The sequence below is a fragment of the Sarcophilus harrisii genome, chromosome 5 (assembly GCF_902635505.1).
Source record: "Sarcophilus harrisii chromosome 5, mSarHar1.11, whole genome shotgun sequence".
NCBI classification, from domain to species: domain Eukaryota; kingdom Metazoa; phylum Chordata; class Mammalia; order Dasyuromorphia; family Dasyuridae; genus Sarcophilus; species Sarcophilus harrisii.
This window is the reverse complement of record NC_045430.1, coordinates 127019462-127091550: the sequence shown is the minus strand read 5'-3', so window position 1 is coordinate 127091550 and position 72089 is coordinate 127019462.

The window sequence follows — 72089 nt, the reverse complement described above, 5'->3', positions numbered from 1 at the left end:
TTTACCTGCTCTTGAAGTGCCTGTAATCTCTGGGGTAGAACAAGGCAGCTATTTAAGCAGCACCCAGTAATGCTTCAAGAGAAAGTGATGGAGCATGTTGTATTCTTTTTTTTTTTTTTTTTTTTTTTTTAATTTAATAGCCTTTTATTTACAGGATATATACGTGGGTAACTTTACAGCATTAACAATTGCCAAACCTCTTGTTCCAATTTTTCACCTCTTACCCCGCCACCCCCTCCCCCAGATGGCAGGATGACCAGTAGATATTAAATATATCAAAATATAACTTAGATACACAATAAGTATACATGACCAAAACATCATTTTGCTGTACAAAAAGAATCAGACTCTGAATTATTGTACAATTAGCTTGTGAAGGAGATCAAAAATGCATGTGTGCATAAATATAGGGATTGGGAATTTAATGTAATGGTTTTTAGTCCTCTCCCAGAGTTATTTTTCTGGGCATAGCTAGCTCAGTTCATTACTGCTCCATTAGAAATGATTTGGTTGATCTCGTTGCTGAGGATGGCCTGATCCATCAGAACTGGTCATCATCTAGTATTGTTGTTGAAGTATATAATGATCTCCTGGTCCTGCTCATTTCACTCAGCATCAGTTCGTGTAAGTCTCTCCAGGCCTTTCTGAGATCATCCTGTTGGTCATTTCTTACAGAACAGTAATATTCCATAATTTTCATATACCACAATTTATTCAGCCATTCTCAACTGATGGACATCCATTCAGTTTCAGTTTCTAGCCACTACAAAAGGGCTGCCACAAACATTCGTGCACATACAGGTCCCTTTCCCTTCTTTATAATCTCTTTGGGATATAATCCCAGTAGTAACATTGCAGGATCAAAGGGTATGCACAGTTTGATAACTTTTTGAGCATAGTTCCAAACTACTCTCCAAAATGGTTGGACCCGTTCACAACTCCACCAACAATGCATCAATGTCCCAGTTTTCCCGCATCCCCTCAACAATCATCATTATTTTTCCTGTCATCTTAGCCAATCTGACAGGTGTGTAGTGGTATCTTAGAGTTGTCTTAATTTGCATTTCTCTGATTAATAATGACTTGGAGCATCTTTTCATATGACTAGAAATAGTTTCAATTTCTTCATCTGAGAATTGTCTGTTCATATCAACTTTGACCATTTTCAATTGGAGAATGGCTAGATTTTTATAAATTAGAGTTAATTCTCTATATATTTTGGAAATGAGGCCTTTATCAGAACCTTTGACTGTAAAATATTTTTCCCAGTTTATTGCTTGCCTTCTGATCTTGTCTGCATTACTTTTGTTTGTACAAAACTTTTCAGTTTGGTATAATCGAAATTTTCTATTTTGTGATCAGTAATGATCTCTAGTTCTGCTTTGGTCATAAAGACCTCCCCATTCCACTGGTCTGAGAGGTAAACTATCCTATGTTCCTCTAATTTATTAATAATTTCATTCTTTATGCCTAGGTCATGAACCCATTTTGACCTTATCTTGGTGTACGGCGTTAAGTACGGATCAATGCCTAGTTTCTGCCATATTAGTTTCCAATTTTCCCAGCAATTTTTATCAAACAGTAAGTTCTTATCCCAAAAGCTGGGATCTTTGGGTTTGTCAAAGACTAGGTTGCTATATTTGTTGACTGTTTTATCCCTTGAACCCAATCTATTCCACTGATCAACTAATCTATTCCTTAGCCAATACCAAATAGTTTTGGTAACTGCTGCTCTATAATATAATTTTAGATCTGGTACAGCTAAGCCACCATCATTTGATTTTTTTTCATTAATTCCCTTGAAATTCTTGACCTTTTGTTTTTCCATATGAACTTTGTTGTTATTTTTCTAGGTCATTAAAATAGTTTTTTGGGAGTCTGATTGGTATAGCGCTAAATAAATAGATTAGTTTAGGTAATATTGTCATCTTTATTATATTTGCTCGCCCTATCCAAGAGCATTTAATATTTTTCCAATTGGTTAGATCAGACTTAATTTGTGTGAAAAGTGGTCTGTAATTTTGCTCATAAAGTTTCTGATTTTCCCTTGGCATATAGATTCCTAAATATTGTGTCTTATCAGTAGTTACTTTAAATGGAATTTCTCTTTGTAACTCTGACTGTTGGATTTTGTTAGTGATATATAAGAATGCTGATGACTTATGTGGGTTTATTTTATAACCAGCAACTTTGCTAAAGTTGTGGATTATTTCTAATAACTTTTTTAGCAGAATCTCTGGGATTCTCTAAGTATACCATCATGTCATCGGCAAAGAGTGATAATTTGGCTTCCTCATTGCCTATTCTTATTCCTTTAATCTCTTTCTCAGCTCTTATTGCTATAGCTAACGTTTCTAATACAATATTAAATAGTAATGGTGATAGTGGGCAACCTTGTTTCACTCCAGATCTTATTGGGAATGGTTGCAGTTTGTCTCCTTTACATATGATGCTTACTGATGGTTTTAAATAGATGCTGCTGATTATTTTAAGGAAAAGTCCATTTATTCCTATACTCTCAAGTGTTTTTAATAGGAATGGATGTTGGATTTTATCAAATGCTTTTTCTGCATCTATTGAGATGATCATATGGTTTTTGTTAATTTGGTTATTAACATGGCCAATTATATTGATAGTTTTCCTAATATTGAACCAGCCCTGCATTCCTGGTATAAATCCTACTTGCTCATAGTGTATTATCTTGGAGATGATTTTCTGTAGTCTTTTTGCTAATATCTTATTTAAGATTTTAGCATCAATATTCATTAGGGAGATTGGTCTATAATTTTCTTTCTCTGTTTTCAGCCTACCTGGTTTAGGTATCAGTACCATGTCTGTGTCATAGAAGGAATTTGGTAGGACTCCTTCATTCCCTATTTTATCAAATAATTTATATAGCATTGGGGCCAATTGTTCTTTAAATGTTTGGTAAAATTCACATTAAATCCATCTGGTCCTGGGGATTTTTCTTAGGGAGTTGTTTAATTGCCTGTTCTATTTCTTTTTCTGAAATGGGACTATTCAAGCAATTTACTTCCTCCTCTGTTAGTCTGGGAAGTCTATATTTTTGGAGGTAGTCATCCATTTCACTTAGGTTATCAAATTTATTGGCATAAAGTTGAGCAAAATAACTCCTTATTATTTCTCTAATTTCCTCTTCATTGGTGGAAAGTTCTCCCTTTTCATTTTTAAGACTACTAATTTCATTTTCCTCCCTCCTTTTTCTAATCAGATTTACCAAAGGCTTATCTATTTTATTGGCTTTTTCATAGAACCAACTCTTAGTTTTATTAATTAGTTCAATAGTTTTTTTACTTTCAATATTTTTAATTTCTCCTTTTAATTTTAGAATTTCCAATTTAGTATTTGATTGGGGGTTTTTAATTTGGTCTTTTTTTAGTTTTTTTTAGTTGCAAGCCCAATTCATTAATCTTTTCTTTCTCTGTTTTATTCAAGTATGCCTCTAAGGATATAAAATTCCCTCTTACTACCGCTTTGGCTGCATCCCACAAATTTTAGCATGTTGTATTCTAGCAAGCACAGAAAGGGCAGAGGGGAAATTTCAGCACATATTTTATGACCCAACTTGTAGCTTCATTAGGAAGTTGGATCTAATTTGTTATTTTTCTCAGAGAACAGATGAATTTTAATTAAGAGTCCTGATTTCTATCTTATCTCAAAAATTACTCCCAATATAGTCACCCTGACAAAGATACCATTATCAAGAGTTATACATATCATCTTCCCATGTAAGAATGTAAAGTTTTTAACTTTTAAAAATACAGTTTTTTCCCCTTTTTACCTTCTTATACTTCTCTTGAGTTTTATTTTTGAAGATCAAGTTTTTTGTTCAGCTCTGGACTTTTCATCTAAAATAACAGAATAAAATAATAGAAAATCTCATATTTCATTTAATGTCCATCTCTTCCCCTGAAAAATAGTGCTTTGTTTTGCTGGATAGTTGATTTTAGGCTACAGTCCAAGCTCCTTGGTTCTCCTGAATATCATATTCCAGGCCCTTTGATACTTTAAAGTGAAAGCTTCTAGGTCCTAGGTAATCCTGATTTTGCTTCCTCGACATTTGAATTGTTTCTTTCTGGCTGCTCATAAGATTTTCTTCTTGATCAGATAATTCTGAAATTTGGTTACAATATTCCTTGGAGTTTTTCTTTTTTGAATTTTTTTCAGGATGTGAGTGATAGATTCTTTCAATGACTATTATACCTAGCCATTGTTCTATGATATCAGGGTAGTTTTCTTTGATGATTTCTTCAAAGATGTTGATTAGGATCTTTTTTCATTGTGGTTTTCAGGTAGTTCAATAATTCTTAGATTGTCTCTCCTGGTTTTATTTTCCAGGTCAGTTGTTTTTCCATGAGGTTATTTTATATTTTCTTCTGTTTTTTTCTTTTTTTGTTGTTTTTGTTTCATTGATTTTTGATGTCTCATTCAGCCATTCACTTCCATTTATTCAATTCTAATTTTTAGTGAATCGTTTTCTTCAGTTAGCTTTTTTACCTCATTTTTATTTGACTAATTAAACTTCTAAAAGAGTTATTTTATCCATTGGATTTTTTTTCCTTTTTGCCAATTCTATTTTTTAAGGAATTATTCTTTTTTTCCATTTCACCAATTGTATTTTTCAAAGAGCTGTTTTTTTTCTTTTTTTTTCTTTTGTCAATTATATTTTTTAAGAAGTGGTTTTCTTCAGTATGTATATATATATATATATATATATATATATATATATTCCATTTTACCAATTGTATTTTTAAGGAGTTATTTTCTTCAGACAATGTCTGCTTTCTTTTCCAAACTTTCCTGAAAAGCTCCTATTTTCTTTCTTCATTTTTCTTCTAACTCTCTCTTTTAAGATCCTTTTTGAATTCTTTCAAGAGAGCCTTTTGATTTGAAGATTAGTTCATGTCCCTCTTTGTGGGTTCATATGGAATAATTTTGCCTTTAGTGTCTTCAGGATTTGAATTTTGTTCTTTTCTGTTTTTGTAACAGCTGTCTATAGTCAAAGCTCTTTTTGTTTTTTTTGGCTCATTTTTAAAGGTTGAGTTCTGTTTCTAGGGCAAAGCAGAAAGTGTTCAAGCTTCTTCTACAGGATGACATGGGTTATATGCTGTTCTGGAGCTGATGGTGCTTCTAGTTTCCCATGCAAACTCCCACCTCTTATGCTGGGGTTAGAGGTTCACTATTTGCCTTTTGCAGTTGAGTTGGAGGTCTCAGCTAGTCTGTTAATCTACTGTCTTTTGAACCAGGACAGAGAAGTCATCACTGCTATATTTTGGCTAAGAGCCTCCCATTAGATTGCCCATGCAGAACCTGTAGGCCTCCTTGCACTGGATTGTGTCCTGCCCTTCCCCCACACATCACTCCTTTGAGACAGGCCTTTCCTGAAGTCCAAGATATCTTCTCCTGGAGATTTGTTACACTCCAAATATTTGTAAATTCTATCACTCCAAAATCCATTTAGAGGCTTGATCTGATGTTGATTCTGAGGGAAGCCATGAAGAGCTCAGACAAATTCCTGTTTACTCTCTACCATTTTTGGCTCTGCCCCTAACCCCCTCCCATAATTACCATGAATACAATGAGCTTCATGGCAGAGTGGAAATATTGTAATTGCTATTGTTTTTATTCCATAGTAGATTTTTGTGTAAATCTAAAATTCATTTAACCTACAGATTCTTAACTTGTGTTTATAAATAGATTTCAGGGGGACTATTTATTTGGATGGGAGAAAATAATACATATTTTTCTCTTGTTTATAACAAATTAATATTTTTTAAATTATGAATGTAAGCCACAAATACTATTCCAAAGATATGCTTAAAGAAAAGTGTGAAAACCCTTTCTTGGGGGTGATACAGGAGTTCATAGAGTTCATGAATCTCTCCTACCCTAAATGCTGAGGCCATATTATTCAATGACTCCCACTATTTCTTATAAGTATATCATCATCATCATCATCCTCATCATTGTCATCATCTTCAAAATAAGCATTTATTGAGTATTCATAATGGACAAATTATTATGCTAGGTAAGGAGTTAGGGAATCTGATTTCAAAGAGCTTACAGTGCAAATGAGGATATTAGATGTTATTTTCATGCTGAATCCTTTTCCTTGTGAAAAGAGAAAACAGCGAGTTAGAAACAGCTAGAATAACTGATAAATTCATAAAACCAAGGCATTGCTATATGCTCTGCTGCCATTAAACCTTCTAAAAATCTGGGCTTACATTTCATTTTTTCTTTATACCCTCTGGTCTCTTAAGAATTGCCATTTATGGGAGCCAGGATGGGGGAGAAGACACACGCGAATTTCTAAGCTCTTCTCTTACCCTCTTTATCAATATTATATCAAGCCTCAAAAATAGTCTTGATTGCTACAATTCATTAAGATAAGAAGTAGAACAACTCACCAGCCTAAGAAAATCTGCAGTCTCGCCAAAAAAAGGTTGGTTCTGGGGCCAGGGGGGAGATCAGCCCAGACTGGGAGAGAAATTAGGTTCCTAGGAGAGCCTCAAACCGAAAGTGAAAGCACAGCAGTACCAGGCTTTTCCTTGGGGCAGTTGTGATCCTGCACTGCAGGAGGACACAGCAGGGGTTAGGCTCCAATCTGTGCAGTGGAGAGCTCGGCTTCGGGCCATAGAGCTTTTCCAGGGCCGATTTGCATCAGGCAGAAACGCTGGGCAGAGTTTGCGTGGGTCTGCGGTCTGCAGTCTGCAGTTTGCGGTCAGCTGCTAATACTCAAGGTCCCACAAGAGGCTCCAGACTGGGGCAGTGACACTTTCACCCCACTTCTAGCCGAGGGCAATCGCTAACCCACTCAGCCCAACTGGCACTTCTAATAACTCGGCCAGTGCTGAATCCACTTCCTATTGGGGAAGGGAAAACTTCTCACTCGAGGCACTCCATACCTCCGGAGCCGAATGGTTTACATCTCTCCTGCTCAGCAGAGGAAGCTGGTAACCCCCTTGCCTAGAGACCTACCTAAAGGCTTTAAACATGAATAAAAGATGAAAAGACGATCCAGCTTCTATGCAGAAAAGAGCAGGTCAGCAAACCTGAAGAGACCTCCCAAACAGCAAAATGCATCAGACTGTCCTCCCTTTACATGATGCTCTCATAGAAGAGAACCATTAAAAGTCTCAAAAAGAGGTTAGAAGATAAATGGGGAAAGGAAACAGAAGCCTTACAAGAGAGCAACAACTTCCTGAAATACAAATTGGAAAAGTTAAAAAATTCCTAGGAAGTGCAGGGAAACAAAATTGGTGAATGGGAAAAAATAAAGAATTCACTAAAAAGTAGGATTTGCGCCAACTTTATGCCAATAAATTTGATAACCTAAGTGAAATGGATGACTACCTCCAAAAATACAGACTTCCCAGACTAACAGAGGAAGAAGTAAATTGCTTGAATAGTCCCATTTCAGAAAAAGAAATAGAACAGGCAATTAAACAACTCCCTAAGAAAAATCCCCAGGACCAGATGGATTTACAGTGAATTTTACCAAACATTTAAAGAACAATTGGCCCCAATGCTATATAAATTATTTGATAAAATAGGGAATGAAGGAGTCCTACCAAATTCCTTCTATGACACAGACATGGTACTGATACCTAAACCAGGTAGGCTGAAAACAGAGAAAGAAAATTATAGACCAATCTCCCTAATGAAAATTGATGATAAAATCTTAAATAAGATATTAGCAAAAAGACTACAGAAAATCATCTCCAAGATAATACACTATGAGCAAGTAGGATTTATACCAGGAATGCAGGGCTGGTTCAATATTAGGAAAACTATCAATATAATTGGCCATGTTAATAACCAAATTAACAAAAACCATATGATCATCTCAATAGATGCAGAAAAAGCATTTGATAAAATCCAACGCCCATTCCTATTAAAAACACTGAGAGTATAGGAATAAATGGACTTTTCCTTAAAATAATCAGCAGCATCTACTTAAAACCATCAGTAAGCATCATATGTAATGGAGACAAACTGCAACCATTCCCAATAAGATCTGGAGTGAAACAAGGTTGCCCACTATCACTGTTACTATTTAATATTGTATTAGAAACGCTAGCTTTAGCAATAAGAGCTGAGAAAGAGTTTAAAGGAATAAGAATAGGCAATGAGGAAACCAAATTATCACTCTTTGCCGATGAAATGATGGTATACTTAGAGAACCCCAGAGATTCTGCTAAAATATTAGAAATAATCCACAACTTTAGCAAATGTTGGTTATAAAATAAAACCCACATAAGTCATCAGCATTCTTATATATCACTAACAAAATCCAACAGTCAGAGTTACAAAGAGAAATTCCATTTAAAGTAACTACTGATAATATAAAATATTTAGGAATCTATCTGACAAGGGAAAATCAGAAACTTTATGAGCAAAATTACAGACCACTTTTCACACAAATTAAGTCTGATCTAAGCAAATGGAAAAATATTAAATGCTCTTGGATAGGGCGAGCAAATATAATAAAGATGACTATATTACCTAAACTACTCTATTTATTTAGCGCTATACCAATCAGCGTCCCAAAAAACTATTTTGATGACCTAGAAAAAATAACAACAAAGTTCATATGGAAAAACAAAAGGTCAAGAATTTCAAGGGAATTAATGAAAAAAAAATCAAATGAAGGTGGCTTAGTTGTACCAGATCTAAATTATATTATGAGCAGCATTGACCAAAACTATTTGGTATTGCTAGGGAATAGATTAGTTGATCATGGAATAATTGGGTTCAAGGGATAAAACAGTCAACAAATATAGCAACCTAAGTCTTTGACAAACCCAAAGATCCCAGCTTTTGGGATAAGAACTTACTGTTAGATAAAAATTGCTGGAAATTGGAAACTAATATGGCAGAAACTAGGCATTGATCCATATTAACGCCGTACACCAAGATAAGGTCAAAAATGGGTTCATGACCAGGGCATAAAGAATGAAATTATTAATAATTAAGACACAGGATAGTTTACCTCTCAGACCTGTGGAAGGGAAGGTCTTATGACCAAAGCAGAACCAGAGATCATTTACTGATCACAAAATAGAAAATTTGATTAATACAAACCTGAAAAGTTTTGTACAAACAAAACTAATGCAGACAAGTTAGAAGGGAAGCAATAAACTGGGAAAATATTTTTACAGTAAAGGCTGATAAAGGCCTCATTTCCAAAATATATAGAGAATTAACTCTAATTTATAAAAAATCAAGCCATTCTCCAATTGAAAAATGGTCAAAGGATATGAACAGACAATCTCAGATGAAGAATGAAACTATTTCTAGTCAATGAAAAGATGCTCCAAGTCATTATTAATCAGAGAAATGCAAATTAAGACAACTCTAAGATACCACTACACACCTGTCAGATTGGCTAAGATGACAGGAAAAAATAATGATTGTTGGAGGGAATGGGGGAAAACTGGGAGATTGATGCATTGTTGGTGGAGTTGTGAACGAATCCAACCATTTTGGAGAGTAGTTTGGAACTATGCTCAAAAAGTTATCAAACTGTGCATACCCTTTGATCCAGCAGGTACTACTGGGATTATATCCCAAAGAGATTATAAAGAAGGGAAAGGGACCTGTATAGAATGTTTGTGGCAGCCCTTTTGTAGTGGCTAAAAACTGGAAACTTAATGGATGTCCATCAGGTGGAGAATGGCTGAATAAATTGTGGTATATGAATATTATGGAATAGTACTGTTCTGTAAGAAATTACCAACAGCATGATTTCAGAAAGGCCTGGAGAGACTTACACGAACTGATGCTGAGTGAAATGAGCAGGACTAGGAGATCATTATATACTTCAACAATAATACTATATGATGACCAGTTCTGATGGACCAGGCCATCCTCAGCAACGAGATCAACCAAATCATTTCTAATGGAGCAGTAATGAACTGAACTAGCTATGCCCAGAAAAAGAACTCTGGGAGATGACTAAAAACCATTACATTGAATTCCCAATCCCTATATTTATGCACACCTGCATTTTTGATTTCCTTCACAAGCTAATTGTACAATATTTCAGAGTCTGATTCTTTTTGTACAGCAAAATAACGTTTTGGTCATGTATACTTATTGTGTATCTAATTTATATTTTAATATATTTACCATCTACTGGTCATCCTGCCATCTATGGGAGGGGGTGGGGGGGTAAGAGGTGAAAAATTGGAACAAGAAGTTTGGCAATTGTTAATGCTGGAAAGTTACCCATGCATATATCCTGTAAATAAAAGGCTATTAAATAAAAAAAAAAGAGAGAGAGAATTGCCATTTATTTTGCTCTTGGCCCTTCTGAACAGCCTGGCCATGCAGTCTACCTTGATACTGTGTCCCTAAAGATGACCTCCAATTTTTACTATTCTCCTTTCTCCTAACTTTCCTTTCTTCCATCTTTCCTTCCTTTCTTCCTTCTTTTCTTCCTTCCTTCTATCTTTCCTTTCTTCCTTCCTTCCTTCCTTCCTTCCCTTCCTCCCTGAAGATTTTGAGACACCTCACAAATTCTACAGGCATTTACATATACATATATGTACATATACATCTGTGTATATCCCTCTCTCATTTACTTGTGACTGACGTAGACTTGTATATATGCCAGTTTTCAGGAAGGGCTATGTGTGCCCTAACTTGGTATATTTGAAGAAGGCTCTAGTTGCTTTTGCCCTCCTGAAATAATGCAATCCCCAATAACTCGTAATTTATGGAATGGTAGGGCATGCCAGTTTTCAGCCTACTGACAATTCTGTTGAAAATCAAGCTTCCCTTCTAAGTTCTTGAATTATTACCAGGTTATCAGCTTAATATTTTCCATTGCTTATAAAGATAGGACATGTACTTTCTTTGCCAATATTGTAATGGGATATCAAAGCATGGCCAATAAAAGGTGAGGAGTTACCTGAGCTTATGAATCTTTCCAAAAGCCTATTAGTGAAAAAGGTTAACAAGAATGTGTCTCAAGGATGCACATAAGGAGAAAGCAACTGGAGCTTGGGAGATAAGTGCCATTGGATTTGTTTTTACAGTCCTTCTTCTTGAACTAAAAAAATTCATTTAGTGTGGAAAAAATCTGTCTACTAGACTTAGAATAGAAAACTTGAGAAGCTGCCAAGTGTTTAATACACAAGAATAAATGCATGTACATATGTTGAATTTCTAATCATGTTTTTAGATACTTGTTCTTTGACAGTCCATGAGACAGAAACTTGTAGAAACTTGACCTTAATTTATTTTTACAATTGGAAAATAGTGTGTACCGTCTGCATATGTATGTATGCATGCATGCATGAATGAATGTATCCCTACTTGCACTTGTTCTTAACTATACAATTCTTTTATTAATGATTTAAAAATCTGACATTCTAAGTAGGGAGTATCCCAACCAGTTTGTGGAAAGTCAAATTTTTAGTGTGGTTTCTTACATATAGATCTAGAAGAGAAGACACTGCCTTAAATGGGCAGATTTAGTTTCTGTAAAGAAGAAAGAAATTCCTTTTTTTTTTTTTTTCCAGTTGTTTCGATCTGACTTTATTTGTGTGAGAAGTCTTTTGTAATTGTGTTCATCTACTTCCTTGACAGGTAGATACTCAAATATTTTATCCACAGTTATTTTATTTTATTTTATTTTATTTTAATTAAATTTATTTTATTTTATTTATTTTTTTATATTTTTATTTAATAGCCTTTTATTTACAAGATATATGCCTGGGTACCTTTACAGCATTAACAATTACTAAACCTCTTGTTCCAATTTTTTACCTCTTACCCCCCCCCACCCCCTCCCATAGATGGCAGGATGATCAGTAGATATTAAATATATTAAAATATAAATTAGATACACAGTAAGTATACATGACCAAAACGTTATTTTGCTGTACAAAAAGAATCAGACTCTGAATTATTGTACAATTAGCTTGTGAAGGAAATCAAAAATGCAGGTGTGCATAAATATAGGGATTGGGAATTCAATGTAATGCTTTTTAGTTATCTCCCAGAGTTGTTTTTCTGGGCATAGCTGGTTCAGTTCATTACTGCTCCAATGGAAATGATTTGGTTGATCTCATTGCTGAGGATGGCCTGGTCCATCAGAAGTGGTCATCATATAGTATTGTTGTTGAAGTATATAATGATCTCCTGGTCCTGCTCATTTCACTCAGCATCAGTTTGTGTAAGTCTCTCCAGGCCTTTCTGAGATCATCCTGTTGGTCATTTCTTACAGAACAGTAATATTCCATAATATTCATATACCACAATTTATTCAGCCATAGTCCAACTGATGGACATCCATTCAGTTTCCAGTTTTATCCACTACAAAAAGGGCTGCCACAAACATTCGTGTACATACAGGTCCCTTTCCCTTCTTTATAATCTCTTTGGGATATAATCCCAGTAGTAACACTGCTGGATCAAAGGGTATGCACAGTTTGATAACTTTTTGAGCACAGTTCCAAACTATTCTCCAAAATGGTTGGATTCGTTCACAACTCCACCAACAATGCATCAATGTCCCAGTTTTCCCGCATCCCCTCCAACAATCATCATTATTTTTTCCTGTCATCTTAGCCAATCTGACAGGTGTGTAGTGGTATCTTAGAGTTGTCTTAATTTGCATTTCTCTGATTAATAATGACTTGGAGCATCTTTTCATATGACTAGAAATAGTTTCAATTTCTTTATTTGAGAATTGTCTGTTCATATCCTTTGACCATTTTTCAATTGGAGAATGGCTTGATTTTTTATAAATTAGAATTAATTCTCTATATATTTTGGAAATGAGGCCTTTATCAGAAACTTTGACTGTAAAAATATTTTCCCAGTTTATTGCTTCCCTTCTAATCTTGTCTGCATTAGTTTTGTTTGTACAAAAACTTTTCAGTTAGGTATAATCGAAATTTTCTATTTTGTGATCAGTAATGAACTCTAGTTCTTCTTTGGTCATAAAGACCTTCCCTTCCACAGGTCTGAGAGGTAAACTATACTGTGTTCCTCTAATTTATTAATAATTTCATTCTTTATGCCTAGGTCATGAACCCATTTTGACCTAATCTTGGTGTACGTTGTTAAGTATGGATCAATGCCTAGTTTCTGCCATATTAGTTTCCAATTTTCCCAGCAATTTTTATCAAACAGTAAGTTCTTGTCCCCAAAGCTGGGATCTTTGGATTTGTCAAAGACTAGGTTGCTATATTTGTTGACTGTTTTATCCCTTGAACCTAATCTATTCCACTGATCAACTAATCTATTCCTTGGCCAATACCAAATAGTTTTGGTAACTGCTGCTCTATAATATAATTTTAGATCTGGTACAGCTAAGCCAACTTTATTTGATTTTTTTTTCATTAATTCCCTTGAAATTCTTGACCTTTTGTTTTTCCATATGAACTTTGTTGTTATTTTTTCTAGGTCATTAAAATAGTTTTTTCCATTGATCAACTAGTCTATTTCTTATCCAATACCAGATGGTTTTAGTAACCGCTGCTTTATAATATAATTTTAGATTTGGTACAGCTAGGCCACCTTCATTTGATTTTTGTTCATTAATTCCCTTGAAATTCTTGATCTTTTTTTTTCCATATGAACTTTGTTGTTATTTTTTCTAGGTCATCAAAATAGTTTTTGGGAGTCTGATTGGTATAGCACTAAATAAATAGATTAGTTTAGGTAATATTGTCATCTTTATTATATTTGCTCGCCCTATCCAAGAGCATTTAATATTTTTTCCAATTGGTTAGATCAGACTTAATTTGTGTGAAAAGTGGTCTGTAATTTTGCTCATAACGTTTCTGATTTTCCCTTGGCAGATAGATTCCTAAATATTTTATATTGTCAGCAGTTACTTTAAATGGAATTTCTCTTTGTAACTCTGACTGTTGGATTTTGTTAGTGATATATAAGAATGCTGATGACTTATGTGGGTTTATTTTATGACCAGCAACTTTGCTAAAGTTGTGGATTATTTCTAATAACTTTTTAGCAGAATCTCTGGGGTTCTCTAAGTATACCATCATGTCATCGGCAAAGAGTGATAAATTGGCTTCCGCATTGCCTATTCTTATTCCTTTAAACTCGTTCTCAGCTCTTATTGCTAAAGCTAGCGTTTCTAATACAATATTAATTAGTCACGGTGATAGTGGGCAACCTTGTTTCACTCCAGATCTTATTGGGAATGGTTGCAGTTTGTCTCCATTACATATGATACTTACTGATGGTTTTAAATAGATGCTGCTGATTATTTTAAGGAAAAGTCCATTTATTCCTATACTCTCAAGTGTTTTTAATACGAATGGATGTTGGATTTTATCAAATGCTTTTTCTGTATCTGTTGAGATGATCATATGGTTTTTGTTAATTTGGTTATTATCATGGCCAATTATATTGATAGTTTTCCTAATATTGAACCAGCACTGCATTCCAGGTATAAATCCTACTTGCTCATAGTGTATTATCTTGGAGATGATTTTCTGTAGTCTTTTTGCTAATATCTTATTTAAGATTTTAGCATCAATATTCCTTAGGGAGATTGGTCTATAATTTTCTTTCTCTGTCTTCAGCCTACCTGGTTTAGGTATCAGTACCATGTCTGTGTCATAGAAGGAATTTGGTAGGACTCCTTCATTCCCTATTTTATCAAATAATTTATATAGCATTGGGGCCAATTGTTCTTTAAATGTTTGGTAAAATTCACATGTAAATCCATCTGGTCCTGGGGATTTTTTCTTAGGGAGTTGTTTAATTGCCTGTTCTATTTCTTTTTCTGAAATGGGACTATTCAAGCAATTTACTTCCTCCTCTGTTAGTTTGGGAAGTCTATATTTTTGGAGGTAGTCATCCATTTCACTTAGGTTATCAAATTTATTGGCATAAAGTTGAGCCAAATAACTCCTTATTATTCTCTAATTTCCTCTTCATTGGTGGAAAGTTCTCCCTTTTCCTTTTAAGACTACTAATTTCATTTTTCTCCCTCCTTTTTCTAATCAGATTTACCAAAGGCTTATCTATTTTATTGGCTTTTTCATAGAACCAACTCTTAGTTTTATTAATTTGTTCAATAGTTTTTTTTTACTTTCAATATTTTTAATTTCTCCTTTTAATTTTGGAATTTCAATTTAGTATTTGATTGGGGTTTTTTAATTTGGTCTTTTTAGTTTTTTAGTTGCAAGCCAATTCATTAATCTTTTCTTTCTCTGTTTTATTCAAGTAAGCCTCTAAGGATATAAAATTCCCTCTTATTACCGCTTTGGCTGTATCCCACAAATTTTGGTATGATGTATAATCATTGTCATTATCTTGAGTGAAATTACTAATTGTATCTATAATTTGCTGCTTCACCCAATCATTCTTTAAGATGAGATTGTTTAGTTTCCAATTACTTTTTGGTCTATTTCCCTAACTTTTTGTTGAATGTAGTTTTTATTGCATCATGATCTGAAAGGAAAGCATTTACTATTTCTGCTTTCTTACATTTAATTTTGAGGTCTTTATGTCCTAATATATGGTAAATTTTTGAATAGGTTCCATGAACTGCTGAGAAGAAAGTATATTCCCTTCTATCTCCATTCACTTTTCTCCAAAGATCCAACATACCTAATTTTTCTAATATTCTATTTACTTTTTTAATTTCTTTCTTATTTGTTTTGTGGTTTGATTTGTCTAATTCTGAGAGTGCAAGGTTGAGAATTCCACTATTACAGTTTTGTTGTCTATTTCTTCTTGCAACTCTCTTAACTCTCTTTAGGAAGTTGGATGCCATACTCACTTGGTGCATATATGTTTAATATTGATATTGCTTCGTTGTTTATGCTACCCTTTAGCAGGATGTAGTTTCCTTCCTTAACTCTTTTAATTAGATCAATTTTTGCTTTTGCTTGATCTGAGATAAGGATGGCTACCCCTGCTTTTTTTTACTTCACCTGAAGCATAATAGATTTTGCTCCAGCCTTTTACCTTTACTCCATATGTATCTCCCTGCTTTAAATGTATTTCTTGTAAACAACATATTGTAGGGTTCTGACTTTTGATCCAGTCTGCTATCTGCCTCCTATTTATGGGGGAGTTCATCCCATTCACATTTACGGTTAGAATTACTAAATCTGTATTTCCTGCCATCCTAATAAGCCCTAGATTTGCTTTACTTGCTTGCCTCCAACCTCTCTCTCCCCCTTTTAAACTTATGTACCCTCTTGTATCACGTTGTACCCTCTTTATAATCCTCTCCTCCACCCCTGAGTCTTTTCCCCTTCCTTCCCTTATTACTCTTTTTCTTTCCTTTTCCTCTCCCTGTTTTTAATGAGGCGAGGAGAATTTTCTCTAAAACAAATGTCAATTATTTTTTCTTTGAGCCAACTCTGATGAGAGTAAGATTCACACAATGTTCCTCCCCTCTCTAAATTCCCTCAGATATGATAAGTTTCCTTTGCCTCTTTGTGGGATGTGATTTTCCTCTTTTTATCCCTCCTTCCCACCTTATTCTGCCATCATCCCTTTTCCATATCTACTTCCCTTTTTATGTTATATCAGTACAATCAAATTGTACATGTATTCTTTTTTTATATCCACAACAGAAATACAATTCTCAAGAGTTATTTTTACCTTTTCTGCATCTCTTGAGTTCTATGGTTGGAGATCAATTTTTTTGTTTAGTTCTGGTTCTTTCTTCAGAAACAAATGGAATTCATTTGTTTCATTAAATGTCCATCTTCTTCCCTGGAAGAAAATGCTCAGTTTAGCTGGGTAGTTTATTCTTGGCTGCATCCCAAGTTCTTGTGCCTTTCGGAATATCATATTCCAGGCCCTTTGTTCCTTTAATGTAGAGGTAGCCAGATCTTGGGTGATCCTTATTGTGGCACCTCGGTATTTAAATGGGTTTATTTTAGCTGCTTGTAAAATTTTTTCCTTAATCTGATAGTTCTAAAATTTGGCCACAGTATTAGTTGGGGTTTTTATTTTAGGGTTTCTTTAAGAAGGTGTTCAATGAATTCTTTCAATGCCTATTTTACCTTCTGATTCTATTACATCTGGGCAGTTCTCTTTGATGATTTCTTGTAAAATAGTATCTATTCTCTTTTTTTCATCATAGTTTACAGAAAGTCCAATAATCCTCAGATTATCTCTCCTAGATCTATTTTCCAAGTCTGTCGTTTTTGCAAGTAGATAATTCATGTTTTTTTCAGTTTGTCATTTTTTTGTTTTTGCTTGACTGATTCTTGCTGTCTCAATGAATCATTAGTTTCTATTTGTTCAGTTCTAATTTTTAAAGAATTATTTTCTTCATTAGCTTTTTTTACTTCTTTCTGTATATGTCATATTGAGTTTTTAAATGTATTGTTTTGGTCTGTGGAATTTTTTTCCATTTCACTAATTTTTTTAGTGAATTATTTTCTTTTCAATTCACAGATCCTACTTTCTTGTGAGTTCTTTGTCTTTTCAATTCATAAATCCTACTTTTTAGTGAATTCTTTATTTTTCCCATTCACCAATTTTGTTTCCCTGCACTTCCTAGGAATTTTTAACTTTTCAATTTGTATTTCAGGAAGTTGTTTCTCTCTTGTAAGGCTTCTCTTTCCTTTCCCATTTATCTTCTTAACTCTCTTTTTGAGTCTTTTAATGGTCTCTTCTATGAGAGCATCATGTAAGGAGGACAGTCTGATGCATTTTTGCTGTTTGAGGTCTTTTCAGGTTTTGCTGACCTACTCTTTTTCTGCATAGAAGCTGTCCATTGTTCTTTTCATCTTTTTATTCATGTTTTAAAGCCTTTAGGGTATGTCTCCTAGTCAAGGGGGTTACCAACTTCCTTTGTAGAGCAGGGAGAGATGTAAACTGATTTCTGGCTCTGAGGTATGGGAGTGCTCTGAGTGAGAGTTTTCCCTTCCCCCAACAGGAAGTGGATTCAGCACTGTGCGAGCTATTGAAGTGCCCAGTTGGGCTGTGTGGGTGAGCGATTGCTCTAGGCTAGAGACTAAGGGGTGAAAGTGTCACTGCCCCAGTCCGGAGCCTCTTGTGGGACTGTGAGTATTAACAGCTGACCACAGAATGTCACAAACTCTGCCCCAGAGTCTCTGCCTGATGCAAATCGGACCTGGAAAAGCTCTATGGCCCCAAGCCGAGCTCCCCACTGTGCAGATTGGAGGCTATCCCCGGCTGTGTCCTCCTGCCATGCATGATCACTACTGCCCCAAGGAAAAGTCCCGTACTGTGGGTTGGGGCTGCATGCTTGTGCTGAGATCTGTGCTTTCACTTTCGGTTTGAGGCTCTCTTCAGAACCTAATTTCTCTCCCAGTCTGTGCTGATCTCCCCCCTGGCCCCGGAACCAACCTTTTTGGCGAGACTGCAGATTTTCTTCGGCTGGTGATTTGTTCTACTTCTTATCTTTACGAATTGTAGCAGTCAAGACTATTTTTGAGGCTCGATATAATATTGATAAAGAGGGTAAGAGAAGAGCTTAGAAAGTCTTGTGTGTCTTCTCTGCCATCTTTGCTCTGCCTCAAGAAATTCCTATCAAATAAAACTATCTAAAAATGTAATAGTTGAGGCAGGTAGGTGCTACGGTGGATGGAGCACCATCCCTGAAGTCAGGAGGAACTGGGTTCGAATTTGGCATCAAACACTTAACACTTCCTAGCTTTGTGACCCAGGGCAAGTCACTTAACCCCACTCGTCTCTAAAAAAAAAAAAAAAAAAAAAAGTAATATTTTTTTCTTTAGCATCAGCTTTCAAAAAAAAAGCTGGGTCTGTTATAGAAGATATTATTCTTCTTTTATGGATAGAAGTAGAAGGCCACTGAGGTCCTTTTAAATCTGAGAGTACAAGGGACTCATTCTTAAAGAAGAATTTAGGGATTAGCACAAAGTGATTTTTCTTTTCATCACTAGAAGATTGCAATATAGCAGGCACCATATTCATAGAATTAGATCAATAGTTTCCCTTTATTTTATGTCATAAATTAAAAATTAGGTGTGTTCACAGGAACCTACATATGTTAAAAGTATATAATAAGGGTGGGGGGAAGATACATGTGTGTATATATCTATATATATGAAAGCTGAGAAACACAATTTGCAATTTTCTCACAAAGAGTACATTTAAACCTCACATCTAATATTCTGAAGTAGTATCTCATTTAATTACTGAATAAATGAAATAGTTGTAACAAACACAATGGATATCTTGTATGGAACAATGTTGTATCCTAATACATACTTGGTGAAAATCAGCAGCTTCCCTACAGCAGTTACCACATCTAAATCTGTTTAATGATGAGTAATCCCAGAGAAGCAATAACTTTTGAGTATTTATTCAGCATCTTAGACTGTCTTTATTAATGTTACTGGTAGGCATAGCATTGGAAAGAATCCACACCAAGTAAGAAAAACACTAATAAGGTAAAAATTGGTTTCTTGGATAAAATCCTGAATAAACCAATAAAGGTAAAGGAATGATAAAAGAAAAATCAAGACAATAGGTTGACAATTTTACTTTTTAATGTGTGTGATCTTTCCTTTCCTTTAGAAATTTGATATAGCAGGGATAAGATTGGTCTTAAGTAAAATTACAAAGTAGAAGTTTTTTCATCATGTCTTGCCCTCTTTTAACTTTCCTTTATGCCTTTCTTTCATAAACTCTTCCTTAAAGAAATAAAGCTGATCATTACTACACTAAGATGCTAGAAATTTAGTGTGTAATTGTTTCAGGAGCATCTGAATTTTTAGAAAAGAATCATAATAGGGCAGTAAGTCTTAACACAAAGAAAGGCACTGTCAGGAGAAAGGCAAGAAGCAGTATAAGAAAATATTAGAATAGTTGGGCTTTGAGGAACAGAATTTAATAATTCTGCCAGAAAATGTTTTTAGCTAAGGAATAAGGGAGGGAGAACAAACAATTATTAGCCATCTATTATTACTAGTTATTTACTTATTATATACAGGAAAACTTGTCTTCTTAAGTTCAAATCTGATCTCAAACACTTACTAGATGTATGATTGTGGGTAAGTTTTTTGACCTTGTTTGTTTCTGTTTCCTCATCTGTAAAATAATCTGGAGAATGAAATGGCAAACCACTCCAGGATATTTACCAAGAAAACGCCACAAAAAGTTGGTCACAAAGATTTGAATATGACTGAAAAACAACTGAACACTATATATCAGACCCATTGCTAAATTTTTACAATGATCTCATTTGATTTTCATTTTAATACTATGATAGATAGGATTATTATCCTCATTTGATATTTGAGGAAGAGGATAAGTGATTTAAATAAAACCATATATCTAGTATATATTTAAGGCTGGATTTGAACACAGGTCAATCTGACCACAGGTCCAGCTTTTTATTCATTACATTATCCAGATGCCTCTTGAATTCAGCAAGAGAAGGAAATTTAAAAGAATCACCTCCTTCTACTTAGGTTTATGGTGGAAAACTAATATGTATGTGTATATGTGTGTGTATATACCTATATATATATGTATATATATATATATATATATATATATTAGAGGAAACCGACAGATCAAAAGTAGTAAAACGTAGCTATTTAGACTCAAAGATATCTAGATAACTAATAGGTTATGTACAAATAAAATTACAGTATATAGTAGAACTCTGCTAAAAGCAGAGCTGTTATTAATTACTAGACTTACTTTAATGGGATGAATTTATTCTTCAAAATGTGGAGGAATTTAAGAATCAACCTAGGGAACTGTTCTTCTGCACTTAATTCTCATTGGCAAAGAGGAATCAATTTCTAGGTAGTGGAAATGATGGCATCCTTGGGAAAAAATGCAAGAAAATTGAGAACTCCATCTATGGAGTGTTGTAATAGAAGAGAGAGTAGTCTGATTTGCATCATAAATTTTTAGGGAGAAGCTTTCAAAGTTTAATGAAAAGATGGGTAGAATGTCATGTACTAAAACTCTCCAAGAGAATTCAGCCCAGGAGGTATGGGGAAGTCTCAAGAAAGAATTACTAAAGATGTGAAGAAATTCTCAATGGAACATTTCAAGAAAGGAAGAACATCTAAAGAAACATCTGAATGCCCAGGGAACACATCAAACTTCTTAGTTTTAAAAGATATGTATGGAAGTTGGTAACGGAAAAGGTTAGTACCATAGATTTAGCATTGAAAGCAATCTCAGAGACTGACTTAGCCAGGCACTTATTTTACAGATAGAGATTGTGAAGTCCAGAAACTTAAAAAAAAAGAATGTCCAAAATCACAAGACAGTAAATATGAACATCAGTATTTGACCCTATGTCCTCTGACCAGAACCAGTATGGGTTTATTTAGCTCCAGTTTACCATCCTGGGGAAAAATAAATATAGAAACATGAAGCTCTATGTAAGAATAGCAACAGGAGTGCTAAAGTTCAAAATATTCTCAGACCTGAGAGAATTGTTAAGGACAATAATTTTTTCTACATATTATATAGGTCAAATATAGGCTGATCAAAAAGAATTTGGATATCTTGTATAGATATATGTAGTTATATATCTATATATGTATATCATAATACATACATACATCCATATATACATAATTTTTTGGATGTTATGTCACCCATTATAATGAAAGGTCCTTCAAGGCAAGGACTGAGTTTTTATATTTCTTTGAATCCCTGACTGCTTATTACATTGTTTGATGCATAATAAGAATTTATTATAAATAATTCTTGACCAAATGACATCAGATAGAGAAAGAGAGGAGCAACTAGATGGCACCTTGGATAGGTCACCGGTCCTGCAGTTCAAATCCTGTCTCAGACACTTCACACTTACTAACATTGTGACCCTGGACAAGTCATTTAATACCAATTGCATTGCTGAGAGAGAGAGAAACTATTGTCAGTAACCTCAGGGCTATGCTATGATGGTATAGTTTAATCACAGGTTACTTGGTGATCTTGGAAGAGCAATAAAAAAAAGGTAGTCTTGGAGATTACATATTTTGTTACTAGGTACATGCACAAAATCTGAATGATAGAATTTCAGAGTCTGAAAAGACTTAGTGATCACCTTAGGCTGAGATAAAATGTATTCTAAAGTTTTCCAAAAAAAGTAGTGTTCCAACCTTTTCTTGACATCTTCTAAGGAAGAGATATAATCTTTTGAGAAAATCCATTATACTTCAGGAATGGCCTAAAAATTAGGAAGCTGTATTCCTTTTTGTAGGCCCTATTAAAAACACAGGGTGGTGGGAGATTGGATGAGCTAGGTAAAATATGTATATATACACATATAAATATATATGTATATATATATTTATATGTGTATATATATATATATACATATAAATATATATGTATATATATTTATATGTGTATATATATATACATAGATAAAATATATACACAGATACAGATATGTATATATATTTATATGTGTATATATATATACATAGATAAAATATATACACAGATACAGATATCTAATGTGTATATATGCATGCACGCATCCTAAACACACACATGACATATATATCTATATATGTATGTGTATATATCTGAAAGTTATCAGAAAAAGAAAGAATCTTTTATTATTATTATTATTATAGCTTTTTATTTTTTTTTTATTTAATAGCCTTTTATTTACAGGTTATATGCATGGGTAACTTTACAGCATTACAATTGCCAAACCTCTTGTACCAATTTTTCACCTCTTACCCCCCACCCCCTCCCCCAGATGGCAGGATGACCAGTAGATGTTAAATACATTAAAATATAAATTAGATACACAATAAGTATACATGACCAAAACATTATTTTGCTGTACAAAAAGAATCAGACTCTGAAATATTGTACAATTAGCCTGTGAAGGAAATCAAAAATGCAGGTGGGCATAAATATAGGGATTGGGAATTCAATGTAATGGTTTTTAGTCATCACCCAGAGTTCTTTCTCTGGGCGTAGCTGGTTCAGTTCATTACTGCTCCATTGGAAATGATTTGGTTGATCTCGTTGCTGAGGATGGCCTGGTCCATCAGAACTGGTCATCATATAGTATTGTTGTTGAAGTATATAATGATCTCCTGGTCCTGCTCATTTCACTCAGCATCAGTTCGTGTAAGGCTCTCCAGGCCTTTCTGAAATCATCCTGTTGGTTATTTCTTACAGAACAGTAATATTCCATAATATTCATATACCACAATTTATTCAGCCATTCTCCAACTGATGGGCATCCATTCAGTTTCCAGTTTCTAGCCACTACAAAAAGGGCTGCCACAAACATTCGTGCACATACAGGTCCCTTTCCCTTCTTTATAATCTAAAAAGAAAGAATCTTGATGTAATGAAGGAAAATTGTTCTGAAGTTCCAGAACAAGTGAGTAAAGTAAAAATAGAAAAAAAAATCTACTGTTCACTACCTGAAAGAAATACCAAGAAGAAAACTTACAAGAATATCATACCCAAGTAGCAAACTCTCAGGTTAAGGAGAGAACATTATAAGAAACAGGAAATAAACAATCAAAATACTGCACAACTCAGGATTTCACAAGAACTAGCAGCTTCTACACTAAAAGACCTGAGATCTTGGAACAAAGTATTTTGCAGTACAAAAGAGTTGGGGTTGTGACCAATAATAACTTACCTAACAAAATTTAGCATCTTCCTGAATTTTTTAAAGGGCATTAAATAACTGAAAGACATTCAATCATTTGTGACAACAATAACAAAAAAACCAAAATCAAAGGAAAATTCTATATGTAACATCCAGATAAAATATAAGAAAATATTAAAGATAAATTGTAAGGAAATCAATAGGGTCAAATTCATTGTTTTTTTATTTATGAGGCTGTTATCAGTATTCTTGGGTCTGTAATCATTACTTGGGTAGTTTGAAAGACAGATGGACTGAGCTAAGTGTAATGGGATGATTCTAAAAAACAAAATTGAATAAGAAAAGGTGGAAAAGGAGCAATTTTTTTATACAAATGAGTATAAAAGGAAAACCTGATATACAGGAAGTAGTTGGAGGTAGAAAGCTGGTAGCAGTATAATCTCATTCTCATCAGATCTGTTTTTAAAAGTGAACAACATATACATCTAAAAGGATATAAGTCTTCCAAACTTCTAAAGAAATGAGTATCATAGCAATAGAACAGGGGAATCATGTCCAACTTTTTCAGACCATATTTGGAGTTTTCTTGGCAAAGATAGCAGAAAGTTGGCTGTTACCTTCTCCAGATCATGAAAAAAACTGAAACAAACTGAGTTAAGTGATTTGTGCAGGTTTACACAGCAAGTAAACATCTGAGGCCAGATTAGAATTCATGAACATGAGTCTTTCTAACACCAGGCCTAGAACTCTAGTCACTGCCCCACCTAGCTTCCCCTGAATATGGCCCTGTAGCCATATTAAATTATTCATTTTTCAGTATAAACATTTATACCCCTTCCTCCTCACCTCAAGATCCTATTATTGAACACTTAGCAATATACCTTTTAGTAGAAGAGATCTCAGAGGTTATCTAATGAAAATTCCTTGATTTTATAGATGAGGAGAATGAAGTTCATAAAGCTGAAATCACTTGACTAAGGTCACAAAGGCCTTAAATAACAAAGATATAGTTCGAGTCCAGTTGCCAAATTGGGTGTTTTTTTCCACTGTATTACATTGTAAGGGCTACCAGAACACATGAATTCTTCCCTGGTGCACTCATAAAATATTAGGAATCTCTATGCAAATCAAGCATATAATTGTGCAAGAAATAAACAAATATAAACAACTACCATGTATTATACTCCATACATTTTAATTACTACAGTCAACTATTATTAACAGGATAAGCTTTTAGTACTTTGTTTGACTACAACCTCAATCTTAAGTAACATATTACTTCAGAAGTCCTAGCTCTTCATTATCTTTCTCCAGACTCTTTGTTTTCCACTGGTAGGCACCATTTTGTTCTATTAAGATCCAGATATAAATCTAAGAACTGCTACCTTTTACTTGAATGTACATGCTGCTTTAGTGATGATATTAATATGATTATTTTACTCTCTGATCCCTTTAGTTTTTGCAGCAATAATAATATAAATCAGCATAGAAAATAATAATAAAAGTTTATATCTATTTTTGTTGTGATCAATATTATTTTTCTAGCAATAAAGAAGTAATGTATCACTCTAGATAGAAAAAATATATAGATATAGATGGAACTGGAAATTTATTATTAGTAGTTGGAATATAATATATTCAAACATATAAAGGACAATTCATGTAGAATAATATCAGTTTCTTGTCTAATATAGGCATGTTTAATTTGCTTAATGTGTCTTATTTCCTCCTGGGAATGGATTTTTTTTAAAAATGAGATAGTACTTTCTTATATTTACTATTCTTGGAATTTAGTACATGCTTAATAAATGCTTTTTGATTTTTAACTTTGACAGACTGTTGAGTATTTGATGTGGTCCTTTGGGGGAAAACTACTCTACTGTGCTCTGAGCACAAAGGAAGAACAGGGCTTAGCTGAGTAAGAAGCCAGAGCTGATGACCCTTGGTCAGTCTATATGAATGAAATCTTTAGAGGAGTAAGGTATGTCATTACTTGAGGAAAGAGTTCTAGTTATGTGGAATTTCTATACTCTTGATAGACAGGCCATAATAAACTGAAGTGACAATAATAGGAATAATTATAAAAATAACTAGAAGGACATTCTTAAAAGAAGGTTACTCTGACCCAAAATGTCTAGAAAAGTATATTTTTCTCTGCTCAGAATATATCCAGTAGGAGGCTCTCCAGTATGCCTGTTCTTAAAAACAAAAACACAAACAAATTGAAGGATATTCACCATTATTCTTTAAAAAAGAGATTTTTTTACCCTAAAGATAATTTTTCAGCTTTATAGACTTTGTGTCATCCATTGACTAGTGAATTAAAGGAATCTGTAAAATATTCTGTACCTTTTCCTATAACTAATTTTTATTTAGCTGTTGGAAAACAACTTGGGTGGTTTCCTTTTCTCTGTTAATAGCTTCTTATTTAAGAGGTAATTTCCACATAGAGCACAAAGGGCATGTGGTAGAACAAAATTAGGAATATTTTCAAAGAAAGCATTTTACCAATTGGCCAGGACAAGATATCAACAATTCTAGCAGGCAATCAAGGAGAGTAATCAATCAGACAGCACCTCTTGCCCCTGAGAACTTAAAATATAACTATTACTTAGAGGAAAAAAAGTTAAATTTTGCAAGGCCAACAATTTTTCTTTATTTATTTAGACATCCCAGTATATAAAGATCTAGATATATAGATATATTTCATGCTTACTATGCTGAAATTGCTGATCATTTAGAAATATCATTAATATGTAATACTTTATGATAATCTAATAAGGACTGATGTGTGGTTTCATTGGGTAATAATAGTGCCTTCCATTTAAGAGTATCTCCAATTTATTTTCTCTGTCTCACTGTCTCTCTGTCTCTCTCTTTGTCTTTCTGTCTTCTGTCTCTGTGCCTCTGTTTTTCTTTGTCTCTATACCTATTTCTCTATCTCTGTTTCTCTCTCCCTGTCTCTGTCTATCTCTCTGCCTCTCTTTCTCTCTCTCTTTCTTATACACACACATTTATTCTCTCCTCAACTAGACTGAAGTTCTTGAGGGCAGAAGCTGTTTTACTTTTTTTGGGGGGGTATCCTTAGTATTTATTATATTTCTTATAAGATGTGTCTATCTCTGTCCTGCCCTTTTTTCTGCTCTCTACTTTTCTCTCACATATTAACTGTTTAATAATATGCTTATTAACAATGAATATAACCAACTCCAAGATGAGAAAATTCATTTTATATTCAGCGATGAAGCCATGAACTTTTTGCCTACTTATATATTTTTCCTCTTCTACTTCGTTTATGGCGTGATCTTTTATATTTAAGTTATGTATCAAATAGTTATGTATCAACAAGGTTTAGTTAAAAGGCATGGAGTATTAGCTTAAATGTAATTTCTCTATACTGCTGCCAAGTTTTTCTAGCAATTTTTTTGTCAAGTAATGAGTTCTTCTCTAGTAACTGGAGTCATTGGGTTGATCAAACACTATGGTACTGTGTTGGATAATCTCTTTGTATTCTGGACTCGTTCTATTCCACTAATTGGCCTTTTACTCTTTTAAAAAAATTCAATGACAAATCATTTTAATGATTACTTCTTTGATTGAGTATGATGGCATATGTCTGTTATAAGGAAAATGGAGGTTACAAGGAAATCTCTTGAGGTAGGAATTTATGAGCTTCAGTGGATTCAATTGATTTGTGTCTGTACTAAATTCAGTCTTAATGTGGCCACTAAGATGCATAAGGAGAATCAGTTCAACTGAGATCAGATACAAAGACTACTCAAGTTTCTGTATTCTTAGGTGTGGGATTGGATCCATGAGTATTTTCTATAATTCCAGTCAGGATAAAATTAAGAAACACAATCTAAAATGAAAACAAAAAGCTATATTTAAAAGGAATATCAAACAATATCTGCAGTTTCAAGTGCAATCATTTATTATTAATACTTTTCCTATTCTGTGAAATGTTTATTTTATTCCATCAATTTAAAAATAAAATAAAGAAAAAAAAATTTTAAATGACTTTGTAGAGTGATTTGAATTTGGAATTTGACTTTAAATTTGGAAAATTTGTATTTTATTTCTAGAAAATATTTTACAGTTAGATCTATATAGTTAGGTCCCTAAAATGTAATATACTTTACTATTTATACATTGAATATATTTATTTATTTTTTTTAATTTTTCCTTAATTACATATAGAACAATTTTAACATTTTAAAAATTCTGAGTTCCAGATACTTTCCTTCTTTCCCCCACTTCACTGCACCTTGAGAAGGCAAACACTTTGATATAGGTTATACAAGTATAGTCTTGAAGAACAAGTTTCCATAGTCATATTGTAAAAGAAAGCACAGGTCAAAAAAGTAAGAAAAAAATAAAAGAAAGTTTTTTTTTTTTTAAGTACTTTGATCTGCATTCAGACTCCATTAGACCTTTCTCTGAGAATAAATAGCATTTTTCGTCCCAAATCCTTCAAAATTGTCTTGGATCATTGTATTGCTAAGAATAGCTAAGACATTTGTACTTGATCATTATTTAATATTGCTGTTACCATATCAATGTTCTCCTTATTCTGTTCATTTCATATAGCATCAGTCAATGAAAGTGTTCCAGATTTTTTTTGAGAACATTGTGCTCATCATTTTTTAGAGCAGAGTAGCATTCTGTCATAATCAAATGCAACAACTTCTTCAGGGACTCCCTAATTGATTGATATCCCCTCAATTTTCATAAATATTACCTTTAATAAAATAGAATCTATGCTACTATTTCTTTGTTGTTAAATAGATGGTATATATAAATTGTATATTTCTCATGATTGAGAGTAGCTGATTGTGTATGGCTTCATTGCCTTCTGTGTGACTAGTTGTTTAGTTAGTGGATTACAGAGAGGTCACAAACTAGGGTAGTGAGTAGAGAAATATTTTTCCATCAACAAGTCTATTCCTACATTCAGAGTTCCTATCTCTGAAAACTTAGAACTCCAAATGTTAGAACAATTAAAAATGAGCAAGAGAAAACTGGCATGTTTGATATTGGGCGATGGGGAGAGAGAAAGACAGAAACAGAAAGATAGAAAGAGATAGAGAAAGAGTGGATAGAGACAAAGTGGGGGAGTAGAGAAAAGTAGCAGGAAGAATAGAGAGACAGAGAAACTAAGGGAAAGAGAAAAACAGCAAGGGAAGAGACACAGAGAGATGGAAAGGATGAGGGAAGCTGTGTATGTTTCATGTTTTCTATAACTCCTTTAAAGTATAGGAATGATAACAACTTCCATATATTGGTGTTATATGTTGGTTGTGTTCTATCTCTGGAAATTTCAATATGCAATATGTAAGAGTCATTTAAGTAAGTAGTTAAGTCCAACCCAGAAAAGAAGGAAAATTTGACACATTTGGTGGAGTAATTTTACATTGTGGAGAAAACAGTATACATTTGTTGTACTATAGCTACATTATCACTAATCTTGGTGGGGATAAGAAAAAAGTTAAGGAAGAAAAGAGCTGGGAAGAAAGGACAGGTTCTGGGAAGGGACTGAGATAGTTATTGTCCATGATTGCCCCTTCACCACTATCAATTACATTCAGAGGCCTTATTTGAACCCTAAATCAGTTTTCTTTCAACTATACCACATTGATCTCTAATAGTGTTGAACCAACAGTACAAATAGACATTTCATTTTCATTTTTTGTCTTATGTGTATTTGTGGCAAATTCCTTAGCCACTGACAGATGGGATGGAATAGGACTGTTATATTCTTAAGATACAAAGTAAAAAAAAAAAAATCAGAAAAGAACACTTACTCTGTCTCTCCTACTCCCTTCATTCTTTCCCTCTTTTCCTTCTTTGTGTCTCTTCTTCCTCCCTCACTTTTCTTGGGACCAGTTTTTAAGTATATTAATTAATGTACATGAATACAGAGTCAGAATTCCCATTGGTGGGAACAAGGTGTGCTCCCTCCAGACCACTCCACTCAAATAGCAGACTTTATACTTACTATGTATATGTGCAAGAAACCTGAAGAAAATATATCTATTTGAAATTCTGGAAATTATATAGTAAAAAACATGCTGAGTTGGATTTGAGTCCTTTCATTATTTATATGCCATTGGGCAGTTTCTTCACCTGTAAAATGAAAACATTGACTATTGTAATAATTGTCACACAGTGCTATTGTGAAGAAATCATTTTTCAAACTTTTAAGTGGTATATAAATGGCAATTATCATAAATGTCCTCTTTCTTTTTCCTTTCACTTTCCTCTTCTAAATCTTTTCCAAAAGGGGAGAAACATTTAAATTGCAGAGGCCAGACAACCTGGAAGAATTAGTTTAGATTAACCCAGATAGGAATATTGAGTCATATCATGGGATGAATTGTAGAAACCAACAATGATGTGATCCTCAATATAGACTGTTAATTATGAAAACAATAAGGAAAAAAAACTATTTTTCCAAGTTTCTTTATCCTTGATTCCATTATTCCTCAAGTTTCTATACTCTTTCTTTTATATAATCTCTCCCTTTATTATATCATTCATCCTCCTGTTTTTAACTATCATCATCTTTATCTACATTTTGTAGGGGTAGGAGTTTGAGCAAAGGTTAATGAGTTCAAAAATGTTGGATGAAAACTTCTTTCATTCAAGATCAGAATCTGCATCTGAGATCTGTCAATTTGGGTCCTGAAGAGTTAAGTGTTTGTCCATTTTTATAGAGTAAATACATGTAGCAGAGATAAGGCTTGAACTCAGTAATTCTTGTCTTCAAGTTTGGCTCTCTATCTCTTTCTTTTCCTAAGCTACTACTTGATGCAGATTTGTGGAGTGGAATTATGACTTATTCATTCACTTACTTGTCAGTGTTCTTTGCCTATTCAAGGCTAGTTATTCCTTTACACAAACCTCATTAACTCCCAGGTAATACAATGGGTATAAACCACTTTCAGCAGGATATCAGTAGTTCAGTATTCCACTTGGTAGTACCTTCTCTCTAGAGGAGAGAATATAGGCTATATAACAAACAAACTATTGTAAAGGTCTACTTTTATTAACAAGAGCTAAAGCTTCAGCAAAGTGGATGTAAGTGAAATGTATGGCGATAATTTCTGATAGCACTTAATTCCACATGGGATGGAGGAGAAGCAGAGAAATAATCACAAAGTGATAGAATGATGACACTAACTTTCAATATACCCGGCTAATAAGACTGACAATCTAAGTCTCATTTTCCTGATTATTTGCTCAGAGATCCTTTTGCAGAAGGATTGGAAACAGGATACATAGAAGAAGAAAATATTAGCAAGAAAAATTTACCAGAGCATTTATGAAGGGATGCCCATCCTTGTTTTCCCTATTTGTTTCTCTAAAATATTTAATAGGGAGCTGAAAACTGATTCATTGAAATTTTGATTTGTTTTATTTTGCAAAAATATAATAACATACTCACATTGATTTCTGTTGATCTAAAATTCTTTGGTGCTTTCCTTAAATGTAAGTGCTGAATCTCACTGCTTTGATCTAATCCCAGGAGTGCAATTATATGCATCCTCTCAGAAAATACAGAAGCATTGACATATGTGATGGAAAGGACTTCTAGGTCATTTAGCCCTTCTTCATACTAGTAGAGGATTATATACTGAAGCATATTCTCTAGTGTGCTTTGTCCAGTCTAGTTTTAAATAACACAAATGAAATACCTTCCCTATGGATACAATTCCAGTCTTACAGATCTTACCAATATGTAACTATTTTTGTGAATCAGCTGAAATTTCCCTTTGCTCCATTTTAGCTCATCAGTCCTCATTATACCTGTCAGCTACAAGCAAGCACAAAGATCAGGAGATGATTTAGTAGTTATTCATTTTAATTTTAGCTATTTCCACATTGTGTCACTGCTTTCATTTCCATTAAGAGCAGACATTGTAAACACTCCATCAAAAATTTCACCAAGGAAAAACACAAAAGCTGCCTCCTGATGGCAACTGCTGACCATAGATTTGGTTTCCTCTCTTCATGTAATAAAAGGAAGAGATTGTCTAAAGCTCAGCTGTTCATGTCTAGAAACATTTTAAATGCTTAACTGAAATGCAACGACATTGATTTTCTTTGGGTGCAATAATTTACTGAAGAGTCCTTTTTCATTTGTAATTTGGCAGAGAATGTAGTTTTAATTTCTTAATCATCTCTAGTGATGCCCATTGAGCATGCTACTCAGATTTTATTTCACTGAGCCTAAAAGGTGAAGATCTCTGTTGTCTCTGTTGGACACAAAGCCTTTAATTCAGACCTTTGTAACATGAAAGCTGTATTTTTTGCAATTCACTGCTTTCTCCCTTTTACATTATTCAAAGCTGAATCTTGGGTTTATAGGAAACTTGGGTCCCAGAAAAGTGGATTTTATCAGTATATCATCTGAAAGTGAGAATGATATACAGCCTAACAGTCAGATACCTAATTGCTTTCCCAATATCTGCATATTCAAAAGTTAGTTGTTGTCTCTGCTTTCTGAGGGAACTAACCATTCAGAAAAAGATAGCTTTGTAACTTCTGTCTGGCTTTCATTAAGGATTAGATCTTTTCTTTTTATAATGGCTCCCGCTGGAGAAATAAAACAATTTATGCCTTTAAGGCTTTCTTGAACACTTGTCTTTTCTTCCTTAGTGGAAATTCTAAGCTTAATTGTAATGTAGCTTAAGAACAACAATCTCCCTTTGTTGCTTCTGTGTGGTGGGCTGTATAATTCAAATCAGTTAATTAATTTATAGTAATGAGCATGAAAATGACAGTGACTTGTCTGTTCTATAATTTCCAGAGGATAAGTATGAACAAATTTAATGGACATTGACTTTGCAGTTATCACTTTTTCATCTTGTTTTTACCCATCTGTTTATTGCAAATATATCTTAAGAAAGACAATTTTTAAAATAAATCCCTTTATAACACACCCTAGAGGATGTCCAAACTATTTTATGCTAGTGGAATTTTGTTAAGATAGGCATTCTGGGAAATAGCATTCCCAGGTTATAGAATTCAGAATTGGAATAAAAGATAATGTTTAGTCTCTTTGGGATGAATTAAAGAGAAGGGGTTTGACTCCAATGTAGTTTAAATTCCTTTACCACATAGCACCACTCAGCCAACCAAATCTGGATGATATTGCAATAAGGATGTTTTGGAAGGTATCCATGCTATTAAAATAGGTTAGCCTTTGTGATCTCAGATTCTATTCTTCTCCTAAGGTGAGTAAATATGTTTCCACTATTACCCCCTAAATAATTAGAAAGTTTTCCAGATTAGAAAATGATGATATCATATGAATAAGAAACAAAGTTAGCATTGGCCAGAGATGTTTGTTATATAAAATATGTTCTGAAATTTGATCAATGAAGAATTATTTCTTGACTTACTTAAGGGAACATTAAAATAACTTACAAAAGAATGCTATTATGCTATCATATTATATTATGTTATTATATTATATTTGTAGAAGTACAGTATCTTTTTTGTAATAAAAATATCATGTTTTTTTCAGCTTTACAATGTGAAAAATTTCATTAAATATATTTCACAAGTATCATCTCATTTTTAGCCCAATAATTCTGTGAATCAAGAGAACAAATATTATAAGACCCACTTTACAGATGAAGAAACTGAGATAGTATTCACCATTCTTATGCCTCTAAGCAAGAAATCCTACTTATTTTTCAAGGATTTTCCTCCTATTCTTTAATTAATCGATCATTACTATTTTCCTGCAGCTAGTAGTAGCTGAAAGTAAATGGAAAATAACTGAAAATCAGACCATTTAGCCTTTGCCATTGATGCACTGATCCAGATTTTCATATAGTTTGCAAAGATGAGCACAATGATGAGAAAACTAAGAAGATAAAAAACTATTAGTGTAATGAGTCATGAACAATGTTACTTGTAAAGAAATCCATGGAAAAGCAGAGTAGAGACATTCCATCTACACAAGGATAGTAATTAGGTTCTGTGAATGAAAGAATTTAAATTAAAGGAACAAATCACTATTTTTTTTTTCTTTCTTCTCTTGATTGCTGGGGCCTATCGTCTCAGTGACTAACTGTATTTCCAAGCTTTGAAGTATAGTATGATTGTCAATAGTAACTGAAGAAATTATGCTATTAGTAAAGAAGTGGAAGTTAGGTTGTGCAGTGGATAGAATGTCAGACCTGGATTCAGGAAAACTCATCTTCTTGAGTTGAAATCTGTCCTCAGACACGTACTAGCTGTGTGATCCTGGATAAGTCACTTAACCTTTTTTGTGTCAATTTTTTCATCTGTAAAATGAGTTAGAATATAAAAATGGCAAATCACTCCAATATCTCTGTCAAGAAAATTGCAAATAGTGTCACAGAGTTGGATATAACTGAAAAACTATTAAACATATTAGTAAGATAAAAGAAACAAGCATCAGATGAGGAGGAGATTGAAAGAATATCAAGAGATAATGGAAGATATAAGTTAAGACATAGGTGTTTTTATTCATATAACAATGATTTCCCCTAGTAATCATAAAGATATTTTGCTAGAGCAGTGGTCTATTTGAATCTAAGATAAATTATACCCCATTCTCTCCACTATTCATATTCATATTTATTCATAGTATTTGTCTCCAAAATGACCAGTTGTTTTATTTTGCAAAAACCCCACAAGTCACTCTTTTCCTCTCCTTTCATGTTCCAAAGCTGCCTCCTTCTGAGATAGGAGAGTTATAAGCAAATCACTACTCAAACAGTCAGACACTAGTTTTTACTAGAAAAACTACTCTCCTAATTAAGCACACTCTTATCCGCATCTGATTTTTTTCTGTGTGCAAGTTTTTTTTTTTTTTCCTCCTGTAGGTTAGTTTTTCATTTAGAGAGTGATCAATGAGCAAGTACTCTCCCTTTTTCATTATTTTAGATGAGATAGAGTGAGTCACATAGAATGAATAGGCATAGATTGGTTGCCATTCACATTACAGACCTCATTACATTATCTTTCCTTTGCCCTAGACTCCTTCTTTCAAACTTTTCTATTGCTTTCAAGAATATCGTCATCCTAGTTACTCACTTTCATAACCTTGATGTCTTTCTTGACTTTATATTTTCCTATATGATTCACATTTTCAGTCAGTTGCCAAATCCTATATTTCTATATTTCTCACATCTTTCATATCTATCTTCTCTCCTTACAGAATCACCACACTAGCAGAGACCTTCATCACTGTTATTTGGACTATTTCAATAGCTTCTTCATTTTTTTTTTCTGTTCCTCAGGTGGTCTTCTCTCTTTGAACATCCTTCACCCAGATTTCAAAGTGATGTTCCCATGTACAAGTATGATTATGTGACTGTACTAAATGATCTTCAATACCTTCTTATGATTAGAATCAAATAGTATTTTAATCTCTATTTAATCATTTTACATTTTAGATTTTAGTTAACTGCTAACTTTAGATAACTTTAAAATTAGTTAAATATTAGACTAATATAATATATAAATCACAATTATACAGATTTGGAAAGGCGATGGGTTCAAAAAATTTTTATTAATAAACATATACAATTTTCCACCCTAGAAAAAAAAAATGGATATGATTAAGTGTAATGGGCCAGAATTCTGAACTTGAAACAAGGATGCTTACAAGATACTAAGTGGAATTGATGAGACAATGGTTATCTAGTTTAGTATGGTGCATAATAGTTCTCCAAGTTCAGAATGATTGATTTAATCTTACAAAAATAGTGGTTTCCTGGTGAAGTAATGATTCATTTATACTCCTTGTAGAGAATATAAGCTGGGAGCCTCAGCAAGTTTCAGATTCAGATAGCTAGAGAAAACAATGGATTGGGGATTGGAGCTCAAGCTCTCAGAACCAAGGAAAGAAATTCATTCAATCTTTGGTCAGGCTCCTGGTGGCAGGCTCTCCTCCTTCATTTTCTTCACTGAAACCAAGACTCCAGAAGGCCTCTAAAAAAACTGCCCAGTCCTAGGCAAGGAGACAATAAAGGATTTGGACTTTATTACCTGGCTGTCCTTGTGGTGATTACTAAACTGAAAAGAAGGCTACTCCCAGAGAACCCAAGAAAACTGAACAAAAGAACCTTACAATTAAGTCTATCACTAAGAAAGTAATGTCTTTCTTTGTTTACTCTTTACTCTGAAGTTCTAATACACTAACATAGAGAGACAATAGAATTGCAATTAGGCAATAGTAGTTAATTAAGCTTTAGTATAAGCTTTCAGATTATGAGACATCATTAAATAAATTAAAAAACAAAAACACTAAATTTCAGATTTTGTCAGGAAAACAAAATCTAAACAATGACAAAAATGAACTTTATAAGTCATCACGCAAGAAAAGTTTTAGCTGGATGCAGGATACTAGAGAAAGAAGGAAAAGAAACCCTATATTCTATATATAAAAGATTAAGAATAAATAGCAGACAAAAGTGCTATAAAAGGAACCATGTGTACCGAGCCTTTTGTACACAGAAAGTAATAGAATTGGTAGTTTATATTTGATGACAGATTATTACAATCAAATCATGAATAAGTAGTTTTTAAAACTGCATATTAACAACAATCACATTAAAGGATTCTTCAGATAACAAATAATAATAGAAACAAAATCAAAATAATTCTGAGGTTTACCCCACATTAGGCAAATTGTAAAAGATGATAAAAATTGGGAATAGTCAATATTGGAGGAATCATGGCAAGATGGGCCACTAAAGCATTAATGGATATAGTTGTGATTCATTACAATCATTTTGGAAAACAATTTGGACCCATGAAAATAGTAACTAAATTTTCTTATATTTCACACAGAAATTACATATATATATATATATATATATATATATATTTAAAGGAAATCATTGAAAAAAAAAAGTAATCATTATAATAGCACTTGTAGTGCTTCCAACTAATGAGAGAGAGACAGAAACAAATAGAGAGCAAGCAAATTACAGGAACAAGACTTCCGAACAGAATTTCTGGGTTTAAATGTAAATATACTGTTCTTAATAATTCCCGAGTCAATGTCCTATCAATGAAGGTGAAAATTATTCTCAATTCACTTACAATTTTCAGAAGCTTTGGACTTTTCCTTAAATGCTCATTGTTTTCTATTCAATATGAAAAAAACATCTGGTTTTGTGGAAAATATAGAACTTTATAGCCTAACCTGTCCTGAGTGTTCCTTGCAACCCTTTAGTATGTTTGTCAGTCATAGATAGGCTATTTGTTTATGAAAGCCATCACATTATTGTTGGCATAGATCTAGATCATGTAAAGATATTACAGGACCGAAGTCTTTACTCTGGCTTTTGCCTTTCCCATCTTTACTTTAGTGTTATGGATTTTTTGCTTCTAAGAAATGATCACCTCCTATATCAACTATCTATGCTGTTATTCAGTTATTTCAGTTTTGTTTTATTTTTTGTGACTCTATCTATGGTTTTCTTGGAAAAGAAAATGGAATAATTTACCATTTCCTTTTAAAGCTGATTTTATAAATGAGGAACTGAAGCAGATAGAGTTAAGTTACTTGCCTGGGTTTAGACAACTATTAAGTATCTGAGGATAGATTAGAACTCAGAAAGACAGTTTTCCTGTCTTCAGGGCCCATACCTATACACTGGATCACCTAGTTGCCCAACTAACTTAAACTATATTCTGGCAAACTTTCACTTGAATCTCAGTTTGGACTTTGTTCTTTTTCTTTCTAGAAAGTATATTTTGTCTTGGCTACAACATTTTTTTAAATCATCAAAAGGATATATAGAAGATGAAAGTTATATAAATCCTTTTTGTTAATAAGCTTTGCTAACTTTGTTTCATTTTCTTTGAAATCTCCTTTTCTGTGAGTATGTATATGTGTGTATATATGTATATAAACATTCCAATATCTTTACCAAGAAAACCTCAAATGGGGTAATGAAGAGTCAGCCATTATGAAACAACCAGCCACAAAAATATGTACATAAGGGTATGCATATATATATATATATATATATATATACACATACAATTTGGTATAATGTATGTTTTATATGTGTACACATATTTATCCTCTGTTTCTGAAACAGGAAACAAACAAAAAACACTTTAATCTGAAAAATCAAATTTGGACATAGAGAGAAGATCAAAGGCTTTATTTGCTGTCCAGTATAAACTACTATAGAAATGTCAGATTAGCAGCAGTGTTAACTTCAAAGAAAGAAAGAAAGAAAGAAAGAAAATCCCCTATTTCATTGAATGTGCATCTCTTCCCTTGAAAGATAATGCTTGATTTTGCTGGATAGTTCATTCCTGGCTTCAGTCCAAGCTCCTTTGTCTTTCAGAATATCATATTCCAGGCTCTTCAGTACTTTAAACTGAAAGCTGCTAGATACTATGTAATTCTGATTGCGTTTTTTTGTTTGTTTGTTTGTTTGGTTGTTTTTGTTTTGTTTTGTTTTGTTTTGTTTTGTTTTGTTTTGTTTTGTTTTGTTTTGTTTTAATGAAAAGACCAGAGCTAAATAGAAAATTTGATCTTCAAATGCAGAACTCAAAAGAAGTATTCAAATTCCTAGAGGAGAAAAGAGCTGCAAAAAAATTAGAAAGCAAAACTATATTAATGGGGGATTTCAACTTTGTTCTCTCAGAACTAGATACATCAAAGCACAAAATAAATATAAAAGAAGTTAAGGATGTAAATAGATTTTTTAAAAAGTTAGATATGATAAACTTTTGGAGCAAATTGAATGGAGACAGAAAGGAATGTACTTTTTTTTTAGCAGTACATGGAACCTACATAAATATTGACCATGTATTAGAGCATAAAAATCTCAAAATCAAATGCAGAAAGGCAGAAATAATAAATGCATCTTTTTTTCAGATCATGATGCAATAAAATTGATGTGTAATAAAGGGCCAAGAAAAATAGACCAAATGTTAATTGGAAACATAATCAAATCCTAAAAATGAGTGGATGAAACATCAAATCATAAATACAATTAATTCATAGACTGACATAGACTGAAATATTGTGACAACATACAAAAACTTATAGGATACAGCCAAAGCAGTTCTAAGGGGAAGCTTTATGTCTTTAAATACTTATTTGCATAAAATAGAGAAAGAAAAGATCAATGAATTGGGCATGCAACTGAAAAAGCAAAAACAATAAAAAATAAAAATAAAAACTTCCTATTAAATATCAAATTTGAAATTCTGAAAATAAAGGGGGAGATTAATAAAATTAAAAGTAAGAAAACTATTGAACTAATAAACAGAACTAAAATTTGGTAGCTAATTTGATTAGAAAAAGGAAAGAAGATAATCAAATTGTTAGTTACAAAAATGGAAAGGGTAAACTTTCTACCAATGAAGAGGAAATTAAAGAAATAATTAGCAGCAATTTTGTTACACTGTATGCCAATAAATCTGATAATATAAGTGAAATGAATGAATATTTACATAAATATTGATTGCCCAAGGAACAAAAGAGGAAATAAATTACTTAAATAGTCCCATTTAAAAAAAAAAAAACGAATTCAAACAATCTATTAATCAATTCCCTAAGAAAAAATCTCCATGTCCAGATGTATTTGCATGTTAATTTTACCAAACATTTAAAGAATGTTTAATTCCAGTACTATGAAAACTATTTTAAAAAATAGGGTAAGGAGTCCTACCAAATTCCTTTTACGACAAATATGGTGCTGATACTTAAAACAGGTAGGGTCCCAACAGAAAAAGAAAATTATAAATCAATTTCCCTAATGAATATTAATGTAAAAATCTTAAATAAAATATTAACAAAGAGATTACAGTAAGTTATGTTGAAGATAATACACCATGACCAAGTAAGGTTTATACCAGGAATGCAGGGCTGATTCACTATTAGAAAAAAATATTAGCATAATTCACTATATCAATAACCAAACTAACAGAAAATATATGATTATCTCAATAGGTACAGGAAAAATTTTTGACAAAATGCAATACCCATTCCTATTAAAAAATACTAGAGAATATAGGAATAAATGGAATTTCCCTTGAAATGATCAGTAGCATCTATTTTAAATCATCAGCAAACAAGTAATGGGGATAAATTAGAACCATTCTCTGTAAGATCAAGGGTGAAACAAGGTTGCATACTAGCACCATTACTATTCAATACTGTATTAGAAATATTAGCTTTAGCAATGAGAGAGGAAAAAGAAGTAATGTAAATCAATAGACTGATTCCTAACTGTCTTTTCTTTGGGAACATAAGCAAGAGGAGATGGAAAGTCAGTTCAGAGGAAGGTCCAGTTTTTTTTTTTTTTAATTAATCTAAAGCTTAATGTTCTCTATTGTATTGCCATGTTTTGGAATTCAGAAAGATTAAAATTATTTGTGTAATCCATCTCTCTTGTATGTATATTCTGTGGTCCAGTCAAATGAATTGTCTTACTTTTCCTATTATCAGAGTGTCTATTCCTTAGACGTACTCCCTCTTCATTCTTCTTATCTTTTTTGCATCTTATCCATTATCTGAAATTTTCTGCCCCCATCAATCAATTAACAAGTACTTGTTAAGTATCAAGCAGAAACTAGGTTAAGTAAAAAAAAAATACATATTTTCTGAATAAGAATGGGGAAAGAAACAATTATATGTAGAACCATGAAATAGTATAGAATGCTATAAAATTTCATACACACACACATATGCACATGCACTATTACAAAGTAGAATTGGTTGTTTTGCTTTGTTTTTCAGTTTGGAAATTTCTAGTTTTTACATAACTAATTTGCCCTTGACTGTGACTTCAGTAGTTGCAAATCAATCAGACATGCCTGAACTATTCATTTCCCTTCCAAAGTTAAAAACAAAAGCAAAATAAATTTTAAAAAATTAAAAAAAAATTAAAAACACCAAGAACATAAAAACCTGAAATACTCTGATTTAGAAGTGCTGGTTATAATATATTGATATAACCATGAAACAAGTTCCAGGAGGAATCTGTTACTTGAGCATAGATTTTGTCTTTATGACCTGAAGATTCTATTGTCAGATGCTACCTTGGTAATTTTTCTGGTAGTATTATCTGTCCCTTTCTTTTTCTGCTGTCCCTGGTCCAGTGACTGGGGTCAATTGAGCTCTCCCAATAACCTTCTTTTGTTATCCCTGCTTCTCTTTACTTTAGATATATCCATTTAAACACATAATCTTCCTTCATATGAACCAGATGCAAAGACATATTTTAATCCTTGACAATAATGAATTTTTTGGGAAATCATTTAACCTCAAAAAAAGTTGAGTAAAATCAAAATTCCAGCAAAGAAACAGTAGAAATTCAGAAGAAATCTATCAATTTCAGGAACTAGTTGGACAACTTCATCAATTGGAAATGGTCAGTGGCAAAAGGGAGTGTCAGATAAAAAAAACCTACTTCAATAAGAGATTCACAACAAGATCTGAGAGAAAGGATAAGAAAAGAAAAGACCCATATCTTAGACTTAAAGAGTTCAGAAATCGGAAGGACAAAGAAGGTATATATAATTTTTTGAGCTCTATGGCTACATAAAAACCAGAAAGTTTTAAGCCAAGATATGTGTTCTGGTCTACTCATTGAATTCACTTAGACTCTTTTATCAATTGAAGAATGATCCTCACCATAGCCCTGTTAATCTCCCTGAGAAATACAAGTTAGTAATTTAGCTTGTACTTTCTGCTAAAAACAAAAACAAAAACAAAAAACGAACCAAAAAAAACTAGAATTACACTATTGAAGAATTGAAAAGGAGTATTGAAGCCAATCATTCCAGCCCATATTAAAAAAAAATCTCTAATCTAATATAACCAACAAGTCACATTTCAGTTTCTGATTGAAACCCTACTAGAAAGGAGAACCTCAAAGGAGCTTCAATTATTAGATGTTTCCTGACTCTGAAGTTAGATTAACCTTTTAGTAATCTCTATCACTCCTGCCATTATTTTTGCTCTTTGGCACTAGAAAGAACAAGTCTAATCCCTCTTTCATGTGGCAGACATTCAAATATTTTATCTGTGCTATACTTTTAGTAATGCCCGTGTTTGGAGGTTTAATCAGATAGAACCACCTTGAATTTTCTTTTTCTCTGCTGCTTGGATTTTCTGGCTTCCTTCAAGACCCAGCTAATATTGCATGTTCTATGAGTCTTTACTGATCTTCCTTGCTGCCTTCCATCTGTGATTTACCTCCAATCCATCCTGTGGTTGCAAAGGAAACTTCTTCATTTAGACTTTTTCACCATGATTATTTATCAAGGCAAAACACAGGACAGCAAAAATTAAAATTATTTTTTGCTATAGGGTAGTAACACAAAAGGGCTGATCATTGAAGATTAAAAATGGATTCAAGGTGGGATCAGCTTTTACAGCTTAATTTTATGATAATCCAAATAGGTCCACCTCAGCAGAAGAGGATGCACTCTTACATCTTGTTTCTTCCCTAAAGTAGCAAGAATATGATAATTTTTAGGTAGAGGTATATAGTAAAGAGGAGGTAATACAATATAAGTTTAATGTCTTCTTCCTCACTAAAACCTCCCTCAATACTAGCTGATAAGCACTGCTAGAAACAATGGGTAATTAAATCAATATACTTTTCAACATTGAATATCTTTTTTTTTGTACAGAGTTGTGTCGATAGTGCCTCTCCCATTACATTATGATAACCTTGAGTGCAGGAACTGTCTTTCACCTCTGTTTATATCTCCAGTGATGAATACAGCACCTAACACATACTAAGGACTTAATAAATATTTGTTGAGTTGACATTCAGTTGACATATAATGATGACAATCTTTGTACCCCACTGATACCAATCCCAGCTTAACAGAAGTCATTTCCAGGACTACTTTCCTTACCATCCTTGTCATTATATCATTGTAGAGTGATATAAAAATGCTGATATTCATGTTGTTTTTCCTTGCATACTGTTTTCAGTTAACAGTTACCCATATATGGCTATTAAACTGTTTAAGAAACATTAAATAAATTTAAGTGAAAAGTATTGAAATTGCTCTTAACTAGTACATTATTTGAAACAAAACTGAGATGCTCTGATAATAGTGCAACATAGAAACAAGAAACTAAATCAATCTTATTTCTAAATATTTCAGGCTTCTTCTGGTCTCTGCATAAAGGTAAAATGTATGTTATTTACCTGATGGACCAGAGCATTTCCCTCAGAAGAGATGAGTTTATAATGGAAATGCTGACACATCCTCAGCCATAACAGCATGAACACACCACTTTAATAACATTTTTATTGCTGTAACATCTTTAAAAATGAAACACCTGGGACTCATGGTCTCAAAGCATTCCAGAGAAGAACACTATCTTTTCTGCTCCTCCCAGTACAATGGGAAAGAAAGCAATGAGCTGGCTGTTACCACAATCCGAGAAATAGTGAGCTTGAACCATGGTGAATGAAGAAAATAACTGCTGTTAATTCCTTTAAAAGATCATTTGTCACTGATTTTGAGGCCAAAAGGAAGAAAATAAACAAACAAATAAAACAGGGAAAGCCCAAATCTCTGAAATTGTGTTACCAAAAGTTAATTGTGTTGCAAGGAGATAAGACAAAAAGTCAAATAAAAACCATTTGTCTTTGGAAAGCTTGATTTTCTGAGTGGCTTTCCCCAAGCATCTGAAGTGCCATTTTTTCTTTTGTACATTGCTGATGCATGGGTAGGTGGACCAGTGGGCATAATTCTTTTATCCTGACTGAAGCGCCTGAGTAAAGCCTTGGATACAAAGGACATTTACAACCAGTACAGCTTGACAAAGTCAGTGATGCCTGAATCTTTAGCACATTCCAAGCTTTCCCCTATTCTCTCATCATTGATTATCAAAATTCATGGGATCTTGACAGATATCCATTATTTGATGTCATAGGTTCTTTATAAATAGAAAGATGCAAAATAAAATTGAGATACTATTTACTTAATAAAGTAAACAAAGGAGAATGAAAACCGGACCCTCCAGCCAGGCGTATCTGCCCATTGTTTTCATAGATATAGATATAGATATAGATATAGATATAGATATTATTCTTTTTTGAAAATTTTAAACATCATAGCTGTCTCTATGCAGATTTTCCAATGAATACTTGTATTCCTGACTTCATACCTGAGCTTCACACCCATATCTTTAACTTCCTATTGTTTTTATCTATTTTGAGCAGTAAACAACAGCCAGAAATTTATTATGTTGGAAACTATGCTTATTATCCTTTTGTGTAAACACTTTTCTCTATGCTTTCTGTCTCTGATATCATCAATTAAATGCCAGGTTTTAAATCTTTGGTTATCCCTGATGCTTTCTTTTCCATCATCTTTCTTACTCAATCAGTTCCCAACACTTATCAATTCAATTTTTACAACATCTATGATGGATGTTTTCCCTCTTCTCTCCATTCACATTGTCATTGCTGTACAGGCTCATTACCACCTTCTTAGAAACAGAGTAAGCTGTATTCTGTCCTGGTTCAGAAGGCTAGCTGTGAGACTTCAGTTCAACTATAGAAGGCAAAGAGCAAGCCCCTGAACTGCAGCATAACATGTGAGACTTAACCACACCCATCTAGCACAAAGAGTTCTGCAGCACCACCAGGCTCAGGGCAATGAAATGCCTCAGAAACCCTATAAAGGAAACTTGGAAAAGTCTTCTTTTTGTCCTAGGAGCACAACTAAAGCTTTAAATATGAGCAAAAAAGCAAAATGAGTTCTATAGTTAGTTATTATGGAAATAGGGGAATGATGGAGATAGCTATTATGAAGCCTGATCCCAAATCCTGAGGATACTAAAGGGAAACAACCTACATGAATCATCAAAGGAAGACATTAATTGGTCTCTAAGTCAAAAGGTTCCCTTGGAAGAATTTAAAAAGGATCTTACAAGAGAATTAGAAGAAAAGTTGGAAAAGGAAAAGAGAGCTTTTAAGAGAGTTTGGGGAAAGGAACTGAAATTGAAGAAAAAACTCCTTAAAAACACATTTGGTGAATCAGAAAAAAAAAATTACTGAAGAAAACAACTTCTTAAAAATAGAATTGGTGAAGTGAGGAAAAAAATGAACAAAACCACTCCTTTGAAAGTATAATTGGCCAAATACAAAAGGAAGATAAAAAAACTGAGAAAAATAATTCACTAAAAATTAGAATTGGATAAATGGAAGTGAATGACTCAATGAGACATCAAGAATCAATCAAAGAAAACAAAAAAAAAATGAAAACATAGATAAAAATGTAAAATAACTTCCTTGTGAAAACAACTGATTTGGAAAATAGATCCAGGAGAGACAATCTAACAATTATTGGACTACTTTAAAACCATGAAGAAAAAAACAAAAGAGCCTGGACAATATATTTCAAGAAATCATCAAAAAGGGTCTGATATCCTAGAATCAGGGGATAAAATAACTATTGAAAAAATCTGCCAAACACCTCCTTAAAGAAACACAAAAATGAAAATACCAAGGAACATTATAGCTAAATTCCAGAATTATAAAAACAAGGAGAAAATATTGCAAGTAACCAAAAAGAAACAATTCAAATATTGAAGAGCCATAATCAAGATTATCTAGAATTGAATAGCTTCCACCTTAAAGCCTTGAAGGTCTTGGAACATCATATTCAGGAAGGCAAAGAAGCCTAAACTGCAATTAAGAATCAACCAGAAAAACTTAGGGGAAAAGATGGGCTTTCAATGAAATAGGGAATTTTCAATTATTAGTTGAAAAAACCAGAGCTGAATAGAAAATTGGATCTTCAAATATAGAGCTCAACAGAAACATAAGAAGACAAAAAGGGGAGAAAAAACCCACTATGTTTTTTTAAAGGTTAAAATGTTAACATTCCTTATTATTGTTCTGTAAGAAATGACCAGCAGGATGAATAGAGAAAGGCTTGAAGAGACTTACATGAACTGATAAGTGAAATACGCAGAACCAGGAAATCATTATATACTTCAACAACGATAATGTATGAGGATGTTTTCTGATGGAAGTGGATTTCTTCAACAAAGAGAAGATCTAATTCAGTTCTAGTTGATCAGTGATGGACAGAAACAGCTATACCCAAAGAAAGAACACTGGGAAATGAGTGTAAACTGTTTGCATTTTTTTTTCTTCCCAGGTTATTTTTACCTTCTGAATCCAATTCTTCCTGTGCAACAAGAAAACTGTTTGGTTATGCACACGTTTATTGTATCTAGGATATACTATAACATATTTAACATGTATAAGACTGCTTCCCATCTAGGGGAGGGGGTGGAGGGAGGGAAGGGAAAAGTTGGAACAGAAGTGAGTGCAAGGGATAAGGTTGTAAAAAAAAAATTACCCAGGCATATGTTCTGTCAATAAAAAGTTACAATTAATAATAAATAAATAAATATGTATTGTAGACAATGAACAAAAAATGTTAACATTCCTACATGGGAAGAGTATATGTGTAACTCATGAGAACTGCAGCTTTGCAGGGCCAGGAGATCATTATATACTTCAACAATAATACTATATGATGACCAATTCTGATGGACCTGGCCATCCTCAGCAATGAGATGAACCAAATCAGTTCCAATGGAGCAGTAATGGACTCAACCATCTATGCCTAGTGAAAGAACTCTGGGACATGACTAAAAACCATTACATTGAATTACCAATCCCTATATTTTTGCCCACCTGCATTTTTGATTTCCTTCACAGGCTAATAGTACAATATTTCAGAGTCCGATTCTTTTTGTATAGCAAAATAACGTTTTGGTCATGTATACTTATTTTGTATCTAATTTATATTTTAATATATTTCACATCTACTGGTCATCCTGCCATTGGCAGGAGGAAGTGGGGGGAAGGAGGGGAAAAATAGGAACAAGAAGTTTGGCAATTGTCAATGCTGTAAAGTTACCCATAGGTATTACCTGTAAAAAAAGGGCTATTAAAATTAAAAAAAAAAGAGAGAATTGTAGCTTTGTTAGGGGTATATTTAAAGGGTGTAGATAAAAGATGACTTTAATGTGATGACATAAAAAATCTAGAGGTGAAAAGGGGCTTATAGTGGAAGAAGAGGAATGGGGAGGTAAAATGTAATAATTTATATAACATGAAGAAACACAAAATATTTATTACACTTGAGGGGAAAAAAAGGATTGGAATGAACATTGTTTGAAAATTAAATTCATTAGATTTGTCTTGGACAGGGAATACCATACATACTTAGTTTGGTAGAGAAACTTGTCTCATCCTGTAGGGAAGTAGGAGGGGAAAGGGGAAAGGAAGAAGGGAGGTAATAGAAGAGAAAACAGATATAGATGGAAAAAAAGATAACAGTGGGGAGGGGCTGCAAAAAGGAAGAGTAGGTTTAGATAGTTGGTAGTTAGAAGCAAAACATTGGTGAGAAGGGAAATGAGAAATAGAAAAATATAACTTGGGGAAAATAAGATTGCTGGAAATATAGATAATCATTTTAATTGTAAATGTAGATGGGATAAACTCTCCCATAAAATGGAAGCACATAATAGACTGGATTGATATGTCTAGTTCTGAGAGAGCAAGGTTAAGATTCTTCACTAATACAGTTTTGGTTTTAATTTCTTCTTGCAGCTCTCTTCTCCTTTAGGAATTTGGATGCTATACTACTTGGTGCATATATGTTTAATATTGATATTATTCCCATATCTATGGCAACTATGTAGCAAGATGGAGTTTCCTTCCTTATTTCTTTTAATTAAATCTATTTTTTTTTCTTTTGATTTATCTGAGATCAGGATCACTACTCCTGCTTTTTTTTTTTTTTTACTTCAGCTGAAGTATATTAGATTCTGCTCTAGTCTTTTGATTTTACTCAATATGCATCACTCTGTTTTAAATGTGTTTCTTCGATACAACATATTATAGGATATTGTCTTTTAATCCAGTCTATTATATGCTTCCATTTTATGGGACAGTTCATCCCATTCACATTTACAATTAAAATGCTTGTCTATATTTCCAGCAATCTTATTTTCCCCAAGTTATATTTGCCAGAATACAGAAATGGAAGACAGAGATTGTGGTGGTGGTCCTCCTAATACTCCCACAGAAACCAAGATGCATTCAGGAGGACCTCAAGAAGCTGGCACAGTAAGGGAACACAAAGGACTGGTGGCAGGAGCTCAAGCTCTAGGAACCAAGGAGAAAGATAGGCCTTAAGAAAGCTAACCAGGCTCCAGGAAAGGAGACAAGAATTTGAAACAGATAATAAAGGATTTGGACTTTAACACCTGGCTGTACTTGTATGGTGATTACTGAACTGAAAGGAAGGCTACTTCCAGAGACCCCAGGAGAACTGAAATGGTGAGCAATTTGTAGCTATGCCCAAAGGATTACCAAACTCTGCTAACCTTTGATCTAGCAGTGTCTGTACTGGGTTTGTATCCCAAAGGGATCATGAAAAAGGAAAAAGAACCCACTTGTGCAAAAAATGTTTGTAGCAATCCTTTTTGTAGCAGCAAGGAACTGGAAAGTAAGTACATGCCCATAAGATGAGGAATGGCTAAATAAGTTATGGTACACCAATGTAATGGAATATTATTGCTTTATATGAAATTATCAGCAGCATGATTTCAGAAAGGCCTGGGGAGGCTTACATGAACTGATGCTAAGTGAAGTGAGTAGAACCAAGAGGATATTATAAACAGCAAGAATAAGATTATGTGATGATCAACTGTGTTGGACATGGCTCTTTGCAACAATGAGGTGATTAAGACCACGTTCAATAGACTTGTGATGGAGAGAACTATCTACATTCAGAGAAAGGACTATAGAAATTGATTATGGATCAGATTATAGTATTTTCACCTTTGTTTTTGTTGTTTGCTTTTTTTCTCATTTTTCCCCTTTCAATCTGATTTTTTTCTTGTGCAGCATGATAAATGTTTTCAGAAGAATTCGCATATTTAATTAAGCAAATTGCATCACTTTCCTTATAGACAAAGGAGGAAGAGAGGGAGGGAGAAAATTTTAGTAAACAAGATTTTGCAAGGATGAATGCTGAAAGCTATCTTTGCATGTATTTTTTAAAATAAAAACTATAATTAAAAAATAGATGAAGCTATGTCGTAAAGTGACTAGACTTCTTGACCTGGAGTCAGGAAGACCTGAATTCCAATTTACAAGCTAAATTACTTAATCAGCCTCAGTTTATTCAATCATAAATTGAGAAAAATAATAAGACCTATTTTTAATGGTTATTGTGAGGATCAAATGAAATAATATTTTTAAAGTATCTGGAGGAAGTATTTAATAAAGATTTGCTTCTTTCTTTCCAGCTCTAGTTCAATGATGCTAATATGCAATCAACTTAAGTTCATGGTGGTAATGCATCTTATTTAAACTTTGATTTTTATCTAAAATTCTTCTCTTCCCAGTTGCTTAACATGATGTTCTGCAAACAGTTGTTAATTAATGAGTTGGGTTTTTTTCTGTTTATATGTGAAAGGAATAAATACATTTTCATCCTCCTATATGTCTGGAAATTTGTACTGAAATATATAGTGAGCAATTTATTTTACTGAGTTGTAGAGAGAACCTAGCTCTAGAGACACATATGTTTAGTCAAACAGAGCAGTCAAAATTAGTAGTTTTAGCTTCCTGTTGACAGCAGACTAGTACTCAAGGTAAATATACAGAAAGATTCTGATTTTAGAATAATCTGTTATAGATGTTTGAAGCTTGGAAAATTTTCCCAAAAAAACAATAGATGAGACTTTCCCTGATCTTCCCCAGTTGTTAGGTACTCATTCAAACCAAATTATCTGGTATTTATTCTATTAACAAAAATAACCATTAGCTCTGATATAGCACCTTAAAGCTTGCAAAGCATTTTACATGATACTCTCATTTGACTTTTGCCACAATTCTGTGAAGTGGGTATTATTATTATCTCCTTTTACAGATGAATAAAATGAGATTGACAGGGGTTAAACAACTTGTTCAGAATTACTAAGTGTGTGAGGTAGCCTTTGCAGTCAGGTCTTCCTGATTCAGTCCAGAACTATATGCATTTCACTGTTTAGCAGCCTATTTGTATTTCTTTTGTATTTCTTTGTATATATTTAAGTAATCTCTCTCAATGTAGTGTAAGGAGGGAGTAGGGAGAAAATCTAGTATTTTCTGTTCATGAGGTTTCCAGGCCTGCTCATAAATAAATTTTTTGACCTCAATTCTGTTCAGTAAACACATACTTCAAAAACTTTGTCCCTTTCCCTCCTCCTTCTCCTATTATTTACTCTCTGTCTCTATTTCTGTCTGTCTGTATCTCTGTCTTTCTCTCTGTGTCTGTGTCTGCCTCTCTGTCTCTCTACCTTTCTGTCTTTGTCTCTGTCTGGCTCTCTGTTATATTACTTATGATTCTTAAGCAAGAGTCTCTGCAACTATGATTCCTTAATCTTGGTCCTCAGGCTCTCTATATGCTGACCCAGCAATGAGGTAAATCTAAAGATTTTCTGTTTTAAGGATTTGTTGACTTTTTTAGAAGCATCAGAATAAAGTTAAAGTAGAAAGAGATATCACTTTTGGGAGATCACTTACACCTAAGAGGGCATGTCCATAAGGATTGGGGTGGGTGGGTGGGCTAGGGATGAGAATTCTACCATCTGAAGGCACCAGTCCCAGGCTACAGTAATTAGGGTCTTCAACAGCCGGGGAAAACACAGAAGTAATTGGGATAAGGTAAAAGTGATCCTTCAAATGCGTACAATATTTATGGGTTCATTGTATGAGAATTTTCTATAAGGAGAAACAGTTTGTTTATACTAATGTTAACACCAAAGAAAATAATACAGATGAGTTCATTCCCCCCACCAGTAGATAGTATTTTTTTTCCAATTACATGTAGAGATAATTTTTACCATTCATTTTGATATACAATTTTGAGTTCCAAATATCCTTCTTCCTTCTCCTCCCCTCCCCAAGGCAGTAAGTAATTTGATAAAGGTTATATATGGGCTATCATGTAATACATATATCCAAATTAGTCTTGTTCTAAAGTAAGAAAGTGAACAAAAGGAAGAAAAAAATGAAAAAAAAAATTTTCCATCTGTATCCAGATTTCTTTTGTTCTTTCTCTGAATGTGGATAGCATTTTCCATCACAAGCCTTTTGGACTTGTCTTAGATCACTGTATTGCTGAGAATAACTAAGTCAATCATAGTCGATCCAGATTAGCTTGTTTAAAAAAATCAGGCAGAACCTACAAAAAAAAATAAAATCGTATACTTCATTGTAAAACAAGTTGTTAAACCAGGAGGAATTGTTATTGTTTTGATCAAAATTTTATTTATATTCTTTCTTAGATTTCAAAGGAATCTATCTTTGGGGAGCTTCAATTAATTCTGGTTACTGTGACTAATACTTTCTTTCCTTTTACTGTTCTCTCTCTCTAGTATTATATGAACTAGTATTTTAAACTCTATCATTTTTATGATTAATTGGAGCATTTAATTGTAGAAACAAGCCATCATCAATATGGCTGGGGGGGAAAAACTTAATTAGCTGTGCATTGTGAGATCATCTAGAAACTTTTCTTGATTAGGAGAATTCACTTTGGATAATGGTCTCATTTCTACTGTCCAAAGAGGTTAATAAGTCTTGCCTTTTTGTGTTGAGGGGACTCTGTTTGTCTTTAAGCAATCTTTTCTCATTTTCCAGTTGTCCTAATGCTGTCACCAGCATGTCCATTAAGAATATGATAGAAGTATCAAAAAGTAAGCTGGAAAACCTCCTATCCCAAGGCATAACTAAGGTTTATTTGTTTTTATCCTTGTGCTCATTTATTTGTTTATTGATCAATTAATTGATTGAGTAAGGCCAAGTTTCTCTATCTCACCCAGGATAGAAGATCAGGAGGTATTCATGTCCCCAATTCCTCTATTAATTGGCACACAAGTTTAGACCAGCTTCATTTCTAATCTCATTTAGGATATTACTCCCTCTATTCCTAAACTTACCATATCAGTATTGGACAGTGAGGATAACTGATTAGCTTTTAGTCATTCTACTGCTCAAAACTCAGAGCTCAAACAATCCACTAGCATCAGTCTCCCCAGCAGGAATAATTACTGGCCTGTACTTCCAAGTCAAGCCAGCATTAAGACTGAATTGTTATGGGCCAGAACTCTGAACTTGAAACAAAGAATTCTTACAAGGTGCTAAATCAGTGGAATTGATAGAGAAAATAATTATCTAATTTAGCATGGTTCAGTATGATTGATTTAATCCTACAAGGAGATGTTATGGACCAGAATTTGAAATAAGGTATTCAGTGGAATTGAGTAGACAATGGTTAAATCTAGTTTAGCACTGATTTAATCCTACAACAAATAATGTTTTCCTAGTGATTTAATGATTGGTTTGTTCTCAGTGTGGAGCATATAAGCTAGAAGCCTCAGCCAGGGAGATAAAGAGACATTTGGAGAGAAGGCAAAGAAGTGGAGGCAGGAGCTTAAGCTCTCAGAATCAAGAGGAGAAATTCAATTCGATCTTCAATCTTCCTTGTGGCTGGCCTGGACTCCTGTACTTCCCCAACTAAGACCAGGGCTAGGCTCTCCAGAAAGCTGCCCAGCCCCAGGAAGGAGATAATAAAGGATCTGGACTATAAGAAAGCTAACCAGGTCCCAAGAAAGGACACAAGACTTTGAAAGAGATAACAAAGGATTTGGACTGTAACACCTGGCTACATTTGTGTGGTGATTACTGAACTGAAAGGAAGGCTGCTCCCAGAGACCTCCAGGAAACTGAACCAAGAAAGAGAACATTATGACAAGACTTAACTTTTAATCAACTCTAAACAAGAATTTAAGAAATTATGTAGATACAAAGGTGACAACAGCATATCCTAATTTGCTGGCACAGTATGTAGAGTTTTCTGTTTCTAAGGCAGGGTAATTTATTTTTTTCTTCCTTTCCTTTCCTTTCTACTTATTTTCCATGAAATACATGCTGGACCTGATTATAACTAGATAATACAATATTATTTAACATTTTTATGTCCATTTTGCATTGTCAGATGCTTTGAATTATTGGTCGATTTTGCTCAATTTCTTTTATCTTTGCTACAAACAAATATTCAGTGGGTTACAAAATTACAAGAAATAAATTTATACATGGATATGATTTAAAAACAAAACAGTATTAATGAAAAATGTTTATGATGTAACATATTTTAGTAGAATTTTTGCCTTTAAGTACTAGACACTTTAGATGGGCTAATAACAAATTAATTTATCAATGCTCTCAGTTTACATATTTAGGCATTTAATAAATTTTAAAGTAATTCTTTCCTGGGTCACTTAGTAAAGTGTAAAAATGCATATGCTTACAGTAAGGAGCTCTCTGTATAAATTCCAGCTCTACAATTTACTGCCTGAGAAGTCTTCAGTAATTCATTGAATATCTTTGGGTCTCATTTTCCTCATACACAAAATGATGGTATTAGAGTAGATAGGTTCTGAAGTCACTTTCCACATCACAAGTCTATAATCTTATAATCCTAAGTAACTATGAAAGTTTTAAAAACTATAAGAGACATAATAAAATTGCCTTGTTGAACTTAGGCCATATTGAATAAGATGTGGCCATTCAAACTTTGGCCGATAGAATTGTGAATTAATATAACTGAAGTACAGCATCCAGACCAGGATGTGTCCATATGATTAATTTATTTTTTCTTAATTTGGTTCCTCAAATGTTTATGCTATTTCTTGATCATAGAGGGAAAACAGGAGGTTATTAGTTATCCTGTCTACATTACTAGCCATGATGCTACTGTAATCTGGGAAATGTGTATAAAATTTTGCCCCCTCATTTCTATGAGATTTCAATTCACTTTCTTTATTATTATGCTATTAAGAGATAACATATGTTGATATTATATAATGCTATTCATATATTTTATGTTTCTGAGTTTCTAAACTTTTGTTGTGTCATCTTCAGGCCCTTTTGTTTTGTTTGCAGCCTACACAAAACTCCCTACAAATTTCCAATTAATTTCTTATATCAACTCACAGTATATTGAAACTGTGATGAGGAATGTCACAATGTGGAAGACATAATTTTATTTTTTAAGTGAAGTTCTAACGTCAATAGACTGATATTTGAAATGTTTCTGCTTATGACAGGGAAACATATTTCAGTAAATAAAATGTCAGTTCAATATTACCGGACCACCTTTTTTTTTTTAATAATAGCTTTTTATTTTCAAAATATATGCAAAGATACTTTTCAGCATCCACCTTTGCAAAAACTTGTATGCCAATTTTTTTCCCTCCTTTCTTTTCCTCCTCTCCCCTAGACAAGTAATCCAATATGTAAAACATGCAATTCTACTATATATATTTCCACATTTATCATGCTGCACAAGATAAACCAGATCAAAAAGGAAATAAAATGAGAAAGAAAGAAAAAATCAAGCAAACAATAAAAATGGTGAAAGTCATATCTTGTGATCCACATTCAGTTTTTACAGTTCTCTTTCTGGATGCAAATGGCTCTCTCTATCACAATTCTATTGGATTTGGCCTTAATCACCTCATTGTTGAAAAGAGCCACCCACATCCATCAGAGTTGATCATCACACAATCTTATTGTTTCTGTGTACAATACTCTCTTGGTTCAATTCACTTTCTTTAGCATCAGTTCATGTAAGTGTCTCCAGACCTTTCTGAAATTATCCTGCTGATCATTTCTTATAGAACAATAATATCCTGAACCACTTTCTAAAGAGAAACTTGCCATTCTAGTGTAAAAATAAATATACTTTTAAAATTATGAAATTCTTAAAATTTCTTTGTTCTGGGGGCTATTTATTTTTCTATCTATACTTTTTCCTCATTTTTTGGTGATTTCATAACCCCACCTTGGGACTGATTTTAATATCTATACCAAACACTCTCAGATCCCCATATCCAAACCTAATCTTTCTCCTGGGTTTCAATCCCATATCCAACTGTTTCCTGGATGACCCATAAACTCAATACACCCAAAATGGAATTCTCCCTTCTTACCCCAAAGATTATTCATGCTATAAATGTTGTTACTTCTGTTGAAGAGAAGAAAGGAAACATTTATACCACCTACTGTATACTAGGCATTACTCTGAGTAATTTCTAAACTGTGGTTGTCACTTAAACCTTGCAAGTCAAGTAAAATGATTATCCCATTTTACAGTTATGTAAACAGAAAAAAAAATCAGAGGATAAATAATTTAGCCAAGGTTACAAAGGTAATAACTTATCTGAGGCCGCATTTGAACTCAGGTTTTTTGACTACATGTCTACTATGCTATTCTTTGTGCCATGTAGCTGCCTCTATTTTTCTTCCCAGGCTCCAAGGTTTCTAATCTTGAATTCATCTTTGACTCCTCTTATAAAATTAACAAATGTTTTCCATTTTTCTTACATCCACTTTTGTATATTTCTCTTTTTCCATTTCTGATGTCCCTACCTAATCTGTACCCTTATCAACTGTCATAAGGACTACTGCCATAGTCTATAAATTCTTTTTTTTTTAATCTTTTTTTCTCTCATTCTTACTTCACACAGGTATCAAACTAACCTTCCTAAGATATGAGTTTAACAAATATTATTTATCAACACAGAAACCTTTCTAGTGTCTGTCCCTGTTGATTCTAGGATAAAAATAAAATCTTTCTACAATTTGATTGTTCTGGCCATATTCATATTACTCCCCATTATATATTCCATATTTCCAACCAAACTGAGGGATTTGTTATTCCCTGAACTAGAGTGCATTTGGGGTATTCATACAAATGAATATGTCAAATCTAACCTTCCTTCCTTCCACTCAGTTTTTCAGAATTCTCATCTTCCTTCATATATAACTTTCTGGACTTCCCATAACCATTAGAGTTTTCTATTCCATTAACTATTCCTATTCCTCTTTTCCTGATCCCTTAAATACTTTAAAACTTATTAGCTTAAGCTTAATAGTTCAAAATACATTAGTTTAAGATAGCATCAAAATTTTTACATACCCTATATTAAATATGTTATTATGTTTACCTTATCCCTAGCTTTAACTTTACCTTATCTCCAGGTAAATATAAACTGCTTGAGAATTCCAACAATTTTGTTTGTGCCTTTATAGCTCCAGACCCTAATAATGCCCTAAAAATAAGAAGGCTTTTAAAAATAGTTTGAATTGGTTGAAGGTAAGAAAGTCATTATAATGGATTATTTCCTGTTGGTAATAGTTTTCATTTGATATACTAATTATGACATAAAAAGTAGTATTTTAATATTTGTATTCATTTTATGTTCATTTGGTAACTTTGTACAATAATGAATATATTATATATTGGTCTATATATAGATTTTATAAATATACATAAACTATTGCATATGAGATAATATATAAAATTATATATAGCAAAATATATTTATATATCACAAATAAATATATTTATAATATGATTTGGAGTGTAAATTTTTACTGTTTTAAATGATTTTATAAGTTAATAGTTATATTGTTGCTTTTTTAACATTATTTTACCTATGATTTATTTGAGCTCAAATTAGAATAAGGAACTTAACTTGCATTTATAACATTGTTCCTATGCAAAACTACAGCCTGTTCTATGGTGATTCAGTTTATGACATTCAGTTTTCCAGGAACTATTGTGTTGAAAAGCAAAAAAACTTGTACTTAAAATAAATGAAATTATTCACGAGAACTACCTCTCAAAATTATTTAATATCCAGTTGCAGAATTATATGATCTAAATTCACAACAATCATAGACTCTGAATCTTACCCTAATTGTTACTAATCATTATAATGTTTTTAATAAAATGCCAAAATGATTGAGGAAGAGGGAGAGAAATGGAAAGGAAAGTCAAAGAATGTTGGCCATGTCACAGAAAATATAGAACAGTGCTAAAAATGCATATTTTATGTGCAGAGTATCTATTAACCCATTCCCCAAACTGAATTTACTGCAGATTAAAGAATTTCTTATCATACCTTTGACCACACCATACATTTATTATTTCAATTTTAGTTGATATCTGCACAAGGCCAATTCCAAAAAATCTAAAATGGACATTGAATGCCTTTCTCTTCTACCCATCTCCACCCCTTAGAAAAATAAATGTCTGCCTTTGTCACTGAGACTTAATTTATAAAGATTCAAGAGTTCATAGTGGTTATAATCAAAATCACTACAATTCATATCAGTGTTTAGCTCTTGTGTGGTATTAATAGATTTTTTTGGTTCTCTTTACTGAATTTTCAGGGATTATAAAACATGAATATTTTAAGCAAAGCATAATAAAAGCAACTACCATCCCACTTATTCAAGAGTTTGGAACTCACTGATTCTTTCAATGGAAGGTATCATTATTGTTATCTGAATGTTATTACAGCAGTTACACTGGAGTAATTTTCCAAACTGAGTTGATTTCCATTTTTTGGATCAGCAGATAATGATTCTGAGTGCAGCATGGCTAGGGTTTTCCATGTGTAATAGCTGGAAAACTGAATGAAAATTCTGCCTAGTCATTCAGATACCTTGTACCAATATAGGAGAGAAAGACAAGGAGAAATGAAGCATGAGACAATTGCCTCATCATTGGATTAAGTTGTGTGTGTGTGTGTGTGTGTGTGTGTGTGTGTGTGTTTTCCACTGGAGTTACATTTCTTTGATCTTTACATGTAGTTTAATCACCTAATACTTTGTTTTTTGGGGTTTATTTTATTTTATTGTTATTACTATTTTTTTTTCATTTCCTCCTTGCTTTGAAACTTACAAGTTTCAAACTGGGCAATTCTAACACTATTGATTCCTTTTTCTCCTGTTTGCGGCATGTGCCTTGACGTTCTGATTCATTAAAACCTCATAAACATCATTGCAAAGAGGGATATCTGGATATTAAGATTATGGGTTATCCACCTTACTTCTATAATCTCTTTCCCTTTCCCATTCAATTCTCTAACTCTCAACCCATACTTACCAGATATTTCAGAGCTCTTTGACTGGTTAACTAATATTTCTACTAATTGTCAGCAAATGATTGTTTCAGGATTTGAGGAAGATTACCAAAAAGAAATTTGGAGATTGCCTCTAGATTTCAATTATATATGTTATCTTTCTGCCTAAATAACAACTCATTTTACCAATCTATTAATCTTTAAGTCTGAGATCATGTTATTATTTCAGTCAATTAAATGCTACAGTGTGTAAGATGGCTAGGTGGAGAAGTAGAAGAGCACTGGGCCTGGAGTAAGGAAGATTTATCTTCCTTAGTTTAAATATGTCCTTATGAATTTCCCCTCATAACCAACTATTTTATCCAGCCTCAGAAATAGCTCTTCACTGCTTAAATTCATGAAGATCAGAAGCACTACAACTTACCTGCTGAAGTCAATCTGGAAGATGACCAGGAAAGATTTGTCCTGAGGGGCCAGAAACAGACCAGCGGCAGGCAGGGAGAGGCTAGCGTCCTGAGCAGACCAGGGCGGGGGTGATCTCTGTGGCTAGAGAAGTTATAGAGACCACTCTGCTATAGGCTAACTGCTCTGCCTTTATTACAAAGCAGTAAACTGGCAGAGAAATTAAAGCCTGGAAGAGAGGGTACTCTAAAAAACTGCCAGAACCTAACACTGGCTATAGCTACTCAAACAGGGAAGTGACGCAGGAGACTGAAACACAGCCCTGCAGCTACAATCTGCAGTTCGGGGCTTTTGCCGGGGCAGTTACAAACCCACACAGCAGAGGGGCACAGCCTGGGCAGCCTCTAATTAGCACAATGGGGGACTTGACCTGGGGCAATAAAACTTCCCCAACAGGACTGTGCTTCCCAGAGCAGACACTTCCTGTACTGCAAATCCATTCACTGCTCAACTGCTAATACCCACAGCCCCAGGGCGGGATTTGGCTTGGGATAGTGAAACTCTCACTGCTCAGTGTCTAGCCCCAGGGCAGTCATTATCTCACACAGTGGGGGTTTTTTGCAGGGCACTTTCCCAACTCTGCCCTGCAGGTCCGAGTTACTTCCTGGTGGGGAACTCTTTCCCAGAGCACTCCAGTACCTCCATGCTTTTTGCAGCCCGCTAGCAGGACAGCTACCCATCCATACACCTCTCACTGCTCTGCAGAGGAAGCTGGTAACCTCCTGGCCCTGAAGGTAGATCCTACAGAATTTAGCAAAATGAGTAAGAAAATCAAAAGGACAATTGATAGTTTCTACTCAGCAAGAGAACACCTTTTCAAGCCTGAAGAGACTAATAGCAGACAGTCTCCAGACAATTGTTGGTCCCCAATACAAAAGGCTCTCCTAGAAGAGACAATTAAAAACCTTAAAAGAGAGGTAGAAGAAAAATGGGGAAAGGAAAGAGAAGCTATGCAACAGAGTACAGAAAAGACATATAATTCACTAAAAGAAAAATTTGACAAAATGGAAAAAGAAAACAACTCCCTGAAATGTGAACTGGAAAAGATAAAAAACTCCCAAGAAGTGCAGGGAAACAGAATTTGTGAATTGGAGATAGAAAATAACTCACTAAAAAAAAAAAAAAATAGTGAAATGGAAAAAAATTCCATAGAGCAAAATGACTCATTTAAAAACTCAATCGGACATATACAAAAAGAAGTAAAAAATCTAATGAAGAAAATAACATGCTAAAAATCAGAAGTGAACAAATAGAAATGACTGACTCATTGAGACAGGAAGAATCACTCAAATAAAACCAAAAACCTGAAAGATTGGAAAAAAATGTCAAATATTTACTTGAAAAAACAACGGACCTGGAAAATAGATCAAGGAGAGAAAACCTAAGGATCATTGGACTACCCGAAAAATATGATGAAAAAAAGAGCCTAGATACTATTTTACAGGAAATTATTAAAGAGAACTGCCAAGAAGTAATAGAACCGGAAGGTAAAATAAGCTTGGAAAGAATCCATCGAACACCTTCCGAAAAAGACCCTAAAATAAAGACTCCGAGGAATATTGTAGCCAAACTTCAGAATTTTCAGATTAAAGAAAAAATTCTACAAGCATCCAGGAAAAAACAGTTCAAATACCAAGGTGTCACAATAAGGGTCACACAAGATCTGGCTGCCTCAACATTAAAGGATTGAAGGGCCTGGAATTTGATATTCCGAAAGGCAAAAGAACTTGGAATGCAGCTAAACTACCCAGCTAAGCTGAGCATTTTTTTCCATGGAAGAAGATGGACATTTAATGAAACAGAGCAATTCCATCTGTTTCTAAAGAAAAAACCAGACTTAAACAAAAAATTTGATCTCCAACAACAGGACTCAAGACAAGCAGCAAAAGGTAAAAGGAACTCTTGAGAACTGTATTTCTGTTGTGGATATACATAAAATCACATGTATAATTTGATTTTACTGATATAGCATAAAAAAAGGAAGCTAGAAATGGAAAGGGGATAGTGTCAGAAAAAGGGGAAAGGGGAGATAAAAGAGGGAAACTTCATGCGTCGATGAGGCAAAAGAAACCTATCATATCTGAGGGAACTTAGAGAGGGGGAAGAACATTGTGCAAATCTTACTCTCATCAGAGTTGGCTCAAAGAAGAAATAATTGACACATTTGTTTTAAGAGAATCATCCTCACCCCATTAAAAAGGAGAGGAAAAGGAAAAAGGAAAAGAGAGTAAGGGAAGGGTACAAGAAAGGGGAAGGAATTTGGAGGAGGGAGGGATACAAAGAGGGAGAGCTAGGTGACACAAGTGGGAACAATAAGAATATAAGGAAGTGGGGAAGGAAAAAAAGAAAAGAATAATTGGGATTTGGTGGGAAAAGGAATTTAAACCATAAATGGAATGGATGAACCCCATAAAGAGGAGGCAGATAGCAGATATCAAGAGTCAGAACCTACAATTGTTGTTTAAAGAAAAACACATTTAAAACAGAGAGAACATACAGAGTAAAGGTAAAAAGGCTGGAGCAGAATCTATTATGCTTAGGTGAAGCAAAAAGAAGCCATCCTTATCTCAGATCAAGTAAAAGCAAAAATTGATCTAATTAAAAGAGATAAGGAAGGAAACTTAATTTCAAAAAAGGTATTATAGACAATGAAGCAATATCAGTATTAAAATATTGCACCAAGGGTATAGCATCAGCTTCCAAAGGAGAAGTTGAGAGACAAGAAGAAATAGACAGCAAAACTAAATAGAGGGAGACCCTCAATCTTACTTAATCTAGATAAACCAAATCACAAAACAAATAAGAAAGAAAAAAGAAAAATAGAATATTAGAAAGACTAGGTATGATAGACTTGGAGAAACTTGGTGATAGAAAGGGTATATTTCTTCCCAGCAGCCATGGAACCTAACAAAATTGACCATAATTAGGACATAAAGACCCAAAATTAAATGCAGGAAGGCAGAAAAGTAAATGCTTTCTTTTCAGATCACAATGCAAAAAACTACATTCAACAAAAAATAGGTGAAACAAACAAAAAAGTAATTGAAACTAAATAATCCTCATCTTAAAGATTGGTGAAACAGCAAATTATAGACACAATTAATAATTCACGCAAGATAATGACAACAGTGAGACATCATACCAAAATTTGTGGATGCACCAAAGCAGTAATAAGGAAAACTTTTATATCCTTAGAGGTTTACTTGAACAAACAGAGAAAGAGAATAATGAATTGGGCTTCGTTAAAAAGCAGAAAAAAGACCAAATTAAAAAACCCCAATCAATTACTAAACTTGAAATTTAAAAAAAAGGAGAAATTAATATTTTGAAAACTAAAAAACTATTGAACTAATAAATAAAATAAGAGTTTTTTATAAAAACACCAATAAAATTGATAAACCTTTTGGAAACTGATTAGAAAAAAGGGAGAGGAAATCAAATTATAGCTTAAAATGAAAAGGAAGAACTTTCCACCAATGAAGAGGAAATTAAAGAAATAATAAGAGGTTACTTTACCCAACTTACACCAAAAATTTGATAACCAAAATGAAATGAATCTCCCCAAAAATAAGGTTCCCAGATTACAGAGGAGGAAGAAATGTTAAATAGCCCAGTTCGGGAAATAGAACAAGCTATTAATCAACTCCCCAAAAACCCCAGGACCAGATGGATTTACATGTCAATTCTACCAAACATTCAAAGAACAATTAGTCCCAATGCTTTATAAACATTTAAAAGTAGGAAAACCACCAAATTCCTTTTATGACACAGACATGGTACTGATACCTAAAACAGGTAGGCTGAAAACAGAGAAAGAAACCTATAGACCAATCTCCCTAATGAATATTGATGCTAAAATCTTAAATAATATATTAGCAAAAAGATTTCAGAAAATCATCCCAATGATCAAGTAGGATTTATACCAGGAATGCAGGGCTTTAAATTAGGAAAACTAGACAAAACTGGCCTATTAATAACCAAACCAACAAAACCATATGATCATCTCAATAGATGCAGAAAAGATTTGAAAAATAACATCCACCCTATTAAAAAACACTTGAGAGTATAGGAATAAATGGACTTTAAAAATAATAGTAGCATCTATTTAAACCAGCAGTGCACATATGTAATGGGGACAAACTGCAACCATTCCCAATAAGATCAGATTGAAAAATGCCCACATCCGTTACTATTTAAAATTTTATTAGAAAGCCTTTAATAAGAACGAGAAAGAGATTAAAGGAATAAGAATAGGCAATGAGGAAACCAAATTATCACTTTTTGTGATATGATGGTATACTTAAGAACCCCAGAGATTCTATAAAAGTTATTAGAAATAATCCACAAATTTTACAAAGTTGCTGGTTATAAATAAACCCACATAAGTCATCAGCACTTTATATACTAAAAAATCCAACAGTCAGAGTTACAAAGAGAAATCCCATTTAAAGTAACTACTGATAGTATAAAAATTTAGGAATCTATCGCCAAGGGAAAACGAAACTTATGAGCAAAACACAAAACACTTTCCACAAAAATTAAATCTGATCTAACTAACTGAAAAAAATAAAATGCCCTTTGGATTAAAAAATAATAAAGATGAAATATAAAAACTAATCATTTATTTAGCTATACCAATAGATTCCCAAAACTATTTTGATGACCTAGAAAATAAAAACCAAATTATATGGAAAAATAAAAATAAGAATTTCAAAAAAATGAAAAAAAAAATCAAATGAAGGTGACCTAGCTGTATAGATCTAAAATTAAATTTATAAGGCAATGGTTACTAAAACTATCTGGAGGCTAAGAAATAGACTAGTTGATCAATGTAATAGGTTAGGTTAAAGGACAAACAGCCAATAACTTTTAATTATCTAGTGTTTGAAAACCAAAGACCCCAATTTTGGGGATAAGAAGCATTATTTGACAAAAAATTGCTGGGAAAATTGGAAATTAGTATAGAAACTAGGCATTGACCCAAACCCTTAACACTGTACACCAAGATATAAAATGGGTTCTGATCTAGGTAAAGAAAGAGATCATAAATAAATTGAAGAGCTTAGGATAGTTTACCCTCAGACCTGTGGAAGAGGAAGGAATTTATGACCAAAGAAGAACAGAGATCATATTGACTACAAATAGAAAAATTTTGATTATATCACATTGAAAAGTTTTTGTACAAATAAAACTAATGAAAGATTAGAAAGGAAACAATAAAATGGGAAAAATTTTACAGTCAAAGGTTCTGATAAAGGACTATTTAAAAATATATAGAGAATTGACTTAATTTGTGAAATCAAGCCATTTCCAATTGATAAATGGTCGGGATAAAAGACAATTTTCAGATGATAAATTAAAACATTACACTCATATGAAAAGAGGTTCCAAATCACTATTGATCAGAGAAATGCAAATTAAGACAACTCTGAGATCCACTACACACCCGTCAGATTCTGAATGACAGGGAACAAAACACAGAATGTTGGAGGGATGTGGGAAAACAGGGACAGATACTTGGGGGAATTGAATACATCCAGCCATTCTGGAGAGCAATTTGGAACTATGCCTAAAAAATTATCAAACTGTGCATACCCTTTGATCCAGCAGTGTCGCTACTGGGCTTATACCCCAAAGAGATACTAAAGAAGGGAAAGGTACCTGTATGTGCCAAAATGTTTGTGGCAGCCCTGTTTGTAGTGGCCAGAAGCTGGAAAATGAATGGATGCCCATCAATTGGAGAATGGTTGAGTAAATTGTGGTATATGAATGTTAAGGAATATTATTGTTCTGTAATAAATGACCAGCAGGACGAATACAGAGAGGATTGGCGAGATTTACATGAACTGATGCTGAGCGAAATGAGCAGAACCAGGAAATCATTATATACCCCAACAACGATACTGTATGAGGATGTATTCTGAAGGAAGTGGATTTCTTCAACAAGGACAAGATCTAACTTAGTTTCAATTGATCAAGGATGGACAGAAGCAGCTACACGCAAAGAAAGAACACTAGGAAATGAATGTAAACTGCTTGCATTTTTGTTCTTCTTCCCAGGTTATTTATACCTTCTAAATCCAATTCTCCCTGAGCAACAAGAAAACTGTTCAGTTCTGCACACATATATTGTATCCAACATCTACTGTAACCTATTTAACATGTATAGTACTGCTTGCTATCTGGGGGAGAGGGTGGAGGGAGGGAGGGGAAAAATCGGAACAGAAGTGAGTGCAAGGGATAATGTTGTAAAAAATTACCCTGGCATGGGTTCTGCCAATAAAAATTATTTAATTAAAAAAAAAATCCAAATAAATAAATAAATATGTCCTTATTAACTGTGTGGCCCTGAGCAAGTCACTTAACCCTGTTTGCCTCCATTTTCTTATTTATGAAATGAGCTACAGAAGGAAATGACAAATCACTCCCTTATCTTTGCCCCTGTAAAAAAGGTTAGGAAACATCAGACAAAACTGAAATATGACTAAACAACATAAGCCAGAAACTGTGCTAAGCTCTAGATACAAAGGGTAAAAATCAGTACCCCACTTAAGGAACTCACAATTTAATGGGGAGACTGTGTGCAAATAAATAGGTACAAAAAGCTACATACAGGATAAATTACTAGAAAATATTTATTAAGTTAAGGTACTAGAATTAAGAGAGACTGAGAGAGATTTCCTCTAAAAGGTGGGATTTTAGTTGAAACTGAATTATGATGGCAATGAAATGTAAAATAAAGTATTTCAGATATGGGGGACAAGCAAAATAAATGCCTGGGTCATAAATGTCATACAGAGAACAGCAAAGAAGCCAGTGGCATTAGATTGAGGAAAACATGAGAGCAAGGTGGGTAGGAAGACATTACTTCCATACTCCACAAGATTTTATATGCCATGTAAGCACAGGATGCTTGAAAAATTGTATTGTATGCCTGACCCTTGTCATTGTTCGTTAATATATTTCTGTTGTAGATAATACAGCATGGCCAACGAACTAAAAGTTTACTTGTCAACTAGCAAAGAATAACTGTGGCTAAAATGATGAAATCAACCATGCAATTTCATAGAATCAGAAGATTTAGAATTGGAAGGAATTTTGGCCCTCCAATCCAACATGTAATCCTGATGCATTTCATATATGCAAATTCAGCTTTGGGGTAAATTGCTGTAAGCAATGAACTTCTTATTCACTTGGTTTTATGGTTCAAAGAAAGTCTCATTTGAAGTCAAAGAACTGAGTTTGAATTCCAGTACTATTGCTATAGTGTGATGCCTAATCTACTTTTTATCTGTCTGGTACCTATTTTGTATGTACCTGTATAACATTACTTTATTTCCCTCTGCTAGTAAGTAAGCTTCTTCAGGCCAAGGACTGATTTGATTTTGTCTTTATATCCTCAGAAACAATCATTATCTGGACAGAGAAAGTTTTTTACTGATGGTTGATTGATTGACAGATCATGATCAATTTATTTGATTTCCTTGATTGTCAGATTCGTGAAATACAAAATTGGAGTAACATTATAATAGTCACGAAACAAACCACTCAAATAAAAGAAGATTAAAAGAGATGGTAAGGTGTTTTCTAGCTGCATGACACATAGAAGTCTGAACAATCATCACATACTTTCTCATGTCTCCCAAGTCAGAGAAAGTTATTTAGGAAACTGCTTTCCTTCCTCATCATAAACATAATTATCCCTAGTATGAAAAGACAAAGAAAATTTCAACTTTTATCATTACAGATAATATTATTGACCCTGGATGTAACATGGTAATTATTGTACTTTCTTCAAGGAAACTCATTTCCTTCTGTTCCCATCATGCAAGCATGGTATGTTTGAGTGAAGTAAAAGCTATTATATTCAAGTTTCCCTGCAGTTTGCTTAAAAAAAATTCCACATTACATAATATGACAATATACAAGTAAAATATGCACTAAGTATGTGTATTGGAGGAGGGAATTAAACAGATCTAAAGAGCAATTCATTCCATTCTCATTTTTTTCTTTTGAATCCTTTGTTGGTCTGACAAAATTCCTGTTTGAAAAAGAAGAAAGAATGATAGCCACTTGAGGTGACGGGATGCGATAGGGAAGAAATATGCTACATACTCAGTAATACCTTTTTGGACAGAAAAAGGGGAACAGAATGCCTGGTATCTTGTTCTTACAATAACATCATGTTGTCTAAGTGCTGAGGATTTATAGAAACTTTTGAGTTACAGGCTTGCTAATGTTTTTTATAAATGCCATCTGGTGCTTAAATCAGAAAAGTGCACTAAAATTTACTTTTAATGAATAACTATCTTGTATCCTCCAGGGAATGTAAAATGTAGAGGAGTGAATATGGTTTAAAAAATGTGCTGAGGCAGGCTCACATTGTAGATTTTTCACAGAAACAAGATCCAGTCACTGAGTTCCAAAACTGTATCTGATCAGGAGAAAGTTTGTGTAGAAAGTCATCAAGGTCTGATGGAAATAGACTGCAAATTGGAAGAAACCTGGAATCAGATATTGTTTCTTCCATTTGTTAATGAGGTGAACTAGAACAAGCCCCTTACTCTCTTTGTCTCACTTTCCTTATTTGTAAAATGGGAATAACAACTCATGCAGTGGTTATGAGGATCAAATGAGACAATGCATTTGAAGTACTAAACACATATCTGATAGCAATATGTGTTCAAAAGAAATTGGTCTTCATCTAAAGGTATGAAGTGAAAAGATTTTTCCTCTTAACAATTAGAGCAGATATAAGATCTGTAAAATAGTGTTATACCACTCTGTATCCCAGACTACTAAATATCTTAGATGTAAATACTCTTAAGTCCCCCAACACCACCATTTGTCTGTTTCTATCAAATGAGCATATGGGATTATTCAGATACCTTATAGTTCTGAACCAGCTCTAATTGTGGGAATTTTTCAGTGAATTGATGTCATTAGACTAAGTATTGAGTTTACACACTATCTTCTGAAAATGTGTTTTATTCTTCTGTCTCTTTGTTTTTGTTAATGTTCACATTCTAAATAAAATCAATAGAGAATGAGGATCTACTCTGTGCAAAGTTACAAAATATGAACTTCTATGGGATTCCTTCCTCTTTTTTCTCTTCCTCTATCAATTCAACAATCAAGTGACCATAGCTTTACACTGCTCTGCTTCGTGCAGACATTGATGCAGGTCAATTGTCCTTCTTTCATTCTTTACCCCTGATGGTAATGACATTACACTTCTCATCTCAACACCTTTGCACATCTTGCAACTGAGACCCAAAATTCATTCTTATTTCATATTTATCTTTTAAAATATCTAATTTTGTTGAAAGCTCAGTTCAAGCAGAAGAAAAGTTGTCTACATAAGAACTTTCTGGATCCACCCAAATGATAAGATCTCCTCTCCAAGGGGGTAAAAATATCAATGTCTAAACACATTGTAGTATACAAATTCATGACTTTAAAGTTATGAATTTTAGCAATCCAGGGAATCATTAGAAGTCATATTAAATGAATGTAGAATAAATAATTAAAAACAAGAAAACAATATAATGACTGCAGTATCCTAAATGAAATCATAAAAGACTAGAGGACTAGCTCTGACAATTAGCTATACTATAATTTCTCAATGAATAAGTCCCAAAGACTACTTGTCCCTCTCCTGGAACTTTGCTTTCCCCATAATTAAATTTGCTATTTCCTGAAGCATCTCACTTTTGCTAAACAGTGAAATGATTGGGAGGAGGGGTAGGTTTTCAATTATGCTACCTAACACTTTCTCACTTGTCACTTAAACACTTTTACTTTCAAAATACATTATATAAATTAATCTATTCAATGACATTTAGATATATGGTAATAGTTTATTGCCAAAGGTTATCTATAAATTCCAATTTATTTGTCCCTAAACCAGTGTTTATTCCCAATTTGATTTTCCAGTATATCATGATGCTACATTCACAAATTCAAATAACTACTGTGAGTTCAATATAAAACTAAACAGGGGGGAGGGGGGAAGGTCAGAGAACCATCAATTAGTGTCGAATTATATTTATTTGGGAATTTTTTTCAGATGTCATTTTCTCTATCTTCATTCAGCTCCTTTATTGGCCAACTAATCAAGGAAATTTATTTATTTATTTTGCTATGAGGTGAGATGATCTTTGAGTAAATTACCTTTTCCCTAACACAAACAAAATAACAACTGAGGTTCCTCACTTGTTCGGATGATCTGTGAATTTAATATCTGTACAAGAGCTTTCTTATGATAGCATAAATCTAAAGTTAGAGGGAAATTCAGAAGTCATTTAATACTACTCTCCCATTTCACAGATTTCTGAGGCTCAAAGATGGTAAATGTCTTTCCCAGGATCACAAAGGTCAGTATTGATAGAACCAGAATTTGAATGAAAGTCAAAGAAAGAAAAAACAAAATTACTGCCATTGGTGTATACTGCTATTCATCACTGAGGAATTTGGGAAACATCACAAGTCTGGCAAAGGAATATTAGTGATTGCAGACTTCCATTTTCTAACCTAGAGCATTATTTGGAGGATAATTTGGAGGCCAGTTTTTTTTTTTTTTTAATTGTGGTTTATGACTTGATATGGGAATTCAACTGAATGTGGAGGTCACAAAATTATGATTTAATATGAGTAAATGTTTGATTTCCATGCTTATTTTTTGTATCCATAGAGCTGGGGTCATATAAAAATTTCCAATGTGAAAAAACAATCAGGACTAGAAAAAATTTAAGAAATCCTGTATTCTCTGTCTCTGTTTCTTTGTCTGTTTCTGTCTCTCTCTTTAACTATATCTTTATCTCTTTCCTCTTTGTCTGTACCTCTGCATCAGTAAAATATGTATACTTGTAGTAGCTGCTTTTCAGGATTAGTAAAAAGCTATAAATTAGGAATTCTTTATTTTTCAATATGGTGATGTTTATGGACCCCATATCAGAAAAAAAAATGTTTTTAATAAATTGCATCCACAGGATTACAAAAGAAACCAATTATATTAAAATATTGTTATAGTAATTTATTAAAGTATACATTACTTATGGACCTCAGGTTAAAAGTACTGCCTAAGATAAAACTTCATTAAACTCAAGCAAGAAAGCCATCAATATTAGTCAATGCTCCAAAATTAAAGAGGCTTGAAACAATAAAGAGTATTTGTAAAATATGTTTTCATCTGATATCAATAGGTAGAACAACTTAGTAATTCAACAATAATAATAGCTACCATTTATATAGTGCTTTAGGTTTGCCAAGTGCTTTACAAATATTCCAATTTTATCCTCACAGCAATCCTAAGAGGTATATCTTGTTATTTTACCCAATTTGTAATGTACAGATCACACAGACTTTTTGAACAATTTGAACACAAATTTTCTTGACTCTAAATCAACTCTGTATCTACTGATCTACCTTATTTAAAAATCAAGAGTATGAGCATAACTTATATGCAGCCTCCTCTTTGTTAGAAAAGGGATCTAGGTAGCTCAGTGGATAGAGTATTGGGCCTAGAGACAGAAAGATTCATCTTCCTGAATTCAGATGTGAGCTAAGCAACATACTAGGATGTGTGATCTCAGGGGTAATCATTTAGCTGTGTTTGTCTCAGTTTTCTCATCTATAAAATGGCTGGATAAGGAAATAGCAAACCAGTCCAGTATCTTTGTCAAGAATACACAAAAGGAATCACAAAATGTTGTAGACAGCTGAAAATGACCACACAACTTTGCTAGAGAGAACCTCTTTCTGCCTTCTGATTCTCATTCAATACATTACTGGTGCATAGAGTGAGAAAAAACAATTAAAACATAAATCACAGATTATATTTAAAGTTTCCTGAATTATATGGCAAGCAGGGATGGATTTCAAAAGTAATTTTGTCAATTGCTGAACATTTTTTATATTTTATTTCTTTGTTAAACTGTACTGATTTGCTCTCCAACACCACAATACCCCCACCTCTTTCAAGTTCTTTAAAAAGAAAAGTGATTTCCTTTTAAAGGGTTATGTGGAATATGGTCCTTTAATGCTAGCCTTATTGTATAGATGAAGGATAAGTAATACTTAGAAAATATGTTAGAAAATAGCAGTATCCTGTGCCTACCTTTCACACAGATAGGAAAAACTCTTTACCAACATCAATCAAGATAATCTCCCAAACACACTTGTGAGATAGTCAAATTGCTGTCCCTATTTCCAGGAAGATAAATTTGTAGCCCAGAAAGGTTAAGTAATTTGTACAAGGTCAAAAAGACCAAATCTGCTTCTGCATTCGCTTGGGAGGTCAGCACATGGAACGGATCAGAAAAATGAGAATCTGGGTTATTGTTCGGTGCACTTAGATAAGAGAATGATAAGAGCTTTGGAAATATAATATCTAGATAAATAAAAAGTGCACCTTTTTATTTGCACCACCCCCATGTACTTTGTTGAATGTGTCCTAATTCTTACCATTTGTCTAGCTGTTAAATCTGTCCAAGTTTAATGTCTGGAAAGACCTCCAACTTCCATTCATAATAGGTTTTGTGGTTCTATACCCATCTTGCTTTACAACTGGGGTTACATTTATTATCTTATCTGTCTTTTCAGACAAACTACTTGATACTCTAATAATTCTATATGTGGTACCCTCAATTCCCTTCCAAATTTCAGTTGTGGCCATTTTATCATACTTTCCCCCTGTATTATTATGGCTCTAGCCTATTTTCTTTCAAAGGTTTAAAATCTGTATGCAAACCCTTAGGGCCATATATTTTACCCTTGATTCACGCATTCAGCTCCCATTGAGTTCAGTGAAAGAGCTACATGAGGATTGAGGGCAAGGTATAGCCCTAAGAAAAATGGACTAGAATATCCATCTGGTTAGAGAGCACTATTAGAGACTGTGATAGAGATATTAGGAAAGACAGAAAGGTGGTATTATCTGTGAGAATTTCATCCTCAGATGTGACTAAAACAGGAACTGAAGCAAGCTGCTTATCTCTTGCTTTAAGGAATGTTAACAGCAAAATGGGAAGGATTTAAAGGTATTTTTCAACTGCAAAATTTTACTCTGGGGATCATTTTTTGAGTAAATTCTGGCTCCTTAAATTAAAAATGAAATTAAATCATTTTCATGTGTGTTCACTCCTCCCCTGCAAGCATCTTCAAATAGCTTGCATTAGAAATTCAATGGGGGGCCATGCTGAAAAATGCATTCTAGGAGTAGCAATTAGATAACTCTTTGCAAAATTTTGTTGGAGATTCTTATATGAGGCATCTATACCCTCATTAAGTCACTTACAAATAGGTCACAAGTACATTTCTTAATAACTTAATTTCAAGTATAATAGGACAGTCATATGCAAAACATGACTTCTAGAGGCTATGGTGGTGGGGAGGAATAAATAGTGGATAATCCTTTAAAATTCTGGAATTTTATAAAGACTGAGTTGTCTTTGGAGAGTATGTGCAAAATCACTTATCTAATTCACTTATATACATACATAACCCACATTGAAAAAATAAACTACAAAATGGAATTCTATTATAATGACATTTTACCATCTACCATGACAGCCAAGTTGAATTTTTCCTTTCCCTCCCTACTCTCCACTCCTCCATTCTTTAGCTTTAATAGCAATAACAAAATTGATATGATACATTACTGAAAAGCTAATGACAAATGGATGCAATGTGGACCCACTCATTACCTGACTATTATTCTTCAATAGAGTTAACACTCTCCTATTAGGAAAGAAAGTTTCTAGAAAGAAAGTCTCATTTTTCTAATTTTATCTTTAAAAATATAGTGGATATTTAATAAATGTTTATTAATTAGTTGAATATATGGTTTTCCATTTAGTCATTCATCACAAATTTTTATGTGAAACAGACATCAGAAACAGACAGAATGACCTTTTGTTATAAAAATGAAGAAGCCTCAGCCCTGTTCTTATTAATCTTCAGTCATGTCCAATTCTTTGTCACCCCATTTTTGAATTTTCTTGTCAAAGATAGTGAAATGAATTGCCA